This window comes from Meles meles, chromosome 18 (genome assembly GCF_922984935.1).
Source record: "Meles meles chromosome 18, mMelMel3.1 paternal haplotype, whole genome shotgun sequence".
In the NCBI taxonomy this organism is placed as follows: Eukaryota; Metazoa; Chordata; class Mammalia; order Carnivora; family Mustelidae; genus Meles; species Meles meles.
In genome coordinates this window covers 9,151,210-9,203,321 of record NC_060083.1, presented here as the reverse complement: position 1 = coordinate 9,203,321, position 52,112 = coordinate 9,151,210, and the positions used below count along the sequence as shown (strand labels likewise).

Sequence of the window (52,112 nt, the reverse complement as noted above, 5' to 3'; positions counted from 1 at the left end):
TCAGTAGAGGTCAGTACAGCCCTGCACGTGCAACCCCGAGTCCGCAGCAGAGCCCCCCCTTTTTAAAGAGTTGGGGGGCCGGGTCATCCTTCCGGGAGATTTGAACTGCTAGGACCTCCCCGACAGGTGCTCACTACCAGAGCTTCTCAGGGGTTGGGACCAGACTCTTCGGTTTTGAGGCTAAATGCAATAAATGTGTATTGAGTACCCGCTCCCCGCTGAACACTCGCGTGTGGCCAGCAGCCACTACAGTGACACAGCAGTCACTGCTCTCTCCGCCCTCCCACCGCCAAACCCGTCCTCAGAAAACAAAGGCAGACATTCTGGAACAGGACCTGGGAGGGCGGGGGCTGCGCTCCGGGGAGCACTTAGAAGGGCCTCCCTCAAGAGGGAACACGGAAGCCGACACGCGCACAGGAAGATGCCAAGATACGGTTATAAAAATGGAAGTTTATATTTCATAAATTCACATTTTTAACACAGGAAAATGTCACATAATAAATAAACTACACACACAGACTTCTTCAGTAACAGAACGTCCCTTTACAACCTCCAGTGAAATTTATATCCTTTATACCAACTGTTCCAAATATTGCCCCCACAGAAGGGGACATCCTAGCAAGTCTAGGACCGCAGTCGGTGCTGCTGCGATGTTTACCTGCCTACACATCGCCCGGGGTTCTGGTTAAAGCTCAGAGTCTGAAGGGGGATCTGGAGATTTTGTAATTCCAGTGATGCGGCTGCGGCTCCCGCACTCTACTCTCCTAAGGTATTTATAGGATTTAAAAATAGAATGCACGGCATACAGGAGAAGATGTCCAATTATGGGGCACGAGCTTAAAACTGCATGATAAGGGTTGCCTGAGTGGGTTAAGCTTCCGACTCTGGATTTCAGCTCTGGTCATGGTGTCAGTCAGGATCATGAGCTCAAGTCCCCAGGTCAGGCTCTGGGCTCAGTGGAATGCCTGTCTGAGCGCCTTTCCCTCTCCTGTCCTTCCCCACCCCTCGGGTGCTTGCTTAAAAAAAAAAAAACATTTTAATTGTAGGATATGCATCTTTTTTCCAGTAGTGACCGTGTTCTCTGTGTGATTGTAAAGATGAGAGATAATATCAAAAGATGAAAATGCGAGCCTGGGTGGCTCAGTTGGTTAGGCCGCTACCTTCGGCGTCCTGGAATCGAGTCCCACATCGGGCTCCTTGCTCAGTGGGGAGCCTGCTTCTCTCTCTGCCTCTGCCTGCTTGTGCTCTCTCTCTGACAAATACATAAATAAATAAAATCTTAAAAAAAAAAAAATTAAAATGTGATGCCTTTACCAAACAGCTTTCCTATCCCTGGTTGGCCCTAATTAGGTACCTCAGATGAATGCCCTTTGGCCCCTGATACCTGCCCTCACAGGCTGAAGAGAGACGGTGAAATGAAGCGAGGCACAGAGGCATCTCAATAATTTTCGGAACACACTACCCTTCTGGGCAGACAAGCATACCAGCCCTGGGGGAAAAAAAAATTATTTTTCTCAGCTCACATGCCATAAAAGTGGCAGTAACAGGACACAAAAATCGGCCTCTTCGCTCTAGCTTTAAAAAAATTTAAAACCACTGACAATTGCTAGAATGGGCCCGATTGTTCCAACTGGCCAGAGCTGCCCTGGACAAAAGCCAGTCACAGCTAAGGACACACTCTGTCCTTCCCACGAGAATACGGACTCCTCTCCACCATCCCGGGCCTCTCCCCCAAGGACGTGAGCCTGGCCCAGTCAGTACACCGTATTGCCGGGTCCATTCGCTAGGGCAGACCCTCCTGCCCTAGGCTTAACTCCCGCAAAAGCCAATTCCGGGACGGGCGCGCGGTGGCCTTGGCCTCACCACTGCAGTCCAGCGCGCCTCGAGAACGCAGCGCCCACCTTCCTTCCGCCACGGTCACAGCGCGCAGGGGCTCATGCGAGCCAAGTCCTTAATCTCCGGACAGTACAGCACTGGGGGAAACGGGGAGGGTCAGTGTCAGCGGGAGGGTGCGGCCGGGCTGGCGATCCCGGGCGCCCCCACCCCAACCCCGGCAGCCTCCCCGGGCGATTCCGGGTGCCCGGCCACCAACGCCTCTCCCGGCCACCCCTGCTACACGCCCCCCGGCGCCCGCAGCCCCCCGCTGCCTCCCCGCGACGGCCCCACTCACCCTCCAGTCCCCACAGCTTCCCGCGGCCATCCCGGGAACCTCCCAATCCCGCCATCTCCCCCGGGCCCCACCCCCCATTGGCCCCTGCAGGCTCCCCCGGCGTTCCCGGGCATCCCCCCACTCCGCCTCCCCGGGAGTCCACTCACCTGTTCCCGGAGCCTCCCCCGGAGATCCCCCCACCCCGTCGCCTCCCAGGGCACCTCCAACACCGGCCCCCCGAGACTCCCTCCGTGACCCCGGGCACACCCACCCCGCCACCGCACCTCACCCTCCGACCCCCGCAGCCTCCCCCGACAATCCCCGGCACCTCCCTAAGCCCGGCGCCTCCCCCCGCGGCCCCTCACCGTTGCTAGGCAGCGGCCGCCGCCAGCGGCGGGCGGGCGCCAGCACCCTCTCCACCAGCCGCCGGAGCGCGCGCCAGCCCGCGCTCCTGGGTCCCGCCCCCTCCTCTCTCTGGTCTTCTTCGTCGGCGTCGCCGCCTCCCGGGACCGGGCCGCCAGCCTCATCCGGCTTGCGCTCCGCCCGCGCCCTGTCCTCCAGCCGCGACCACAAGTCCGGGTCCACGGACACCTCCGCAACCCCGCCGCGCGGGAGCGGCGTGGGCGCCCGGCAGAAGGGGCACGTGACGACGCGGCGCAGGCGCACCACGCGCGCGGCCGTCCCGCCGCCGTCGCCGCGCGCCGCCAGCTCGCGCAGGCAGGCGGTGCAGAGCGTGTGGCCGCAGCGGGCGCGCGCCGTCCCGGGCAGGCGGCGGGGCTCGCGGCCCGCGAGGTTGAAGGGCCGGTAGCAGATGGCGCAGTCCAGCTCGCCCCGCTCCGGGACGGACGGCACCCTCACCAGGAGCTGCATGGTGCCCGCCGCGGGCTCGGCGTACGCAACGAGCCGGCCCTCCCCGCGCCTGGGTCGGCTCCTAGGGCGGGCGCCGCGGCCTCCCGCCCCTTTTAATAGCGAGAGCCCGCCCCGCCCCGCGAGGCGTCACGCCTCCGGCTGGCCGCTCCCCGCCGCGGCACGCGTGGGGGCGGCGAAGGCGCGAAGCCGGGGATGCCAGCGACGGCCGAGCCGGATCGGACGCCCGGGCTGCGCGGCGGGAGACGGTGGGGGGCGCGCCGTCCCTCGTGCCCTCCCGGCCTTTCTTCGCCCCCCAACTCCGAGCTGGCGCTCCCCCAGTCCGTGTGCAAATCTCCAGGCCCCTGCAGCGCCCCAGCCCTCGGCCGCCCACTGGTCGGGTCCCTGCAGCCCGCCCGCCCTGCTGGTTTAGTTGCGCCCTCCATTCACAGCCCCACCCAGACAGACCATCGGAGCCGATGGCACTGCCCCTTCTGCCCATCTATATGGGCACTGGCACGGACGCAGCCCTCAACTCGCTGTATTATACACGCCCTCCCTGGCTTCTCGTAAGGCCAGCTTCCCAGACATTCTCAAACTGCTCGCCTCTCAGCTGAGATCTCAAGTCTACCGAGATACCTGGATACCAGGACCCTGGATGGGCCTCCTCCCAGGAATGCTGGGAATCCTTTCCTTCCGGAGTAGTCAGGCCTGGACACCCACACACCATGATGGTTTCAGCAAAGCAGCCCAGTTTGAGCTCTGACTCAGGGTGTGATTTGCCCCCACGAGTAAACAGGACATAACACACAGCCCACGCTGCCTCGTGGTACCACGCCCACCTCCGACTGCCTCCCCACCCTCCTCTCCCGGACCTGCCGCCCAGGTTCTGTTGTGAAGGGAGTAGGGCAGATTCTACGGCAGGCTGGCTTGAGGTCAGATCCTAGCCTCCAGCACTCAGGGGTTGTGACACCCCAAGCAAGTGACCTAACTTCTCTGGGCCGGTTGGTTTCCTCATCTGGACAGTGTGGATATTAATGGTATTGAATGAGCAAGGTGCTTAGAACGGGGCCTGGCCCACAGAAAACAGGACGTGCTCGCTGCTTTTATCCTGTGCCTCCAGCGTACATTGCGTTTTCTCAGTACCCAACGTTGGCAACACCCATCTCTCGGTCAGTACAAGGTGGGCTTCTCTATGCACATGGCATGGACTGGCTTTAACAAGCAGTGGGAGCTGGTTTTGTTCTTTAACTAGATTGCCACAGCCCTGACGGACACTCTCTTGAGAGGAGGTATACAATTATTTGCTAACAAATAGTTCAGAAGCTCTGAGTTGTAGTGTCTTCACGGTCACATGGGGGAAGCTATCGACTTATGCCAACGATGCTGTCATAATTCAAAACTCTTTGGCAACTTCTCTTTGGAATGTTGTTCAGAGGTCTCCTCACATCTTGTAGTTACTTATTTTAAGATTATTTATTTATTTGAGAGAGAAAGAGAGAATGAGCAGGGGGAGGAGCAGAGGGAGAGGGAGAAGGAGACTCCCCGCTGAGCAGGGAGCCGGACTCAGGGCTTGATCCCATGACCTTGAAACACTGAGACCATGAGACTATGACCTCAGCTGAAGGCAGACCCTTAATCAACTGCGCCACCCAGGCACCCTGTCCTCACATCTTTTGATATCTTTGGTAGATGATTACATCTTAAACTTTTAGGGTAGATGTGTTATATAAATGTTCCACCCAAAATGTTAGACAGTCAAAGCCTCTCTAAGCTGCAGACCTTCCTTTCTTGCTTGTCTTCAGAAACCCAAAGTGATGATCTCTCTGTCCCAAGTCCTCACTTCCTCCAGTGTTTCCCACTTCTTTCTTTACCCAGATCCAGAAATCAAAGTGTTATCCTTAACCACCCCCTGCCCGCTGCTGTCACCTTTCTTTACCAACTTCTCAGCAAGCCCTGTTCACTTTGCCTCCTAAATGTCTCCTTGCTCCGCCAACTTTTCTCCACCTACAGCACACCCCCCCCCCCCCCCGGTCCAGGCTGCCATCATCTCTTGCTCAGACCCTGGTAGGACCCTCTTCCCCAGATCACCAGTGACCTTTCCAGATCTCAAGCCTAACCAGGTCTTACCACACATCGTTTCCATTCCTGTTTAAAATCTTTCCATGTGGTGGTAGTTCAGTTCAGTAGCCCCGAATTCCTATGCCGTGTGACTTTGCTGCTTCTCCCAGCAAAAATTGGGGGTCTGTTTCCCTCTCCCTGGAGTCTGGGCTCAGCTCATGACTTCCTGTGACCAACAGAATGTGGCAGAAGCGATGTGTGTGAGTTCTGGGGCACGGTCCGTTGGCGGCCTCGCAGCTTCTGCCTTCGTCCCTTGGGATCCCGGCCCTGAGTCCGTTATGTAAGGTGCCCTTAGGATAAAGATAATATTCCAAAGTGCCCGATGTGGTCTTGTATGTTCTGAACTACCCAAGTCTCCCATTCTGCTTCCATCCGCTCTTGGCACCCTCTAGCTCTGGAGACCTTTGGCGTGCATGTTCCCTTCTGTACGTTTCTCCTAGCCCTCTTGCTTTCACCTGCTTTTTTCCTTTATGATAACTCCCTCCCTCCATGTCTTCTCCACCATAGGCCAGTTTTCGTCTTACCTCTCCCTCACCAAATCCCAATACCCCAGCCTCAGCTCAGCCCCTCTCATTCAGCCACAACCAAAGAGTTCCAGAGAGTTCCTCAGCATTTGTGTGGGTATCAGAAGGGAGATGAGAAGTACAGGACGGGAAGGGTGGCTAACGCAACTTTAAACCAAACAAAGACAAGGGTGTCAGAGGGAGGAGCAGCGACGCTATGAAGCCAGATCTCTGGGCTCTGGGGGATATGGTGACTGCTGGAAGGAAGAAAGCCAGGGACCAGGGACCATGGGGTATGTGGGACCTGGGTCCTCGGCGAGGGCGGTGGCTGGCAGTGACTAGCGGCATGATGCTTTGGTCCACGGAGAGAAAGCTCCCACTGTAGCTAATGGCAGGGAGCTAGACAAGGGCCGGTATCTGAGACAGAGGTCCTACCCTCCCAGCCCTGCAATTTCAGACACCAGCAGTGAGGACCAAGCTGAGATTTTATTTACAGTTCCCTGGGAAAAGTCTTACAGAAGAAAGGCCGGCATTATTGCTTTAAGATTATTGCCAGGAGGAAGACTGCAGTCCTCCACTGCTAGGTAGGAAATCCTGCTCCAGGCTCGAAAGTCTATCCCCAGACATGACCATCCTAGCCCCAGGTCTCCGCTGTGACCCAAAGGCTGTCACCATGTCCTGCAAAGCACAGCCCAACTTTTCCCCAGGGCCGTCCCCACTGCTTTGCCAGCAGGCTTCCCTTTACCTGCGTCAGGGCTGTCACTGCCCCCCCCCCCCCCCCCCCCCGCCCTCCTTCTTTGCAAGAACAAAGTTCTGACACTCGTGCTCGATTTAAGCGCCCCCTCCCCCCGTTGGGAGGCAGGGTCCTCAACGATCAGCATTTACTTCCCGCCAGGACCAGCCTGGCTTCCTCTGCACCGAGTAACGCAGAACCCGGTTCCTTTGTCCCAGCTGGCATCACGACTCTCTTCTTAGGTTATTACCCCTCGATGACAGGTCCGGGGCCACTTTTGAGGTAATTTGCATGTTTCCTGGATCTGCCCTGTTTTTTGTTTTCCCCTGGGCCTCGGCGATTAGGGGAAGAAGAGAAGGGAGCGAAACCAAGGGGCAGAGAGGGGACGGCCCGGTGGCTCATGCCCAGGATTAGCAAGAGGGTCCGGAGGAGCGCATCGAGGAGGGCGGCGCACTACTTTCCCTCTCGAGCCCCACTGCGGGAGGATATGGCTTTGTTCATGCGCATCGCTACTCGAAGCCGGGACTCGTTCAGGGGCGGGGCCTCCCTGGCGGCGGCCGCGGCGTGGAGGGATCCGGGGCGGGCGGGAGGCGGCGGAGGGAGGCGGTCCTCGGCGGGTGCGGCGGCCCCCGTGCGGGGGCCTGCGCCCCCGACCGACTACTTCTTGGAATGCGGCTTGTTCCCCAGGAGCCCGTCTATCTCCATCACCGTCTGCGGCGTCAGCTGGCTCAGCACCTGGAGGGGAAGGCAGTGGGGTGGGGGCACATGCTGGCTCCCGGAAGAAGGGCAAAGGGGTGTGCGGGGCGGGGAGACGGGGGTAGGGGAGCAGCGCTGCGAGGCCAGGTGGCGGGAAAAGAGCCTCGCCTTGTGGCCCTGGGACCTGTCCTCTGCGGAGGGAGAGGCCTTTGTAGTGGCTGACCTCCCAAGCCCATTCCGGGGTGGACAGCGAGGACCTGACTTCTGGGGAAGGGGACAGAGATGGGCTCCGCCTCTGAGTCCCAGCTCACCTGCAGGGCTCCCAGGTGTTCCATCAGCTGCTCTGCACTTGACACCCCTAGCAGGACCGAGCTGACACCCTCGCTGCGGAGACACCATGCTGGGGCCAGAGGAGAGAAGAAAGACAACTGACGGCAACACCCACCGTTCAGCACCCACACTTGAGTGTCTCTGAGGATGAGGTCCTCCCTAGGGGCAAGCCAGTCTTGGGTTTGGGGGTGTCTTGGCAGGAGGTGAGGATCCCCCCACCCCGTCCCGGCAGGGCCCAGGGCTGGTGGTGTCTCACCAATAGCCAGCTGCGCCACGGTGCAGCCCAGCTGGTGAGCGATGGGAAGAAGGTCCATGACTTTGGCTTGTTGCTGCTTCTTGCCACCCTCACTCTGCACCTTGTCCTTGACCCACTGGTAGCCCTGGAGGCCAAGGAGAATGAGCCCTGCCCGGAGCGGCCCAGATGGCCCAGTCGTCCTGCCATCCTGAGCCCCCAGATCTCACCTTGACGGTGGCCCTGCAGGTATCTGGGACTCGCCCATCATACTTGCTAGTGATGAGGCCACAGGCCAGAGGGGACCAGGTGACTGATCCAACACCTAAGGGCAAGAGGATTGGATGTGGGGACAGGGACCTAAGTGATGGACAGGCCCAGGGAAAGGTAGGGTGGGGGGCTGCAAACCGATCTTGTGGTAGAGCTCCGGCAGCTGCATCTCCGCCTTCTCCCTCTGGAACAGATGGTGCTCAGCTTGCTCACACACTGGGGGGATCAGATTGAACTGTCTGGCCATGGAGTAGGCCTCCTGGGTTGGGGCAGGGAAGAGACGGGGGTCAGAGCACTCTTCCCCACTTTCTTCCACTGCCCCCCTCCGGTAGAGTGGGTTTTGGGGTGGCCGTGTGACAAGGGGGAAGCGGGGTGGCACACTCACCATGATTTCCGCAGCTCCCCACCGGGATGTCCCCCAGTAGAGGGCCAGGCCCTGGTTAATGACATAGGTCATGGCTCGCACAATCTCTAGGCACACGGGAGAGAGAGAACCTCCCCGTCAGGCCCCTGGCATCCAGGGCTCCAGATCTGTGCACCTTGGCCGGCCCCACCAAGACCCCAGGCATCTCTGTTTAATCAGAGAGATGGGGATCTGCTCTTCACCTCCCTCCCTGCCCAAGAGCTGGGGTCTGAGCCCCCCACCGTGGAGCTTGGGCGGCCTCCCGAGCAGGGGCTGGCTTCCCGCTGAGAGTTTGAGGAAGTGCCGTTTGGAAGGATGGCCGGGGTGGGGGTTCTGCTTTTACCCTCCATGGGACTGTTGGGGTCTGAGCGATTGGCGAAGACAATGTCCACGTATCCCAACTGGAGGCGCTCCAGGGATCCTTGCAAGCCTGGGCCAGGGGCGGGGTTGGGGGGAGGAAGGTTAAGTGCTTCAGCCTCCCTTTGCCCAGGATTCAGACATTACCCTCTCGCCACAGCCGCCTAACTCCCAGCTCCCCATGCACAGCCTCCAACTCAGAGTTTCAGGGAATGTTCCCAACTCTTCTGGCTTCTGTATGCAGCCGCTCTTCCCAGCCCCGAACTCTCACCCTCGATGATGTGTTTGCGGCTCAGGCCTCGCTCAGTCTCTGCCCTGCAGGAAAAGGGAAGTCAAAGATGAGGCGTGACAAGACAGGGGAGCAGAGATGGCCTGGCGCCACGAGGGACTGGGATTGCACGGGTCCCCAGGGACAGGCTGCAGATCTGGGGTGACAGCCAGACCCCACCTCTCCCATGTGTCTTCACACATTCTCTATAGCTCTCCCCAAAGAGAGTGTGGCAGCCACTTACTGTCCTCCCCAAAAAATCTTGGTGGTGATGACGTAGCTTGATCTCCTGGAAAAAGAGAAAAAGAGAGAAGCAAGAAAAGGGATTTGGGAGGAGCATTTTCCCGGCAGCCCCTCCAACCCAGACTCACCTCCATCCTTTGCTCTTAAGAATGTTCCCTAGGGTTCTTTCAGCCCTGGAAGGAAGATAATGTCAGAAACACCGACCTTTCCAAAATGGACCAGTTCCTTCCCCTCCTCCCCACCTTTCCCTTCCACCCATTTCCTCTCTGGTAAAGCAGATCATAGACCATGAGCTCATTAGGCTGTCAGCCCCATCGTGGACAAAATATGAAGGGCTCCCAGAACTTGGGGTGTGGTCACGTACTTTTCATTCATTTGGCAAGTATCAACTGTGCATCAACTATGTGCCAAGCTCTGTTCCGGGTGTCGAAGGGATAGAATACGAGGGGACAGGGACAGCCTAGGGAAGCGGGGAGGACATCTTGTTGTCTGCTCTGGTTCCAGCCATCTGCATGGCCTTCCCCCTTCTTTGAGTCTCTGCAAAATCCCATCTTCCAAAGCTCAGCTTGGAGTCCGCTTCATTTTATTGAAAGTGTTCTCTGATTGCTGGTCTGTGCTCAGCCCTTCCCGTCACCTTCCGTAGCTCCAACTGACTCAATGCTTTGGCACTTAATTATGTGCTAGCCTGTGACAGGTCTTAATTTGTTACATCTGACGGTTACCGAAGTTTCCCTGTTACTTAACCTCTCATATCTCCCTGTGTTTTCGGTTTGCTTGACCACTTTGACCGTGAGTTTTGGGAGGGCATGTTGTCATCCCACGAGCGGTGCCTGCTCTGGGCTAGGCTCTGTGTAGGGACATAGGTGACTTGGACAAGTTCCACGGAAGGAGGAGCTTCCCAGTTGAGCAGCAAACAGGGCTACATAAACCAGTAATTGACAGCTGGTGGGTCCGAGGGCAGTATAAGTGCTTTGGGAGCCGAGGTGGGTGCTGACCAATCTGGGGAGCTGGGCAAAGGCTTCTTGGAGGAGCTGACATCGGGCCAAGTCTTGAAGATGAGCAGGAGAGTGTGGCAGGTGGGAGAAGACGTGGGGGAAGGTCTTCCTAGGTTTTGGCTAGGTTTGGCAGGACCCAGTGCAAAGCCATGGGTACGTGTTGCCTTTATTTTATTTGCACTGTCCAAGACACCTTCTGTGCTCTACACTGAAGAGGGACTAATGCTGGGACTACAATTCCCATAGTGCATCGGGAGCCCATTGGCTGGAAGATTGGAACTTAGGGTTCACGGAGTTCCCAGGGCTCCCTAGCCGGAAAATAAGAAGGCCCTGATGTTCTCACTTGGCTCCTTCACCCCAGTCCTTACTTCCCCGCTGCGTAGACTTCAGCCGTGTCAAACAGGTTTACACCGTGCTCATAGGCCACTGTCAGCACGTCCTCTGCCGTCTAGGGAGGTCACGAAAGAGATGAAGGTCAAGGGCAGACCCTCAGCGAGCTCCCTCTGTGCCCAGCCCCACTGCCCCTCCGCCCCGGTCCCAGCCTCCAGCCTCCAGCCTCAGGCCACCATTCCCCGTGCTTGTCGCCCAAACCTCTCTCCAAGTCCACTGCCCGCTTCTCTGGTCCCTTCCCACCCCCTCACCCTGCTTCTAGGGCCCATCACTCATACCTCATCCGAGATTTGAGAACCAAACGTGACCCAGGTGCCTGCAAGAGAGAAGCCAGGCATGGGACCACGGTGGGCGGCAAGGCACGAATGCCCCCGCCCATCATTCCTCTGCTGTCTGACTCACCTAGGCCAAGACAGGACACCCGCAGACCAGACTTTCCTAGGTTCCTGCAGGATACAGAAGCAGCAGGAAGGGGTGGAGCCTCCATTAAGGACGGAGACCATCAGCCCCCAGCTCCTCTCCTTCCAGAATCAGAAGCCCTCAGGTAGCTCAGTCCAAAGGAACTAGGCCCAGTGGGCCCACCGAGCTGGGCAGGGCTCCGCCTGGAGCGTAAGTGAACGAGTAAATGACTCTAGAGACAACATCCGGAGCCTCTGTTGCTTCCTGGTTTGTGTTTCTCCTGGTGGGGTCTCGTCTGTGTTTGCGTCATCTCTGGGATGTGTGCAGTGTGGGGCTGGGAGGAACGTGACAGGCTGACGGGGATGAGTTTGTGGAAACAGACCCGCAGATAAAGAGGGCTATACTGGGGGGCAGACACTGCGGTGCACAGGGATAAACCAAGTCAGGCTCAGGCACTCAGGCAGGCAGGGGTCCTTGGACAGGGTAGGTAGATGGGCCCCCCCAAACGCAGGTAGGACACCTGGGTGGGGAGTGTGACAGGAAAGGCCAGTTGTCCCTCTTCCTCCGTTGGCTCCCTCCACTCCTGTGAGCTTGTGGCATCTGCCTCTCACCCAGACAGCCCCCTCCTCCCAAGGCCGCCTCACCGGGTCGTTGGCTCAGCATCTCAATCAGAGTCAACACATGGAGGAGATCAGTTTCTCAAGGGACGACAGTCAGGTCAGATGAGCGACCTCTGCTCACTCCCAGGCAGGAGCCCCTCCCTTCCTCCCCTAGGCAAGTTCTGAGAGCCCAGCGGTTCTCTGAGAAAGTCCGCTACAATTCAGTCTACTTTCTCCACCAGGCCCCCGTCTGCCCTCAGCATGGGGCTGAGAGACGTGGTCCCGCTTCCAAGAGCCCCAGTGCCCTCCCCACCAAGAAAGGTTGCAGGACACCCGGCCCTTGGGGCAGGTGAGAGCAGTATCTGGGTCAAGCATCCTGAGCCAGAGTGAGAAGCTGTTTCCTTCCCCCACCCCCTTCCCAGGACACCGACCCAAGGACACGCCATCCCAGAGGGGGCCCAGCCTGTGCATCCCTGGCCCTCCTGGGGATAAGGAGGCAAGCTCAGGAGCATCGCCTGGCTCTGACAGGACCGGTCAACCTTGGTAAAGTTGATTTTCTCCTAGTCAGGGGTATCGTCGGAGACAAAGAGAGGGACAAAGTAAGGGAGTGCCCCGGAGATGGGAGGAAGAGATGGAATGAGCTGGGTGGGACCTTCTTAGCGAAGACTGAGGGGGTCCTGGCGGCATCCCAGGAAGCCTAAGGGGTTAGGAAAGGGGAGCAGATGGGGTGGGCTGCTCGGCCACCCCCATACCTGTATTTCATGCCAGTGCCTCTCCCGGCGCTCTCTCGGAGGGCCCCAGCGGGCGCTGGGGGTCGGGGGACCAGTGCGGCCCGGGCCTTGGGGCCCGACCCTCCTCCCCCCGGAGGATTCCCATGCCCCCCGCCGACCGGCCCGCCATTACCGCCCCCGGGGCCCGGCCGGGGTCCACACAGACGGTCCTCACTGCTCCGGCTGCGAAGGTTCTGCTCGGTACACGCGATAGACACCTGCATGCCAGCTGGCCGGGGCGGGGGAGGGGGCTCCGAGGGGGCGGGAGGAGTTGGGAACAGGGAAGCCCGGGCGCGGACGGCGGGGGGTGTAGTGGCGCGAGTCCTGGGAGAACGGGAAGGCTGTGCCGGCTGCGGCGGGAGCCGCCAGGCAGGATCGGGCCCGCGGGGGCGGGCTGCTGGAGGTCGCGGGGTTTGCTGCGGGAGGGGAGAAACGCGGGGAGGGGGTCGGCACGAGGGCAGATATTCGGATACGGGGTCCCTGGCGCGGGGAGGAGGAGGGGAAATGGGTGAGGGTAAAGGTCGAGGGCGGTCCTCGGAGGATAGGGACCTGGGGACGAGGGGTGGTGGTGGAAGAGAGATGCCACCTCAGCCCAAACCGCAGCGGGACCGCTAGGCTCCCAGCAGCGTCGGCCGCGGGCTCAAATCATCAACATGCAGACACCGCCCCCTCATCTGCATGAAACCGCCCGCCTCCCAGCCAAACCCGCCGCTCATCTGCATAAGCCCCGCCTTCGAAAGCTCCGCAGCTTTCGGATATTCTGTGCGCACAGAGAAGCCGGGAGGGCGGAACCCGGGAGGGTGGTTATCATACCCGCGGGGACCCGCAGCAGGTCCGCCTTCCTCCAGCAACGTGGTTTTCAGGTGGGGAGTCATTTTGTCCCCTAGGGGTCACGTGGAAAGGTCTGGCGACATTTTTGACTGTCAGGACTGGGACTGGGGGGTGGAGATGTGCTATCAGCAGCTTGAGTGATGGCCAGGACAAAACGCAGGACGGTTCCCCCTGCCCCCAAGTTGTCAGTGCAGACGGTCCCTAGTTATGATTTGACTTACAATTTTTTTCTTATCTTTTTGATGGTGCAAAAGCAAGAGACATTCAGTAGAAACTGTGCTTTGAGCTTTGACCTTTTCCTGGGCTGACAATATATTGCATGATACCTCCTGATGCTGGGCAGTGGCAGGGAGAGTCTCAGCCCCCACTCAGCCTCTGGATCCCAAGTGTAAACCACCCATACACCCATACACCCATACAACGACAACCATACTGTTGTCGTTGTTTGACTCTCAGTACAGTATTCAATAGATCCCATGACATATTCAACACTTTACCATAAAATGGGCTTTGTATTAGATGATTTTGCCCAACCACGGACTAATGTAAGTATTCTGAACACATTTAAGACAGGCCAGGCTAAAGCTAGGATGTTTGCTAGAGGAAGTGAATTGAATGCATTCTCGACTTATGTTTTCAACTCATACTGGGTTTATTTGGACGTAAGCCCATTGTGAGTGGAGTGAGATCTGTCATTGTTGAGATGCCCATGGACAAAGCCTCTTTACAGGCTCACAGTATGGGGCCCCCCTGGTTCACGCCTTCCTGGGTGGGGCAGGACCCTGACGGACCAACCAAACCAACAAACTGACACGCTTAGGCTGCAGAGGGTGACAAAAAGTTTATTCTGTACGTTTGCACCATCAGGTAGAGGATAAAACTGGAGAGGGCCTGGTTTGGAGGCTTCCTTCCTTGGACGGGGAAGGCACCAGGGTAGGCTTTACGCTGTAGCCCTGGGAGGGCCGCTGTGGAACAGCAGGTGGTAGAGGGGCACACAGTGGGACCTTCATATGAAACAGGTTAGGAAGGGGCCCAGGAAGACAGGGATTCTCCTGGGGGGTGAGGTAGGGTGCCTCCTTCAGCCAGCCCGGGCAGAGAAGAAAGGTAGAGAGCGGACGTAGGAGTCCAGCCGGGACCGGAAGAGCTCACTTTGCACAGTTTGGCCCAGTGGGCACAGGGGGTTCTTCACCACCAGCTCCACATAAAGCTATGGAGGGGAAGGGTGTTAGAGCCGGGCTTCGGATCCTTCTTGTTTCCAACCCCAAAACCTAATGGGATATCAGGGCAATGCACAAGCATTGAGGGCTGGGATGCAAGCCTCCCTGAGGAGAAAGTGGCGGTGTTTCGGGACCTAAAGAGTCTTGAGAAAACTCTTGACTTCAACAGAGCTACGGCACGGTAAGGTTAGGGCCGGGAAGCTCAAGGAGTCTTGAGTCTTAACTAAGTGGCCATGGCTGTTGAGGAGCTTTAGGGGAGGGAAGGGTCTCCCCGGGGCTGACACTGACCGCACTGTAGATATGATGCAGCACATCCCGGATGGGTCCGACGCCCAAGTCAGTATTCATGACAACCTTGATCCCAGTGGGCGTCTCGTAGTAATGGAGCTTGTAACGGCTAGTTTGGAAGGCCAGGAAGCCATCCTTCCTGCAGAGATGGAAGGACGTTAAGGAGTGGGAGCATAATGTCTACCATAGAGATACTTCTGATCCTGTCTAGGTCGACTCCCTAAACATCATCGTTCATAGCAGGCTGATTTCGTAAAGACACCTCCCACCTTCACTCCTCAATTTAGCCCCCGCACCCAACCTCTCTACCTTCAGATCTTCCCCACCGACTCTCAGGCCAGCTCTCGGTCCAGACTCAGCCTCTTTCTCTCCCTCTGTCCCCTTCCCCTCTCCTGGGGGCCAATGTCTCTTCCACTCCACAAAATCTCCCCCGCCCCCCAAATTCCCAAGGCTAGCCCTCCTTCCCTCAGCATCCCCTCTGACAGCGTACATGTCTAGCGGGGACATCTTGCTGACAAAGGAGCGGATAGAAAAAAGCATCCCATACATCAGCTTGTACTCCTGGAGGGAGAAGGACAGAGTTAGCTCTCGGTTGTTGAAGGAGACGGGATAGGGGTGGGAACCAGATGGGGTTTGGAGGGGAAGGGCTGGGCTGAGACTATGTGCGTTCGGAGATGCGAGGTGACCCGGATTGCGCGGGGCCCTCTCGTCACCTCCTCTTTGGGGATCCCCGCTTGCTTCTTGCGGTGCCACTCGCTGTAATGAAGGCACACTCCATTCCGGTCAAACAGGTAGAGGTTGTGAACAGTCATCTGCAGGGCAGAGAGTGTAAGCCTCGCTCCGAAACCGCCCACACTCCAGGGGCTCCAGTTCCCGGTCCCTGACTCCCCCAACCCGGCGGGAACCCCTCCCCCGGACTCACCGGAACTGCTCCTAGCGCCCGTCACAAGACACTTCCGGTTTCCGCGGAGTCCCGCCCCACCGGCTCCTCAAACCTCAGTGGTGGGGCCATAACTCCGCCCCATGCCTCCCTCAGCCAATCCGTGCCGCCGGGTGCTGCGCACGCGCATCTAGGGCTCCCGGGCTTTAGAAGCGGACGGGGCGCCTGCGAGGGAGAGCGCAGGGATGGTGACGTCATCTAGAAGAGCGAGGCGGGGCTGCGGACGGTGGGCGGGAGGCTGCCAACGGTTTTGAGTGTGGGGAAGGCGGCGGGGTTGGCTGTGCAGGGGTCCTTGGTCTCCCGGACCGGGGCTCAGGGCAAGGGGACAATCCCTGGTCCACACTTTGACAAACTGAGCGGGACTGAGGTCTGGTTGTGTGGCGGGGAGTCGCCAGGGGTGGTCGGGGTAGAGGGTCTCAGGCTAGACTGGAGGGCGGCGGACTTTTTAGAGAGGTCTGAGGGGGTGGCCGAGGGTTCACGAAGTTTCTCTTGGGTTAGCCCGGAGGGAGGGATTCAGAGGAGCCTTGCTATGGCTTTCTTGCCAGGAGCGGTCGGAGGGGATATACAGGAGGGTTGACCGTGGGTAGAACAGGTGCATGGCAAGGGGCGTGAGGAGGTGTGGGCCGTGAGGGTCCTGTCTCTCGGAGACCCGGGCCAGGTGAGGGCCAAATAAGACTGCTGGAGGGCAATCAGGCCCCTGCTGGATTGGTTTCAGTTTGCACGTTCTGAGTGGGAGAGTATAAGAGCCTGTGCCAGAAGTTGGTCTTGAACACTCCAGGGGAACTGCAGTTGCGCTGTCGCCCCTCGGTCTTCTGTCCCCACCCCCACCTTGCTGCACCCTCCTTTTCCACCAGTTCCAGGGGCTGTGGAAGGAAATGCTTTTGCCCTCTCCCATGGCCTCTGGAACCGCTGGCAACCTTTCCTCTAACCAGAAAGCCTTCCTGCTGTTAATCACTAAGACTCCTTGGCTTGGAGTCGTCCTCCTTTCTCCCAGATCTTCTTTCGGGGTGCAGTTCCTCCCCTGGGGTCTTCTAAAGCAGGACCGGGAGTTCCCAGCTCTGCTGTCTGGAGTTGTCTCGTGCTTGTACTCATGGCAACATCAGCTACCCGCCCCGGCTCACCTCTCCGGGCTGAGGATCTCCTCAGTGATTCATCAGAAGCCCCTGGGCTGAACCAAGTGTCCTCTGAGGTGACGTCCCAGCTCTATGCTTCTTTGCACCTCAGTCGCCAGGCGGAGGCCACCGCCAGAGCCCAGCTGTATCTCCCCACCACCTCCCCACCTCCTCATGAGATGTTAGATGGCTTGGCCCAGGAGCTGAGTCGCAGCTTGTCGGTTGGCTTGGAGAACAACCTGAAGAAAAAGGTGAGAGAGGTGTGTCTTGGCGACCTCTAGGGTCTTGGAATGGGCGCTGGTTTAAAAAAAAAAAAAAAAAAGTTGCTTTGCTGAGACTTGAACTCCTGTTGTTGGATTTCAAATTCCTTTAAGCGACAGAGTTCCTTCTCCTTGTTCCTGGGAGCAAATGTTTCTGGGAGTGGAAGTGGCCTGGGGGATGCCATAATTTGGAAAATTGTGAAACTTCTAAGGTTTTGTGGTCAGAGACACCTGCACCATGGGACTGGTTGCTGTGCCTTGACTTGGGCACTGAACGAGGTTAAGGTTTCTTCAACTCAAGAGGGATCTAGGAACGCAAGGATAGCAAAATTTGCTAAGCTCCTTCCAGCTCAAAGCTAGTTTCACTGTATGGTTTACACTTGGGCATGTCAATCATTAAAACACGGTCTAATCGATTACGCATGTCACAGAGAGGTTGGTTATTAGTCTTGCACACTGGTTGGGTTTGGAAAACCGGTGGTATCTTGTGACAGGTACTAGGAGCAGTTCGGAAAACTGATAGCCCCGGACTGTATGGTCTTTAGACGAGGTATTTGCTCTCTAGTTGGCAAGGATCCTCACCAGGCTTGTCTTAACGTGCCCAATTAATTTATTTTCTTACCTGATTTCTGTAGGCATTTGAATTTCAACCCTTATTGAGTCAGTTCCAGTTTTCTTGGCTATCCCAGGTGCTGGAGTAAAAATTCTTGGGTTTTAGGGGACCCAGATGCCAGGGACCCTGGCAGTAGGTAGAACATAAGTCATTCAGATCGCTTCTGATCTCCGTGTTGCTTTTTTTTCCCTAGGATGGCTCCAGGCATATCTTTGAGATGGAAAGTGTTCGGGGTCAACTACAGAGCATGCTCCAAAACTCCCGGGATGCGGCCTATCGTGAGTTAAACCCAGATTTAAGGGGTGGGAGAAGGCAGAGAGTGGAAGGCGTCCGAGACAAGAGAGGGCAGGAGGAAAGGCTCCAGTTCTTTGGGAGAGGGGCTGGAGGAGTGCATAAAGTCAAAAGGAAAGGCCCTCTCCTCTCTTCGTCTTCAAGTGCTCCCTGTTCCTATCCTTACCTGACCCTGGCTGTGCGGTCCCTCTGGCTGCCTGCAGGCGATCCCGTCGCTCCGGGTCCCGGCTCAGAGAGACGAGAAGAGGACTCCTTTGACAGTGACAGCACAGCCACCTTGCTTAAGTGAGTTTCCCTTGGGGTTCTCCTAGTTTGCGTGCTTGTTTTCTCGGAAAGCCGCGTGTCTCTTCCTTAGTTCTGTCTTTCCTGCTTTTCTGTCTCTTTGGGACCTAAGATGCTTGTCCCTTAGCTTTTGGTTTTCATCCTTTCCTTTTCTTATTTTCTATCCCCCTTTACTCCTTCTCGAACGTGGGCATCTGTTGCCTAGTACCTGGCTTTCTCCCAACCTCTAGTCCTTCTTCCGCCAGAAGAGTTGGCTTGTTCTGCTAAGACTTTTACTGCTGGGAGTGTGCTAGACAGGGAGGAGCAGTGCGGAGTGAATCACAGTACCTGAGTGCTGTCCAGCTCTATGACTTTGGCCAAGTCTCTTGCTCTTTCTGAGTTTCCGTTTCATTGTTTGTAAAATGTCACGCTTGGACTCGGGGCTCTCAAAAGCTTTCCGCAGCCTGATACTCTCTGCCTGCTTTGCTCAGCACCCGGCCCCTGCAAGACTTGTCTCCGTCTAGCTCAGCCCAAGCCCTGGAGGAGTTATTTCCCCGCTACGCCAGTCTTCGCCCAGGGCCCCCCGTCAATCCCCCGGATTTCCAAGGCCTGAGAGATGCCCTGGATTCCGAGCACACCCGTCGCAAGGTGAGTCACCAAGGCTTCCTTTCGAAAGTAGCAAAGATTAGAAATAGGCTGGGTGCTGGGAAGGGCTGAGGGTCGAGGGCCTATAACCTGAGACTTTGCTCAGATGGCTGTTCAGGGAGGCCGACTTTGACCGACTTTGTGTCTAAGATGCACACCTCTCCTCTGGGTGGGCGTTCAGGTCACTTGGGTGCTTCCTTCATAGAGCTTATCACAGGGTCACCTGGGTGGCTCAGTCGGTTAAGCATCTGCCTTCGGCTCAGGTCATGATCCTAAGGTCCTAGGATCGAGCCCCTCATCAGGCTCCCTGCTCAGCCGGGAGCCTGCTTCTCCCTCCCCACTCTTCCTGCTTGCGTTCCCTGTCTTGCTTTGTCTCTCTCTGTCAAATAAATAAAATCTTTAAAAAAAAATATATATATATATAGCTTATCACAGTCCCAGATATCTTGTCTGCTTCTCTTCTCTAAAATTTAAGCTGCTTGAAGATCAGACCTTATCTTGTTCAGCACTGTCTTCCTAGCGTCTGGAATGTGCCTGACACAAGGATACGTTGTAGAAGCGTGTAGGGAATGAACAACACGCCTCGCTGGCCTTTGCGAAGGCTTTATGGCTACTTGTGATACATCGGACGGTCTCTGCAAGCCCCAGCATATCTGAGGGGCAGAGAGGTGGACTAGGCAGGGGAAAAGTTACAGTCATTGGCTGTGTTGTCCTTTTTGGAACCATCTCTTCGTCTGTTTGAAACTGCCTGCGCCTGAATGAAAGGTTTCCTCCTTTCTCCTTGGCCACGTTTAACCATTGTGCCCAATGAGCTGCTTTAGGCACGAGTCACCTCCCACTCCGCAGTGTGGGCTGTTGCTGTCCTGCCAGAAGGTCCACGGGAGTCTTCCTCAGGAGATCCGGGAAACTAAGCCCCATCTCCTGACCTGGTCTTGGCCTCCAGATTCCTGCTCCAGAATTCCTGATTCTTCTTCTCCAGACCTATTCTGTTCTCAGGACCTGGGCTCCCTGTCTCCAGCCCATTTTCGCCGAGAGGTGCTGGGAAGTTTGATGCTTCCATCAGACTAGAGATGTGACACCCAGGCTTGTCGTCCTCCTCCCCAGCATTGTGAGCGCCATATTCAGAGCCTCCAGACCCGGGTGCTGGAGCTCCAACAGCAGTTAGTTGTGGCTGTGACTGCTGACCGCAAGAAGGATGTCATGATCGAGCAGCTGGACAAGGTGCCAGGGTGGCAGAAGGCGGGTGGGTCTCTCCGTGGGGGGTGCCGAGAAACAGGAAAGGTGGGGTGGCCGCCCAGCGTTTCTCTGTTCACGCTAGGAGCTGGGGGTGGGTTTACGGACCCCCAGGAGAAGGTGGCTGTTGATCCCGCCCCCGCGGGCAGAACCAGGGCCAGAAAATTACTGTGAAATTCCATTTGCCTTTCCTCCCCTGAGACCCTGGCCCGAGTGGTGGAGGGCTGGAACCGTCATGAGGCCGAGCGGGCAGAGGTGCTGCGGGGGCTCCAGGAGGAACGGCAGGCCGCTGAGCTCACCAGGAGCAAGCAGCAGGAGGTGGGCAACCCGGACTGGACGGCATGAGAGCCTGTGGGGCGGATCGATAGGGGAAGGGAGTCCAGATAGCTCCAGATCCGGGTCCCCAGCAGACTGGGCTCAGTCTTGGAGCTGCAGGCCCAGCCTTTCTTGTCCCCATCCCCCTCCCTGCCTTCACTGTTCCTGCTGCCAGACTTGTGTCCTCGACGTCTTCCCAGATTTCCCCACTCGGGCCGCCAAGTCACGGAGTTAGGGCTCACTTTTAAAGTCGATATCGCACAAGCTTTCTGCAGTATAACGTGCGGGGATTTCCCTCCGTTCCTCTGTCCTGTGTTCCCCTGTCCCTGAAAGACAGTGACCCACCTGGAGCAGAGCCTTTCTGAGGCCATGGAGGCCCTGACTCGTGAGCAGGAAAGTGCGAGACTGCAGCAACGGGAAAGAGAGACGCTGGTGAGATGGCCGGGTTGGGTGCACTCCGGGGAGGCCCCTCACGAATTCTAGAGTGCTGTGGGCCATTGGTGGGTGTGGGAGCTGCACCAGGGGCGTGTTTCTCCAAGCCTGTCCCTTAGAACGCTCATTCTGCTAGGTTCTCTGTGAATGGGGCTTGGCTGCCAAGTTGGCATGAGAGACTGCAAATCATCGCCTCACCAGAATTGACTAGGGGATCGGCCTACAGTGTAGATTCCGGGGACCCGTCGCCAGTGGTTTTGACTCAGTAGATATGTTGTGGGGCCGGGGAGCTGAAATGTGCTGAAATATCAGCAGTTTCCTAGGTTTTGTGCAGCCAGGTTTGGGAACTGAGGTCTAGGGCAGAGCCAGAAAAGGTATGGGGTGAGACTCCGTTGGGTTTCCTATTGCTGAAATGGTACGATGATTACCCGTATGAATTAGCAGCTAGGACTGGAACTCGGTAGTGTGCGTGACGCATGCTGGAGATGTGTGAGCTGGTCCTTGTCATCTTCACGGGCTTTATCCCACAGCGCCGGTCATGGCTGCTGCTTGGCTGACTCATGACCAGAGGCTGGACCTTCTAGTCTTGGTGCAGCTTCCTTTTTTTTTTTTTTATTTAAAGATTTTATTTATTTGCCAAAGAGATCACAAGTAGGCAGAGAGGCAGGCACAGAAAGAGAGGGGGAAGCAGGCTCCCCGCCGAGCAGAGAACCTGATGTGGGGCTCGATCGCAGGACCCTGAGATCATGACCCAAGCCGAAGGCAGAGGCCTCAACCCACTGAGCCACCCAGGCGCCCCGGTGCAGCTTCTTTTAATGGCGATAGCGACCGCTGTCACGTATCGAGCACTGACTGCATGCCCGACGCTGCTAATTGCTCTCTGTGTGCTCTTTGCCGTAATCCTCACAAGGCAGGCCCTAGATACGAGGCCAACTTTGCGGAGAAAGAGGTGTGCCTATGAACATGTAGCAGGTGACAGCTGGGATGCAAACAGATTTGAACCCAGATGTACCAAATTCTAACAGACGCTCCTGTTTGCCATGTCATGGGCCTAGGGGCCTGACAGCTGTTGTGCCTTTAGGGGACACGATTCTCAGCGGGTACACTGGACGGGGGCAGACGGCTGGTCTCTTGAGGGCTTGCTCAGGGTCGCGGTTTTCTCTGGGACTCCAGGAGGAGGAGCGGCAGGCCCTGACCCTGAGCTTGGAGCTGGAGCAGCAGCGGAGCCGGGCCCTGCAGGAGGAGCGGGATGAGGCTCGGGCAGGACAGCTGAGCGAGCACCGGCAGCTGGAGACGCTGCGGCTGGCCCTGGAGGAGGAGCGGCAGGCCTGGGCCCAGCAGGAGCGCCAGCTGCAGGAGCACTTCGGGGCCCTGCAGGAGGAGGCGCGTGCGCAGCTGGAAAAGGAGAAGGTTAGAGCGGCCGTCTTGGGGTGGGGGACCGCAGAATGAGATGGGCCTGACGGGACGGGGCTGGAGAGCGAGGAACTGTCCATGGGGCACACGGTGGAAGGGGCGGGGCCAGCAGGCGGGGCCGGGGGGACACCTGGTACCCAGAAGACGGAAGAGGGAGATGCCCCAGAGCGCAGCAGAGAGTCAGGTGTGAAGAGGGCGAGCAGCGGCTTGGGTTTCAGGGCATGGGAGGATGCCTTGGGGAAGGGAGGTGACCGGGAGGTAGGGAAGGGGACGCACACTTGAGTTGGATCTCCCCTCCCAGGGGAACGCACAGAGGGAGGTGCAGGCGGCGCGGGAGGCCCAGCAGCAGCTGGCGCTGGTGCAGTCGGAGGTGCGGCGGCTGGAGGGCGAGCTGGACACGGCCCGGAGAGAGCGGGACGCCCTGCAGCTGGAGATGAGCTTGGTGCAGGTCAGGGGGCGGCACGGTCCCGAGGATGCCGTCGGTCTGAGACCCAGGGACCTTTTGGGAGTCGTGGCCAATGCTGCCATTTTTTAGTGGGAATTTTGACCCCTAAAACCTTCTGCTTTGTCCGCGGGGCACATGGTGCCCAAGACTGCGCGTCCTATTAGCCTTGTACGTACCACGTGTTTTCTGTACGGCGGCACCTACGGTCAAGGTTAATTTACAAAGTATTCACAGTAAGAGATGGACGGTCACTCATGTGTCAACCTGAGCACTTATAGCAGCGACCGCGATAAGTTATGCGAATACGTTCTCTCAGCACGGCTCACTGTCCCACCCTCACTGGCCTCCAGGTGAGGTTGTGAGATGGGGAGGTGCCCACATCGGGGGGTGGAGGAGGCGTGGGCACAGGCATGGGACACAGCATTAGGCTACTACCGACCTTCCTGCATTAGAAGGGGGATGGCCTGCTGGGGGACCACAGTTGACCGTGGATAACCCAAAGGGCCAGAAGCAAAACCGTTGGGGGGGCGACTACTGTGTGTGTAAAGCGTGTGGTAAGGGCACACCAGTGAGGTTCCCGAGCAAGTCAGCCTGAGTGACTTTCCTCATTAACGATGCATGTAAGGAGACACACCCAGTTTCTGGGGTAGCGAGGCCACTGTTGGGAAGAGGACCGTCGTTTTACTTTTCACCCAGCCGGCGGGAGTGGCGGACTGACTACATGGAAACTAATTGCTAGTAGAGGACTGAGGGTAGAGGTGTTGGTCCGACTCCGCAGTGGTGCGTGAGCGGCCATAGCCCTCCAGAGTGCCGCTCGCCGGGTATTCATCGAGTTGCACAACAGCCCTGCTCTGGGTGCTGCGTGCCGGGAGCTGGGAACCGTCCTGGCCAACAGGGTGCCATCACCTGGGGGTGGGGACTGTCTAGCACACACGTTCTTGAAGTAGCGTGATAGATGACTGTCGAGCAACTGAACGATTCTTGGCTCTCGGTCATCTTTGCGGTGAGGTCTTCCCCACTCACTGAGTAAGATCTGCAGCCTCTGATGATCCCCTTTCCCTCCCCTGTTTGAATTTTTCTCCTAATATGCTCCATTCTGCCCCTTTTAAAATCTTGTGGATTTCTCGAAGGCAAGGAGTTTTGTTTATCATTGAATCCCGCGGTAGTGCCCGGCTTTAGCGTTATTCAGGTTGTCGGTTTCCTTACTGTTCCATCCGTGTTGCTGTTTCCAGCCACTACTGCACGGCGGTTGCCCATTTGTCTTCATGTGTTTCGGGCTCTGTTAGGTACATAGATGTTTATATTGTCGTGTTTCCTTGATATAACCTTTTTTGGCTTAAAATCTACTTTTGTCTAACGATCATCTAGTCCCCACCCTAGCTCTCCTGGTTGCTGTTTGCGTGGACTGTCTCTTTCCATCCTTTTACTTAACAGGCTTTTGTGTCTTTGTACCTAAAGTGAGTCTCTTGTTGACCACATATAGTGGATCCTGTTTTATTTTGTTGTTTAATCCCTTCTGCCAATTTCTGCCTTTTAATTGGAGGGTTTAATTCATTTACATTTAAAGTAATTACTGGCAAAGAAAGACTGATTTCTGCCATTTAACTATTTGTTTTCTGTACGTCTTCTTTGTTTCTGTTTTTCAGTCACCCGTTACTGCCTGTTTGGAGTATTTCATCGATATTTTGTGTACCGTTTTTGATTCTCTTTGTTTTTCTTTTTCTGTACATTATTGATGTCATTTTCTTTTTCTTTTTCTTTTTTTTTAAAGATTTATTTATTTGACAGATAGAGATTACAAGTAGGCAGAGAGGCAGGCAGAGAGAGAGGAGGAAGCAGGCTCCCAGCTAAGCAGAGAGCCCGATGCGGGGCTCGATCCCAGCACCCCGGGATCATGACCTGAGCTGAAGGCAGAGGCTTTAACCCGCTGAGCCACCCAGGCGCCCCTGAAGTCATTTTCTTAATGATTCCCTTGAGGTTACAATTAATGTCTTACAGTAACGGTCACTAGTGAAGGACACTAACTTCAGTTTCAACAGTGCGCAACCAGTGTTCCGTACGTCTGCGTCTCTCCGCTTTCACAGTTTTACAGACACAGATTTCTCGTCCCGTTTGGTGCACCTGCCTTTTACATCCCATAGGAAGAAAGGAGCTACCGACCAAAAGCACAGTAGCACAGGTGTCTGTGTTCACTCACGGAGCAGCATGCATTGGCGTTCTTTATTTCTTCGTATGGCTTCAGGTCACAGGCCTGCAGGCCTCCCTTCCGTTTTTGGTAGGTCAGGTCTCCTAGAAATGAATACTCTTAACTTTTCTTTATCTAAGAATGATTTAATTTCTTCTTCGTCTTGAAATTTTTCCTATTTTGTTTCACTTGACCATTGATTTTCTTTCGGCCCTTGAAATGTGGCATTCCCCTGCCTTCTGGCCTCCATAACTTCCTACGAGAAGTTGGCAGTCAGTCTTACGGAGGCGCTATCCTAAGGGACAAGGGGCTTCTCTCTTGTCTCTCTTGCTCCTTTCTCTGTGTTTGGCTTTTTTTTTTTTTTTTTTTTTAAGATTTTTATATATTTATTTGAGAGAGAATATGCACATGAGCCAGGGGATGAGCACGTGGAGATAGACAAGCGGACTCTGCTGAGCAGGGAGCCTGACGCCGAGCTGGAGCTCAGCACAAGCTCAGTCCCATGACCCCGAGACCACGACCTGAGCCGACACCAAAGTCGGCCACTTAATGGCCTGAACCCCCGAGGTGCCCCTCCATGTTTGGCTTTTGACAGTAGGACTGTGCTGTGTTATAGTGTGGATCGCCTTTAGTTCGTTCTGTTTAGAGATTGTTGAGTTTGGGGGATGGGTAGATTTATGTCTTTTATCAAATTTGGGACATTTGGGGCTGTTTTTTTTTTTCCCAGATTTTTTTTTTTTTTCTGTTCTTTCTGTCTTTCTTGTCATTCTGGGACTTTGCTAATGCATCTGTGGGATGTCTCACAGGTCCCTCGGGTTCTGTTCAGTTTTCTTGATGTTTTTTCCTTGTTGCTCATTGGATTGCACAATTTCTGTTGCTTATCCTCCGGTTCCTTGGCCCTTTCTTCTTCCTGCTGAACTCTGCCAGTGAGTCCCTTTGGTGAATTTTTTAAATAGTCTTTATTTTGGGGGGCAGTTACACGTTCAGAGCAAAAGTGAGCGGGAGGTACAGAGATTTCCCATATACCCCCTACCTCCACAGACACATAGCCACCCGCATTACCAACGTCCCCCACCAGAGTCCATTGGTTAGAGTGGGCCAACCTACCCTTACACGTCATTATCACCTAGAGTCCACAGATTACGTTAGGGTTCCCTCTCGCTGTTGTTCGTTTTATGGGTTTGGACAAATTTATAATGACACGTACCCACCTGTATAGTGTTGCGCTCAGTGTCACTGCCTTGAAGACCCTTGGCGTACGGCCTGTTCACCCCTTCCTCCCTCCAGCCCCTGACAACCTCTGGTCTTTTTTACTGCCTCTGCAGTTTTGCCTTTTCCAGAATGTCATATAATTGGAGTCCTACAATACATAACCTTTTTAAACTCACTTCCTTCACTTAGTGATAGGCATTTACATTTTCTCCGTGTCTTTCCGTGGCTTGATAGCTCATATCTTTTTAGTGTTAAATAATGTCCCGTCTGGGTGTGCCACGGTGTATTTAGCTGTGCGCCTACTGACGGACACTTTGGTTGCTTCTCATTTCTGGCAGTTAAGAATAAAGCTGTAAACAGCCATGTGCAGGTTTTGGTGTGAACCTAAGTGTTTAACTCCTCTGGGTAAATACCAAGGAGCATGGCTGTCGCATTGTGTGGTAAGAGTACATTTTGTTTTGTCAGAAACCGCCACCGTGTCTTCCAGAGTTGTATCATTTTGGGTTCCCATCAGCAATGGACGGGCATTCCTGTTGCTCCATATTCTCTCCAACATTTGTTGTGGTCGACGTTCTGGATTTCGGTTATTTCAGTAGGGGTGTATAGTGAAATAGGGGTATGGAGTGGTACCTAGTAAAATTTTCATATTATCAATTGTACTTTATTGCTCCAGAATTTGTTTGGTTCTTTTTTCTAATTTATGTCTCTGTTGACTTTTTCTGTTTGTTCATTCATTGTTCTGATTTCCAGTTGGTTGTCCAGATAGTTCATTGAGTATATTTAAGCCTGTTGATTCAGTGTCTTCGATTAGTAATCCCAATGTCTGGGCTTCCACAGGAGATGTTCCTGTCAAATCTCTTTTTCCTCTCTCTTTTTTTTTTTTCTTTTTTAGATTTTATTTTTAAGTAATCTCCACACCCAATGTGGGGCTCAAACTCACAACCTTGAGGTCCAAGAGTTCCATGCTCTACCGACTGAGTCAGCCAGGCGCCCCCTACTTATTATTATTTTTTAAAAGATTTTATTTATTTATTTGAGAGAGAGAGAGAGAGCATGCACACACGTGGGGGGTGGGGCAGAGGGAGAAACAGACTCCCCCATGTGCAAGGAGCCTGATGCAGGACTCGATCCCAGGACCCTGAGATCATGACCTGAGTTGAAGGCGGGCGCTTAACCCACTGAGCCACCCAGGCGCCCCTTTACTTATGTTTTTATTATTGATTTATAGCTTAACTTTGTGATTAGAGAGTATGGTCTTTAAAAAAAAATTGCTGAAGTGTATTTCACACAACTTTGTGTGTTAAAATATTTCTATCTTAAAGTGTTGCATGAATAGTATAATGAATGACGCTTACATTTACCTATTGACATTTCACAACATTCGTCCATTTGGCTGCACCTCCCCGTCCCCCTCTCTCCCTTCCCCTGCCCCCATCACTGGAGAGTTTCTTGCGGATGTGAGAGAATATATCATTTTTGTTACTTAAATTCTTTGAAATTTTTTGATACATAGTTTTTGTTCTAATCTATGGTCCATTATTCTAAGTGTCTCATGTATGCTTAAAAATATGTATCTTAGAGTTGTTGGTGAAGTGTTATGTATGTGTCTATTTGTATGTGTGTTGAGTTTAATTGCGCTATTTAAATCGTTGTTTCCTTATTGATTTTTTTTCTGTTAACATCTCACTGAATGTGGATTTTTCTATTTCTCCTGTATTCTGTCAATTTTTGCTTTATACATTTTAAGGCCGTTGTGTTTTTTGTTTGTTTTTGTTTTTTTTAAGCTTTTAAAATTTATTTGACAGACAGGGATCACAAGTAGGCAGAGAGGCAGGCAGAGAGAGAGGAGGAAGCAGGCTTCCTGCTGAGCAGGGAGCCCGATGTGGGGCTCAATCCCAGGACCCTGAGATCATGACCTGAGCCGAAGGCAAACGCTTTACCCCACTGAGCCACCCAGCTGCCCCTTTAAGGCCGTTGTTAAGCACATATAAGTTTTAAAATTCTACATCTTTCCTGATAAATTGGATGTTTTATCCATACGAGGTAACTCTCTTTATCTCTTCAGGCCTTTTACCTTAAAATCAGTTTTTGCCTAATAATACGATGTTGCTAGATTTACACCAGCCTTTTCGAAAATATTTTTTAAGTTTTTTCCTTCAAGTAGAGCTTGCCTGGCTAATAGTTTTGTAATCTTTACTTCAGCCTTTATATATTTGTCTCTTAATTGGAGCGTCAAAATCTTTTACATTCGGTTTATTTATTGATGGTTGGATCTATGTTTTAACTTTAGATTTCATTTTGTCTTACATATTTAATGTTTATTCTTCTCTCCTTTCTTGTCACCTTTGAGATTCATTACTTTTTCTTTTTTGTCATTTTCCTTCTTTTGTCAGCTGTTTTTTTTTTTAAAGATTTTTTTTTTAATTTATTTATTTGACAGAGATCACAAGTAGGCAGAGAGGCAGGCAGAGAGAGTGAGAGGGAAGCAGGCTCCCTGCTGAGCAGAGAGTCCAATGCGGGACTCGATCCCAGGACCCCGAGATCATGACCCAAGCCGAGGGCAGTGGCCCAAACCACTGAGCCACCCAGAGATCAGCTGGTTTTAAAATTTCTGTTTAGGAGTTACTTTCGAAACTATAACATGCATTCTTCAGTCAAAGTGTAGAAAGACTTGGGTACCCTTCTTTTTTTTTTCTAAAGATTTTTATTTATTTATTTGAGAGACTGAGAGAGAGCATGAGAGGGGAGAAGGTCAGACTCCCCGTGGAGCAGGGAGCCCGATGTGGGACTCGATCCCGGAACTCCAGGATCATGACCTGAGCTGAAGGCAGTTGCTTAACCAACTGAGCTACTCAGGCGCCCCTGGTTACCTTTCTTACCACGTCCCTTTGTATGTGTCCTTTCAGGATCTTTTATTTGAGTTTGTGTGTTGCTGCCTTTTTTTTTTTTTTTTTTTTAAGATGTATTTATTTATTTGGGGGCAGGAGAGAGAGAAGGAGCCAGGGGTGGCGGGAGGGGCAGAGGGAGAGAGAATCCCAGGGAGACTCCCTGCAAGGAGCCAGGCACAGAGCTCTGTCCCAGGACCCGGACATCATGACCTGAGCCGAAACCAAGTGTCGGACACTTAACTGACCGAGCCACCCAGGTGCCCCGTGGGTTGCAGCTTTAAAAAAAACATATGCGTTTGCTGTAACCTGTCACTGTTACCTTTTATTAGAGACATCTTTCCACATCCCAGACGCGCAGTACGTGCAGAAAGATGGACATTGTGACTTTGAAGAGTTGTGTAATGTCACAGCGAATGGGGGCATTATAGTTTTCTTAAGCATTTTCCTTCCGATGGGAAATGTACACGGACACCAATTTTTCACTGTGAACGTAGTGCTGCCGTGAGCGTCATTGTACGTAAGCCTTGGGCGCCCATTCTGTAGAGCAGATTACTTAAGGGCCATCGGCGGCTCCGAGGGAGTAGCTCTTTAAGTTTCCCACCAGGAGAAGGCAGGCAGTGAGCTGTCTAGAGCAGTCAGTATCGGGACGCAGAAGTTAGACCAGGGCTGGAATGGGAGGAAATGGGGGACAGTGCATACTGTTTTCATTTTATAAGATGAAAATTCCTGGAGATCTGCACAGTCCTGTGAATACAGTTAACAGTACTCACCTGTATGCTTAGAAGTGGTTAAAAAGGTAAATTTTATATTATGTGCTTTTTTCTACCACAATTTTTACAAAATTAAAAAAAAAAAAAACCCACACTGGTAGAATCGCGAAGGGTTTCACATGGCAGGAGAGCGGGCCGAGTGGGGTCGCCGTGCAAGCCGTTTTGGGCAGCCAGACTTCGTTCTTCAGGTAGCGGTGGTCTTTGAACGGTTTCAAACAAGGGGAAAAAATGAGCACATTGTATTCTAGAATATTCGCTCGGGCACAAAGTGCGGGATCTCCTGGGGCAACGCAAGAGAGGGTGCGGGGTAGAGGAGAGGCCAGGAGATCAAGTAGGCGTGACCTGGTAGTGAACGGCCGCAGTCGTGAGCGGGGGACTGGAGTCAGGAGATGTTCAGGAGGTAGAACGGAAGGGCCCTTGGGAAGGTGGACAGAAGCAGGAGAGTCAGGGCCGACCTATAACGCGCGTGTCCCCGTGGAGAGTGGTGCCGTGAACTAAGGTAAGAAGTAACGTAGGAGGAGAAATTCGAGTATACGACACCAGATGATCTCAGTGTTGGCGTTGTTTCGTTTGAGGTGAGCCAAGAACCCTTATTCCGGGGGCTTCTGAGTGTGCGGGCGTAAAGTCCAGCTACCCAGAGAGATTTAGAAAGCGCTCAAGGTATAAATGGTAAGAAAAAACATAGCCCGAGTGCCCCGTGTTTAATAACACACGTGAAAGCCTCTGGGACCCGGAATGTTAGGAGGCGGTCGGGGAGAGGACTGAGGACGGAGCTCGAGAAACATCCGCCCCGTCTGGACACTTGGAGGGGCAGCAGGGGGCGCGGGGTTGCGGGGCTGGTGGCGGGGCACTGGGATTCGGAAGTCCGGTTCCGTGTGGGACGGTCAGGTTTCGGAGAGGCGCAGAAGGACTGTGAGGAAGGAACCTGGGACGACCCTGCATTAGGCGGAGGGGACAGGGACGTCTGCTGCCTGTCGTGAAGATGGGCTCCTTCGACCTGCCCGCGCTTTAGGCTACACAGATGCTTCTCTTGTGCAGCATCACCTGTCCTTCCGCGGGGAGGACGCCCGGAGTCCCGCCGGGGAGCCTCCCGTCCCTGCGCCCCGTTCTTCCTCCCTCTGGCGTGGGGTGGGGGCGCTGGCCGCTCTGTCTGCCTCCCATCCAGCCCCAGCCCGGGAGCCCTCAGCTCGCCTCTCCTGGCCCCCAGGCGCGCTACGAGAGCCAGCGGCTGCAGCTGGAGTCCGAGCTGGCCGTGCGGCTGGAGCAGCAGGTGACCGAGCGGCTGGCGCAGGCCCAGGAGAGCAGCCTCCGGCAGGCCGCCGCCCTGCGGGAGAACCACAGGTGCTGGGCCCTCCCGGGTGCACCCCTGCCTGGACGGGGACAGTGCTGGGCTGTGACCCGCATGGGCTCAGCTGCTTCCCCCTGCCCCTCCCGGGCCCACTTCCCGCTTCCCCTCTCCCCGACCAGCGTTTTCTAGAAGCTTCTTCAGTGAGCCACTGTCCCACACACCCTCACCTCAGGGTCTGCCTCTGGGCACCCCGTCCTCAGACGCCTGCTCCGTTCCTCCTTCCTGAGCCCTGCCGGGCCTCGGCAAGGCTGGCCGGCGCTGTCGCCGTCACAGGCACCGCTTCTGGCCCTTTCCCCTTTGATGACCTTGGCTTCCAGGCTCAGCCCTCCGTCCTCACCCTCGCCCTCCCAGGAAGCAGCTGCAGGAGCTGAGCGCGCAGCACCAGCAGGAACTGTCCTCTCAGCTGGCCCAGTTCAAGGGGGAGATGGCGGAGCGGGAGGAGCGGCAGCGGCAGGTGCTGCAGGACTACGAGCTCAGGTCCGGTCCCTGCGGCCGCCCTTTCCCGCGCGCGGAGCCCCAACCGGGCAGGGCGGAGGGCTGCCCCCTCCGCGGGCCTGTCCACGTCTGCAGCGGCCCCGGCACCTCTCCGAGTCTCGGGTGCCCGCTCGCTCTGAGGCCGCCCGTCCCCTCTGCCCTCTCTCCCCCAGGCTGGCCCGAGAGCAGGCGCGGGTGCGCGACCTGCAGAGCGGCCGCCAGCAGCTGGAGGAGCAGCGGGCCGAGCTGGTGGAGAGGCTCCAGGCCATGCTGCAGGCCCACTGGGAGGAGGCGAACCAGCTGCTCAGCGCCCCCACGCTGCCTGTGAACCCCCCGGTAGGCATCGCCCCTCGGACTCGGCTGGTCCTGAGGTCGGTCCTAGCACCGCATTGGGGATCCCCTGTGTGCTTCCTTGAAGAAGAAGGAAGTCTTTTCGCCGGGGTCGCTGCTCCCCAGGGTGGCCCCGGCCGGGGGCCTGGCGCTCCTCCCCTAGCCCCAGAGGAGTCTCACCCCCCGCCCTGTTCTGGTGGCATCTCCCACTTCCTGGCCGTAATTTGTCAGTTCTTATTTTAAGCTAAAATCTCGTTTGGAAGAGATAATAACGCGCACGTGGAAAAAGGGAAATCAAACAGTTGGTAAAGGCGTGCAGGGGGACGTGCTGTCTGTCCTCCCCTGCCCCGCAGGCTCTGGCGCTTTGCCCGGAAGCCGCCCCCATGGCTCGTGCCTCGTGCTCACTGGGCCCCAGCGGTGGCCTCCCGTGCGTGGCGGCAGGACTTCTCCCTTGGCCAAGTGTGCATTCGTGGCATCAAAGTCATCCCCTCCAGCCTGCTTCCACGCACAGAGCTGACGTACTTATCATTCGCACACGTCTCCGTGTCCGCCTGGCTTACCTGTAAGGCTCCTGGAACAGGCACTGAGAAGTCGAAAATAAGCATCGGAAAGTGGGATGGAAGGTCTGGTTGTTACCAGATCCCTTCCGAGGGGCTTTCTGCTCACGCGTCATCTTTAGCTTGGAATCAAGGCGCCTGTGCCCAGTCTCGGGTCCGCGTGCGCAGAGCGTGATCCTCCTTCCTTCTCTGTGCCCAGGTCCCCGCCAGCAGCCCCTCCAGCCCTGGGCCTCAGGAGCCGGAGAAGGGGGAGCGGAGGCTGTGGCCTCTGCCTCCCGTGGCCGTGGCCCTGAAGCCCGCGCTGCAGCAGAGCGGGGAAGCCGGGGAGGAGTCGCTCGGAGGGCCGCCGCCTGTCCTCTGCGGCCCCTCCACGGACCTCAGCCTCCTGCTGGGCCCCCCCTTCCAGAGCCAGCACTCCTTCCAGCCCCTGGAGCCGAAGCTCACCGCATCCTCGGGTAAGTGGGGGCCCGCGTCCCTCACAGGCGCCCTCTTACCTCCTCTCTGTGTGGGGCTCCCGCAGTCTCCCAGCCCCCAGCTCTCTCCAAGACCAGAAGGTACGAGCAGCAGGGAGAGAGTGAGTGAGAGCTCGTGGCAGTCTGACGCCGCTGGGCTTGATGAGAAGCGGAGCTGGGACTCGGGTGCCCTCCAGAGCCGATTTGGGGCCGCGTGGGCCCTTGATGCTGCCCTCTCCCTGGGCAGCTCCTTCCTCGGTGGACCGTGCTCTCTGCCGGGTTCTTGCTCTCCTCTCCTCCACCGTTTGACCGGCTGCGATACTCGTCGCAGCCGGTGCTCCAGACAACAGTAGAGAGACATCGGTGTCTCTGTGTCTCCTGTCCAGTTCAAGGAGAGGCGCCCTGATGGGTCGGTCCCTGTTCTTTGGGCGCGGTGGCATTTCCTGGCTCGCCAGCGTCCCCTTGGGTGGACGGCGGCGCTCTGGGGTGCAGAAATGGGGTCCAGTGAAGAATGAGGGACGGGTGACGTCACGGCTTTAAATGTAGAAATAAGTAGTCGAATGAGAGTGTATTCCCCTCAGGGCCAGAGTGTGTCCCTTAATTCCAAGCCGTTCTGAGCATCAGCTTCCGGTCTTGGGGAGTTTGTGGTGGGGTTTCTTTGCTCAGAGTCCCGGTGGCACAGCCTTCTCCTCCCCACCACGCTTTTCAGAACCCAGCTGGGCCTCTCTCCAGCAGCTGCAAACTCCGACCCTCCCCTTCTCCCAGCAGGGATGCCCCTGCTATATCTAATAGGCCTTTTTCTCTGGGCATTTGGGGTTCCTTTGTAGCAGACTCCCTTCCCCTACAACACACACACGGCCCTGTTTCCCTTTCCAGCCGGAACCTTCCACCCTGACCACAGGCCGGAGCGGCCGTTCCCTGAAGAGGATCCTGGGTCCGACGGCGACAGCTTCCTCAAGCAGGGGCTGCCGCCCCCCTCCCAGCTCGAGGGCCTCAAGCATTTTTTGCAGCAGGTGGGAGGGGGCCCCTGCCCGTCCCTCCTCACCTCCTTCTCCCCTTCCCCATTTTCTCCTCCTGGGGCTGCACCCCCTCTCAGGACTGGTGCTTCTGTCCCAGTCTCTCTGATTCCTGTCTCATACCCACTTCTGGAACTTTCCCCGGCCTCTGCCTCCCTCCCACACCCAAGTCTCTTTCTTTATTGGTCCTCAGGAAACCTTACTGTGTTGTCCCCACAGCTGCTGGACACGGTCCCCCAGAACAGCGAGGCCCCCTCTGTGGATCTGTTGCCCCCGAAGTCTGGTGAGGGCCGACTCTGGAGAAGGCTGGGGCCGGGGTTGGGGAAGGCGGGATCTGACGCGGACCTTTGGGAGCCCGCAAAGGTCATAGAGCCTTGTGAGGGCTTGGCCCTTGCCCCGTTGCCTGATTGTCACATTTCGTCCTTCTAGGTCCACTGACTGTCCCGTCCTGGGAGGAAGCCCCGCGCGTGCCACACCTCCCACCCCCCGTTCATAAAACCAAAGTGCCGCTGGCCGTGGCGTCCAGTCTTTTCCGAGCGCATGAGATTCCCTCAAGCCACTCCCAGAGCAGCGGTCCCGGCGGCGGCTCCCCGGACACTGGTACGCAGGCCGTGGCTTCCCAGGACGTAGACAGGGGAGGTCTCGGTGCGGAGCCAGTACCTGGGACTGAAGGCCCTTCTGGGTTCCCGCTGTGCCTCTCAGGTGGAGACGGGCTGGCTCCCGCGGGGCAGCTCATGGATGTGTCTCAGCTCTTGCGACTGTACCAGGCTCGGGGCTGGGGGGCGCTGCCCGCCGAGGACCTGCTGCTCTACCTGAAGAGGCAGGAACATGGCAGGTACCAGCCTGGAGGGCAGTGCGGGGTGGGGAAGGGGGTGCGGCCCATGGGCAGCCCGGCTCAGGCAGGGAGGAGTGGGCCGGTGTGGGCCACGGAGCCACGGAGAAGCATCCGTTGTTCCTTCCCGGGGAAGGAAGCGGGCAGCAGTGGGCCCACGGTCTTCTCTCTTCTCTGTCCCTCGGGGCTCCCGCCTCTCTCTGGTCTCTTCCTTTCCAGTGTCTGTTTCCTCACCTGTGACCGGCACCTCTGTGTCTTCATGTCCTCCCGCCTTAGTTTTCCGCTCTTTGCCCCGCAGCTCAGAGCTCAGAATCTAGGACTGTGACCTCCTAGTGTACTTCCCTAGCGAGTCCGCCACGTGTCCTCCCGCGTGACCCCCAGGTCCGTCTCGTTTGTTCTTCTTCCCGAGACAGATTGGGGAGTGGGGCGGGGGGCAGCTCCCCGTCCTCATCCCTCCCGTTTGTGTGGCAGGACCGACAGCCAAGGGGATAACGTCCCCAGAAGGAACACAGACTCCCGTTTGGGTGAGATCCCCCGGAAAGAGGTGAGGGATAGTGGGGCAGGGATGGGGGCGTGGAGGGGCTCTCGCTGACCAGTCCCTGGCTGGATCCGTTCTCTGTTGCCCGACCCCTGCTTCCTGTCCATCTTCCGTAGCATGGTCCCTCCCCCTTGCTGAGTGACTGCGGCTCTTTGTGCTCGGTGCCTTTCCGCAGTGGCGGGGAGGCTAACTCTGCCTCCTTTTCTCCTCACCCCAGATCCCCGCCCAGGTGCTCCCTCGCCGCCTTGCTGCAGCTCCTAAAACCGAAAAACCTCCGGTTCGCAGGAAAGGCGGCCACCCTGCCCCCAGCAGCACGAGGAGTCGGGGGGGCATCTGGAGATGAACCCCTGCCCTTTCTACTCTTATTTTAATAAATGCTCGAGAGTCTGCATTCAAGTCTCTTGACTGCTAGGAATTTGCAGAAACGGAGATTTTATAGGAAACTACTTTGTAAAAAAACCTCATTCTGCTTGAGTATGTTTTTTCTATGTTGTACGTTCCTGTTTTCTATTCTGTGGGAAAGACATGAAGCCTTTGAAGAAAGACGGCCTCTGGCTGGGTCTGAGAAGTTCCCGTGAGCTAAGGCTCAGTGTTTCGAGAGTAGAACGTGCAGAGCGATTTTAGCCGCAGTTGGTGGTGGAATTATGGAAGATTCTAATTTTCTTCTTTATATGTTTCTGTATTTCCGTATTTTCTAAAACAAGCGTGTATTACTTAATCAGAAAAACCTTGTAATAAAAAAGTGAAACTATTGTATAAAGAGTTTGAGTAAAAATTTGTTGGGGGAGAGTATTGGTTCCTTTTTTATTTTTTTAAGATTTTATTTATTGTGGGGGAGAGAGAGCAAAGCCAGAGGAGGGGCAGAGAGAAAAGCAGACTCCCCACCCAGCAGGGAGCTCAATGTGGGGCTTGATGCGGGCCTCGATGTGGGCCTCGATGCGGGGCTCGATCCCAGGACCCCAAGATCATGACCTGAGCTGAAGGCAGAGGCTTAACGACTGAGTCACCCAGGCGCCCCAAGACTGTTGGTCCGTAAGGGCGAGTAAAGCTTGCGGATGGCATCCGTAGGGCGCTGACCGACCTGCAGACACGCACAGCGGTAAGACATGGGGTAAAGTGGAGACTGCCGGCCAGGGGAAAAGAAAAAAGCCGCCACTACAAAACCCGCTGTCCTCCTACTCACCACAGTGAGCGAAAGAACAAGCCTGTGTGTGAAGCCGCAGAAGGCCCCAGCGTCCCCGCACGAACAGGGACAGCCAAGAGTCCGAAGGACGACGCCCCGGGACCCGCGGCCGCTGCAGCTCCCAGCTCAGCGCGGGCGGTGAGGACGCCGGGTACGGCTCTGAAGGGCCGGGCCGCCCCGGGGTGTCTTCTGTGACTGGGGGTCCGTCACTCTGCCCCCCAGTTACTCAGTTAGTGCCAGCATAGACGATAGCACACACCTCAGTGTTTCATATCCGTGAGTGCGTGGGTCTTGCGGGCCTCCGAGGAGAAACTTCGAGAGATGAACGCCTGGAACCAGCTCTGGCCCGGACAGCCTGGCCTCGGTGCCCACACTCAGGGCTGTGCTCTCAGGCGGAGAGACACTGTCCAAGCCCCATCTGTCCCTGTACCCAGCGAGGAAAACGTTAACCTTGCTTTTTCTTTAACTTCAAGTTCCTAAAACCGGTCTGAACAAACTGTGGTTGGCGGCATGCGGTTGCCATTGCTAGGACGTCGTCTTAGGCCATTTTTAAAGCTGGGGACATGAACACCAAGTCTTACCTCATCGTCTCCTGGGTTCCAGCCTGCCACCGTCCGTCACCGTGCCCTACATTTTTCCGGACATGAAGGACGGTCTGGAGAATGTTGCCCAACTCTCCAGAACAAAATCAGAAAGGGGCACGGTGCTGACCGGACCACGTTGTGCGACTTGTGTACTTACATGTAACATGCACATCGTGTTGCAAGAAGCCTGTCACTTTACTGGAGACCGGCAAGGAGGGGCTGGGGAGGGGAGAAAAGCCACAGACAAGCAGCCCCCCAACCTTTTCCTTCCATAATCATCTTGGGAACATTCCAGGGGGGACAGAATTAAAGAATTTGCGAGTTCTAGAAACACCCACACGTGAAGGAGCTGGATACAGGCTTTCAAGGCTTCACTTAGTGTGGACGCGGTGTGACGTGGAATTTTGTCCCCGAGCCCTCGCACAGCCCCTTGGGAGTGGGCACAGGGGCTCTGGCGGTGGAATATATTGGGGTGATGAGGCTGCTTCACAGCCAAGAAAACCAGTGGTGCGCTGGCCCCGGGGCCAAGTGCATTTCCCTGGCAACAGTCCAGTGTGGCAGGGGGCCCTGGTCCACGCGGTCACCTGGGGCCTCCGGCTCTTCCATCCCGCTGCTCCCTGCAGATCAGCGTCATTATCTGTGCGGCTGAAGCAAGCTCGGGGCCCCATGGGATGCCTGGCTGGCAAATGGGGGAAGAGCCAGAGGCCGGGTGTTTCGAGACCCATACTTGGAAACGCCACACATCAGCATTGCTTACAGTTCGTCGCCAGGACCTGAGTCACAGGAGACTCGGAAGGTGGCCGTGGGGCCCTCACCTCTGTTAGGATGCAGGAACCCGGGTTGGATGCGGCAGGAACAGGGGCCGAGACAGCGGGAGCCAGAGCTCGGCCCCGCGCGTGCGTGCAGACTGCGAAACCAGCCACTGTGTGGTTGGCGTCGGCGGTCACGTGCCTCCAGGGTCACCGAGGCCGGGGGATGAGGGGGGTGAGGGGGGTGGGGGGGTTTGTGGTCTGCAGTGGGACGTCCACCCACACTCCGCTGCGGGGGACCCCGGAGAAAACCAGCGGGCCCCTCTGGGGAACGTTTTGGGGTCACCTAGAAAAGGGGGGGATGCCCACGCTCCAGGGCGCGCGAATCCACCCGTACAGACGAGCTCTAGAAACACTTGTCCCGGGGCGCCGGTGGCAGAAGGTCCTGGCCGAAGCCGCCAGCGCCTGGGGTCCCATAACGGACGGCCGCCCCCCCGCGCCAGTGCGTGAGCTCGTTACACGCGTCGGGACGAGTCTCGCACACAGGATGTCCAGTGGAAAAGGCAGAAGAAGACACACTGCGCTCTTCATGCCGAGTTTGAAAACGAGCAGCCCAAGGGGGTGAGAAGGGCGCGATGGGGCGGCCGGGCTCCGCGCTGGAGGCAGTGGGGGCGGGGCTGGCCCAGTGGTCCGGGCCGGTTGGGGGGAAGTCTGAGCAGGGGGGGCAGAGGGGGGCCGTCCGTGGGAGGGGGGTGGGGGGCGATCCAGATAGCGGGAGCTGACATTTTCATTCTCTTTTTTTATTTTTCAAGAGAATATTAAATCGTTTATTGATTACACATGATAATGGATGATACACAAGCTTTAATCCCATCTATAATTTTATCTGATACCGTAATTCAATTTAGATATATCGCATAGGATGTGCCAACAATCATATTCATAACCAAATAATCTCAGGACTTTGCTTGGGTGACCTTTTAATGGTGAACTCCAGGTCACAACACATTAACTGTCAGTTCAACTACACCAAGGTTTGCGGAGACAATGGCTCCTGTGCCCAAGCAGGTCGCAAATAAATTCCGAATGGAACCTGGCATCGCCCTCAAGCAATTCTAACTCCACACTGTTGGGGTAGTGTACGAAGATGGCTTCAGAGTAGACTAACTTTACGCAGCACGGTTTAAAAAAAGACATTTATTCAGCGTCATGATCAGACTATTACGTTTAGCAATCAACAGCATGGGTGCAAAAAAAAAAAATCTACATTGAAACCCTTTGTTGGAACGCTTTACACTTTCCACAGAACAGAAACTAAAATAACCTGTTACACATTAGTCACAAATACCGCCCTCGAGGTTTTTTTTGCCCATACGCACGAGTATTGTCTGAAACATGTCTTCTTTGTAGCAGCGACGCCCTGACACCACCGTGCTTGGCTGAGTGCACAAATCTCTTGTACCCTGTAGCCTCCCTGTCCCTTCTCTGGCTCTCCTCTCCTGCTAAGCTTTGTTCCTGGCAGTAATTAAAACCTTCTGCCGCGGCCGTAGCTCCTGCTGCTGCTGGAACCACCGTAGCCGTGTTGGTTTCATGGTTTGGCGAAGTCTTGGCCTCCACCACCATAAGGGCCAGAGCTTCTGCCTCCGAAATTGCCTCCTTCCGTGGGTCCAAAATTTGAGGATTGATTGTTGTAATTGCCAAAATCATTATAGCTTCCGCCACCCCCAAAGTTGCTTGCTTCATTACCAAATCTGTTCTAGCCGTCCCCGCTGCCCCCATATCCACCACCACCTCGACCGCCACCGAAGCCACCTCGACCGCTGAAGTTTCCTCCACGACCAAAGTTGTCATTTCCACCAAAACCACCTCTATAACCACCACCGAAGTTTCCAGAGCCACTTCGGCCTCTTTGGCTGGATGAAGCACGAGCCATCTCCTGCTCAGAGAGCGCTTTCCTCATTTCACAGCCGTGGCCACGCGCAGGATGGGATTTCTGAATGACAGTCTCGTCTACAGAGTCATGGTCATCCAATGTTACAAAAGCAAAACCCCTCTTTTCGCCACTGCCTCGGTCAGTCATGATCTCAGTCACTTCGATTTCCCACTGTTCGAAATCATCTCTTAGATGACGTTCGTCAGTGACTTCTTTAATGCCACCAACAAAAATCTTTCTCACAGCTAAGTGGGCACCAGGTCTTTGAGAAGCTTCTCTCGACACAGCCCCGTTTGCTTCCATAACTCTTCCGTCCACCCTGTGTGGATGCGTTCATGGCTGCATCCACTTCCTCCGCAGGGGACACATGTCACCAGCCCAGAGCCCCTGGAGCACTTGGTGTTTGGATCTCTCATTACCACCACCCAGTCCGCAAGTGCTCCCCAGTGCTCAGAACGGCTCCTCACACTCTCATCGGTTGTTTCAAAGCTCAGACCTCCCACGAAGAACTTCCGCCGCTGTTCAGGCTCTTTGGGAGACTCTGACTTGGACATGACGGCGGTGGGAGGAGACTTTACCGATGCTTGCTCGGCAGCGTCCACGGGCAGAAAGCTGGCATTTTCATTCCTGGAGAAAGAACTGGAAAACGCGGAGAGGGAGGAAGCTGGAAGTCGGCCGTGTTGGATTAGAAGTGAATGCGCCCCACAGTGGACCTCGCTCGGCCACATGCTCGGATGCTCCGGGAGGGACGAGTCAATGTGACATGGTCCGCTGTGTGTTCGCCGGGCCCTGTTCAAGGGCTCGGATCGTCGGATTAGGACCCCCTACTCCCTTATGACCTCGTCCTGATTATGTCTGAAAAGACCCTCTCTCCACCTAAGGTCACATTCGGAAGTCTGGGGCGGGGTGTGAGGGTTTAAACATATCTTTTGGGGGGACACAGTTCAGTGGGATTAATGGGGTTAACCATAGCCAGCTCTTGCCTTTTGAATGCCGCTCTGCTCAAAAGGAAGGAGGACTCCTGGGGAAACGGCCCATTCCAGGATTTCCCCAGGATCAAGGTAAGTCTCACTCGATCTATCTGGGGACCGCGTCAGCTCCCACAGGCTAAGGGTCCAGGCCCACCAGACTGCCCCCTCCCCCCGAAACCATCACAAGTGAGCGGGTGCCCCAGGCTACCCGTAGCTGCTGTGCGATAGAGCAGGTTGGAGGGTCCCACTGCCCCCTTCCTCGGGCTGGATTAATCTGCTGGAGCGGTGCACAGACCTCAGAGAAACACACAGGCTCACCATTTCATTAAAGGGTATCATAAGGGATGGTGACCAGTGAAGAAATGTAGGGGATCTGCTGCCCCGGGGGACGGCAGCGTGTGTCACCCAGCTAGAAACTGCCCAGACCCCACACTGCTGGGATTTTGATGGGGGCTTCATCACCCACGCCTGATGGATCACTAAGTCTATTTCCAGACCTTGGCCCTTCTCGAGAGACTGGGGGGCAAGGAGGGGCGAGCTGCCAACTCCAAGCTCGCAGTCATGGCTCAGCCCTCAGCAGGAGCGAGCCCACCCGGAGCCAGCTCAGTAGAAGGAAAGCGACTCGTGCCCCCCCCGAGAGATGACAAGGCTTTCAAGAGCGCTGTGTCAGCAGCTGGGGGCAGAGACCAACCAAAGCAAAAAAAAAAAAAGACCGAAAAGAAAAAGCAGGTGTCTTTCTCCCCGCCGCCCCATTTTCTGAGCTCCTCTAAGAGACCTTTCCTTCTGTAGTTTGAATTTTGTTTTGTTTTGTTTTTGTTTTTTTTTTGTTTTTTTACCACGTATGTGAGGTTTCTTTTAAAATTCTAATATAATACTATCTCCTGGTCAGGAGCTAGTGAACAAGACGTCTTCTTGTGTCTGCGCTGACATGATTTAAAGCCTGGCTGCGGGTTCTGAGGCCAGGATTGTGCTGGTGGCCAGGGTCCCGCCGCATCAGGGCAGGAAGTCACTGCTGCTAATGTTGATAATAATTTATCACCCTGCCTCCTGGGCGGACTGAGGAAGAACGAGCAGCAGCCACAAAGTAAGTGTTTGCGGGCATCATAATATTAAGGCTTTTTTTTTTTTTTTTTTTTTTGTACTGGGAAGTCTTTGGCGGGGTGCGGGGGGGGGCAGTGAATACGGCACATGAATATTTATAGGTTGTATTAGTCAGGGCTCTCCAGAGAAATAGAACCCACAGGATGTATGTGTATATATAAATAAATATGTACATGTATTGAGAGAGAGAGATTTATTTTAAGGAATTGATTCGTGCAACTGGCAAGGCTTAGCAGGTCCCAGATCTGCAGGTAAGGGGGCAGACTGGGGACCGGAGCAAGATTGCTGTTTCAGACGGAAGGCTGCCGGCCACGGCCAGAGCAGAGCATGGGGGAGGCCAGCCTTCCTGGTCAGGCCTCCCTCTGATGGGACGAGCCTACCTCTTGTGTGCAGAGCTGTCTGCTTTCCTCAAAGTCCACAGACTTAGGTGCCCGGGGGGCTCAGTCGGTGAAGCTTCTGCCTTCCGCTCAGATCATGATCCCAGGGTCCCGGGATCGAGCCCCTGCTCAGCGGGGGAGCCTGCTTCTCCCTCTGCCTCTGTCCCCCACCCTCCACGCTCTGTCTCGCTCTCAAATAAATAAAACCTGAAAAAAAAATCAGACATCTAGAAGCCACAGCAATATCTAGAATAGTGTTTGACCAACTACCTCTGTGCTGTGCTCTAGCCATGTTGGTCCATGAATTAGCATCACAGAGATTCTGGACCAAAAGATGCACTCCTTTTCTTTTTGTTTATTTATCTGAGAGAGAGAGAGACCAGGGGGAGGGGCAGAGGGAGAAGGAAAGTCTCCAGCAGACTCCCTCAAGCCTCCCCTGAGACTCTCTGAGCAGGGAGCCGGATGCGGGGCTCGATTCCAGGACCCTGAGATCACAACCTGAGCCAAAGGCAGCCGCTTAGCCACTTAACCGACTGAGCCCGCCAGGCGCCCCAGATCTGGGATTTCTGATTCTGTCCCCCAACCTTTCAGGTTGAGCCCGGTGTTGGGATGAGGGTTCAGCGCACACTCCCCTCCTCTTTCTGCCCTCAGACTTCCTGTCTTGGGAGAGAAGAGTTGAGCTGCACCCCGTTTGCCAGAATCCTCCCCATTCCCCACAGGGCCTCTTCCCTTCTGTGTTTGGAGAGCGCCGCCCTTTCTCTGAGGCTGTAAATGTGGAATAACTACTTGGGAGAGTGAAGGAGGAAAGGGTGAGAGTTTAGCCGGAAAAGTGGAGAAAAGCTGGATAATATTTCAAAATGTTATCCTTCTATGCAAGTGAAGGGGTCCCCGTTATATCACAGAGGCCTAACGGTTATTTTGAGCCAAAGACAGCTGAGAGTTAACAGAGGCAGGAAAAGCCCTTGCCTGAACCCTCCCTTATCTGACTAAAAGTAGAGCTTCTGGGAGTGAGATGCCCATAAATCCCCTCTTTGGGGTGGCTTTGTTCCTGAGAAGGAGGTCAAGCACGAAACTATGATAAACCCTTTTCTGGAGGAGCTTCGTGGCCTTGAAGAAGATAAAGAAGACCACAGGCATCATCACAAACCATTCTGTCTCCCATTTTATTCCCCAAAAATCCCATTCATCTTTCCTAAAGAAATCCATTTGTTCTTTCCATAGAAGCTTTTACCTCCCCACTCCCTTTCCCCTGCTAGTATGTATGTGTACGTGTGTGTATGTAATTTGATATAAATTAATAGAAAATTTATATATTTATATATGTAAATTTTATATATGCCCCCCATCTTTGGTGATTGAGCCAAATTACTTTGTGAATTCCTGCATGCACACATGAATAAACTTTGTCTTTTGTCTTGCTAAGTTCGCTCTTGTCAGTTTAATTCACAGGCGCCCAATTCAGCACCTAAGAGGGTGGAGGAAAGGTAATTTTTTCCCCCCTCAACACAAGTAGTAATTTTAGAGTTTTAGGTAGAATTTAGGGACTCCAACTTCCACAGAGGGATTCTCGTGTCAGACAACCCACCACAGGGAAGTGGTTTCTCTCAAACCCCTTAAAGATTTTCACAGTTAGGAACATGATTGCTTGAAGCTGTGGAGGAAGAGTTACAAAGGAGGCCTGAGGTTTTGGGGAGCACTGAGGCCACCTCAGTGCAGGTCTCAATTAATCCTAGGAAAAGGGGTCGCTAGTGGGAAACGTTTGCAGGCATACCTGTATTTCCAGGAACAAAGACAATACAGTATTATGTCTGCTTTTCTCAGTTTTTTTCTATGCTTGTCTACTTTTGCTTTCTACATAATTGGACTCACACTTGTCCTTACTGTTTTGCAACTTTAACTTATTTATTAGTTAAATATAAGTTCATACTGTGAATATGAGCATTTTTTTCAGACCACGAAACATTCTCATACATCCTGAATTCTGGTGGCCACGGAGTATTACATCACACAGATGTCCCATGACTGTGGGTCATCGATCCCCTGGTGCTGGGACAGTAGGGTTTCCTCTGCAAGGCTTTGTAGTGATACAGTGTTGCTTTGAACATCTCTGTATAGAAATGTTTGTGTGAGGACCCCAGGTTCTTTCTTTCTTCTTCTTTTTAAAAAATGATTTATTTCAGAAATAGAGCATGAGTGAGTGGAGGAGCAGTGGGAGAGGGAGAAGCAGGCTCCCCATTGATCAGGGAGCCCACCATGGGACTCGATCCCAGGACCCTGGAATCATGACCTGAGCCAAAGACAGATGTCTAGACCAGACCAGAGCGTTTCCATGTTCATCGCCCAGAAAGCCTCCCGTGTCCCGCCCCGTCAATGCCTACCCACTCCCCAGCAATGGCCACTATGACCCGTCGCTGTTGAATATTCTCGCCTCCCTTTGAACTTCATATAAAATCATCAATACTCACTCTCTGACCCCTGGGCTTTTTGTGCCAACCCCGCGTCTGCGAGAGTCATCGGTATTATCGGTATTCTGTCTTCTCCCCCTAAACTGTAGTATTCTGATGTTTGAATATACCAAGTCTACCCATTGTCCTTTAACATCGCTTCCAGTCTGGGGACCTGAGAAAGCCATGGTGAATGTTATCGTACGCTTTCTCAGTGGGCATGCGCTCTTATGTCCGTGGTATATACACCCAGGGATGCAGTTGCTGGCCAGTCTGCTGAGCGGTAGCAGACAAGCGTCAGGTGGTTTTTCCCAAAGCCACTGAAACAGCATCTACAGGTCCTAGTAATGTGTGAGCGTCCCATCCGCTCCCCTGTCCTTATCAGCACTCGGTATCCTCCATCTTTTTCCTCTTAGCCATTCTGGTGGATGTTTAGTGGAATCTCACTGCTGTTTGCATTTGGCTACACATATTTTTTTTTTAAAGATTTTATTTATTTATTTGACAGAGAGAGATCACAAGTAGGCAGAGAGGAAAGCAGAGAGAGTGAGAGGGAAGCAGGCTCCCTGCCGAGCAGAGAGCCCGATGCGGGACTCGATCCCAGGACCCTGAGATCATGACCTGAGCCGAAGGCAGTGGCCTAAACCACTGAGCCACCCAGGCGCCCTACACATATTTTTATTACAAAAGTAACACATTTACATATACACAGAGGGGTGTCTGGCTGACGCAGTACAGCAAGCCACTCTTGATCTTGGGGTTGTGAGTTCAAGCCCCGTGTTGGGCGTGGAGCCTACTTTAAAATAAAATGAGATAAAATAGGAAAAGATAAGATAATAAAACATACATAAAAAATTGGGGAAGTACAAAAAAGAAACCAAAAATTGAAAATCAATTCATCCCACCATCCTTTTCCCTCCTTCGCAGGCTTCACTGGGTTTGGGGTGCATACGTGCCATTTTAAGTCTGTACTGATTTCCATTCCCACCAGCAATGCATAAGCACCTAGGTTTGGTTTTCTTTTCTAGCTGGGATTATTTATTTAAATGGCCAATTTGTTGTTTTCGTGTCTTGTTACAGTTTTATTTAACATTTCTTTTTTTCTCAGTGAGATTGGAGTTCTAAAAATTTTTTATTTACCTTTTTTTTAAAAGATTATTTATTTATTTATTTGACAGAGAGAGATCACAAGCAGACAGAGAGACAGGCAGAGAGAGAGGGAAGCAGGCTCGCTGCTGAGCAGAGAGCCCGATGCGGGACTCGATCCCAGGACCTGAGATCATGACCTGAGCCGAAGGCAGCGGCTTAACCCACTGAGCCACCCAGGCACCCCTATTTACCTTTTTTTTAAAAAGATTTTGTTTATCTGAGAGAGAAAGAAAGCACGAACAGGGGAGGCGGCAGACAGAGAAGCAGACTCAGTCCCAGGACCCCGAGATCATGAGCTGAAGGCAGATGCTTAACCCACTGAGCCACCCAGGCGCCACATAAATGCCTTCTTTAGCGGAGAAAGTAAATGCAATGGTGAGAAGATTCCATTCGCCGTAGCGATGGACACTAAAATGTGCAGGACCTATGGGAATCACATTGTAAAGCTTTATTGAAAAGTTAAAAAAAATGATAAATGGAAAAAAAAAACACAAAGATAAGAGATGCACTATGGTAGCAATGGAAATTCTCCAAAATTAATTTGTGTTATATCTTGTTTCTTTGATGCTCAAGTATTAGCTCTCATAATTTTGAGGAGCTCTTCATTTCATTTACAAAACAGAGTTTTATCCCCCCCTTTATGTGTATCTTTCTTTCTCGCCTCAACGAGCTTTGTCAGACTTTTTAGAGCTAAAGTTAAATAGTGCTGATAATGTATCCTCGCCTCCTTCCCGTTTCAAAGAGGAATAATTCATGTTTCTCCATTAAGTGTAATTTTGACTTTTGGTTTTCAATAGAGCCTTTTGTCATGCTAAAGAGGCAACCTTTTCTTGCTTTCAGCAAGCGTTTCAATGAAGAATCCCCTTTGGGCATTTATAGAAATAATTATGTGAATTCTTACAATTTTTTCCAATAATATTATTGATTATGTCGACGACTTGAATTTCAGTGGGAGAAAAGAGAACCCAGAAATGGGTAATGTGTTCCTCTTAAAGTTATATTAGATTTGGATTGCTAAAATTTTATCTATCTCCATTAATTCATGAGATTACCAGATAAGCTTTTTAAAAAAATTATATTTATTTATTTGGCAGACAAAGATCACAAGTAGGCAGAGAGGCAAGCCGAAAGGTTGGGGGGGGGCAGGCAGACTCCCCCCCGAGCAGAGAGCCTGATGTGGGGCTCGATCCCGGGACCCCAAGATCATGACCTGAGCCGAAGGCAGAGGCTTAACCCACAAGCCACCCAGGCGCCAGTCTCTCTCTCTCTCATTCTTTCACTCAAATAAATAAATAAAATCTTTTAAAAAAATCACTGATCTGCTATCTGTTTCTATTATCTTTACCTGTTCTGGACACTTCATACAAATGGAATTCTCCACCATGCACCCTTACGCGACTAGCTTCATTCGTGGAGTGTGTTCAAGCCTCATCCGCGTTGAAGAAGGTATTGGTGCTTCGTTCCTTTTATTAAAAAATATTTTATTTACTTATTTGAGAGGGAGAGCCAGCATGAGTGGAGTGGGGCGAAGAGAAGAGGGAGAGGAAGAAACAGGCTCCCCGCTGAGCAGGGAGCCCAACACGGAACTTGATCGCGGGACCCTGAGATCATGACCTGAGCCAAAGGCAGACGCTTGACCGACTGAGCCACCCCGGCGCCCCTAATACTCCTCTGCGGGGATACACCACGTTCTCTCCACCCATCCCCCCGGTAATGGTAATACTGCTTGGATACTGTGTACATGTTTCTCCCTAGACCCTGTTTTCCTTTCTAGGGAGTATCACTAGAGCTGAAATTGATGGGTCATAGGAGTAAGGCCGTGGAAAACCTTTTGAGGGATTGCCAGACTGTTTCCAAAGCAGTTGCAACATTAACACCCCCCCACCACCACCACCAATCAGCAGCCGGTGAGGGGTCCAGTTGCCCAACATTCTCACCGACACTGTGCTCTGGCTGATTCCAGCCATCCTGGTGGGTGTGAAGTGATTGCTCGCGGGGCTTTGGACTTGGGGTTCCCCGATGACCAGTGATGATTGTTGGTCGTTTGTGTACCTGCTTTAGACACGTCTATCTGGGCTCTCTACCCATCTTACTATGGGGAAATATTTCTTTTTCTCATTGAGTCCTGGTATGAGAATTTAGAAAGGACAAACTGCTAATTTCCTGAACTGCCCAGGCGCCGACTCCTTACACGTTTCCCAGCCCGGCTTTAGAGCCAGACCAGATTTGTTTTTCCCGTAGACTTGCATTTTAGTATTCATGGGAAGAGAACAGGAGCAAACTTAAAAACAGGTTTCCTCTGCTCTTGGCTGGCCATGACAGGGGAAGGCAAAGGAAGGTAGCGTCGCATAGGATCATTTGGAGAAATGGTACATAAAAGGTATCAGTTGGTTCTTGACTTTTAAGACCAAATCTGTGGGAGTCGTGGAGCCTCGGTGGCCAGAGCCCTAGGCAGAGACAGGGACTAGATGAATGGCGCTGAGAGTCGATCTTTGACTCAATTAGGCTGAATCAATCTTGTCATCGAGTTCCCAAGGAAATTCAATTATAGGTCAAGTGTAGGAAGCGCAGTAATTGTGGCTTAAGCAGCAGAAATGATAGGTGATCGATAACAGCCTGGGGATGAGTTTGACTTCAAAGCCCCTGACTCTCTCCTGGACAGGAAAGGCAGGAGAGTGGAGAGCCGTCCGCTGCTGCAAAACCAGCCGTGGAGAGATTTGCCCCAAGCCCAGGGGCCACAAGACGCAGGGGGCGCTGGCAATGACCTGAGTGCGGAGACTTATAGGGCGGCAGGCGGCCAGAACCCGTCCCCCCCAGGCAGGGGTGGGAGGAGGAGGCTGGGGGAGGTGGGTTCTGCAGGGAGAGGGAAGAACACCTCCCTAGGAACCCCCTTTGCCCTGCCCAAGGAGGTAGGAAATTCTCTGAGGCTCCTGCTTCCCCCAGCGGTGACACTGAGATTGCAAAAGGAGCTTTGTGGCTGCAGCCAAATCCAGGAGCTGTAAACAGGTGGATAATTCCACCCCGTCAAAGCCCCCAAAAGAAAAGAAAACAAAACAAAAACCAAAAAACCCCAAACTTCGTGTAACAACAATAACAACAACAACAACAACAACAATCGGAGCAATATCGCATGGTAATTTTGCAGGCTTATTTACCACCGGGAGAAGCTACGGAAAGTGTATACGAGATAGCTCTGTATTATTTTTTACTACTGTAGGTGAACCTACACGTGCCTCCAAATAAAAAATGTAATTAAAAAGTGGTAAAGTCAAAAGACCTACGACGAGCCGTGGTCAATATCTGCCGCTCATATCACAGACCTAGAGCTGGTTCGACTGTATGAAGAGCTTCTAGACACTGAGAATAAAAAGGCCACTCAGTCCCATAGGGGGGAAAAAGTGAGCAAAGGACACGAAGAGGTAATTTCCCCAAAAGGGTAAAATAAATCTTTTAAGTTCATGGAAAGAAGCTCCATCGTCCTCATAAAAGAAATTCTAATGAAAACTGTAGCGAGACACCATTTTTTTCTACCCAGCTGATAGGCAAGAACCCCTTATCCAAACGGGACTCTGCATTTGAGTCCCGTTGAGCCCTGTGCACGAGATAGAGACCCGTGCATGACAATGAGATGTGACAGTCTCACAGCAAAAGGCTGGAAACAAAGTATCCTCTAATGGGGACGGGAGGCTACATTATGAAGCAGCTACATAATGGGACTACATAGCCTAGGAGTGGGCAGAGAGAAGAAAAGGGTCTCCATGTACTGACTTAGAGTTACTGGTTTATCGCTAAGTGAAGAAAACAACGTTCCACAAAAAGGGCGTGCTGCTTCCTAGGCAAGAAAGAGCGATCAGCATACATATTTGTAAACAAAGGGGTAAAAAAAGGTCTCTAGGGGATGGAGGGAGGGGGAAAGTGAGGCACGCCAGGGAGAAAGCCCGGCTTCTTGGTGATGCCTTTTTATACGGTTGTGATTTTTCATTCTATACCAAAAAAGGTCCCCACGACTTAGAGATGGTCAGCAGGGGAGGATAGAACGGGACTTGTCACCCCAGTCTTTGGGACGACGGACATGAGCAGGAGCACAGGGATCCACGGACGGGACAGCAGAGCCTGACAATGCTGGGGGAGGACGCCACCCTAAAAGTCACCTAGTTGTGTATTTTTATTTCTTACGCAGGTGAAGGAAACTAAGGTCGAGAGAGGAGAAATCACTTGCCTTAGTGAAGAGGGTGAGAGAAATTAAGCTCTGCAACCCAGATGGCCGTTTCTGGGGAAAGGATCTCCAGCAGGAGGTCCTTTTCCTGAAGAAGACACAGCACAAACCGGGACAGGAATACAGGTCGCTTTTTGTATTAACAGGTGTCCAGAAAAAAAAAAACAAAAACAAACCCACACTCTCTCTGGACAACTGGTCACCCGTTGCTGCCTGGCGTGCAGTTTCTGCATAAGATTTAGCTCCAGCATCTGGGGCACTTAGGACGGCCAGGGCCAGAGGGGGACCATGGAGGAATGACCGTGCACCTGAGGCGGCGACATGGGACGGGGGAAGCCCGTGGAGCGAGAGAGGAGAGTCACCCACTCGCAGGGGAAATGGGGCTGAGGCCCTCCTCCAGGAAGGAAGAGAAAGAAGTGGACGGCCCGGGCAACCGGGGATCCCACCTTTTATGTCACTTTAGCCACTTTTTAACTGAAATAGTCCCAAACCCTTTCCTTAAAAAGCAGAGCCCACTGGACATAATCTAACTTTCCCAATGAATCGGGGACCTCGTTAGAAATAAACGACCCTCCATGGTGGTGACCCAAGGCAGCCCCCAGGGACTCCTGCTGTCTGAGTGTGGGTCACCTGTGGTTCGACACCGCAGCGGCGCGGTGATCCATTACGGGAGGTCAGACTTACCTGTGAGCTTTAGAAATGGTCCCTCGAACTCCTGACGAGCTTGCTCCCCAGACGGATGAAGACGTGCAAAGTTCCAAGGAACATTCTCTCGGGCATTAATCTCCACAATCCCAGAAATGAAAGGGAGAGTGTTGGGGTGGGTCTCACCGGGCCAGCCTAGCCCTCCAGCCCGTCTGGGTTGTAGCTGTTAGCCTCAGGGTCACTGCCAAAGGTCAGCCTTGTGCTGAAGCAACAAAGAGTCCAGACAGACTGGTTTGTAAGCGAATGGGGAAAAGAGGGTGCAGAGTTCAAGGACTCTTCCCAGCCAGGCGGAGATCTTTCAAGGGTAATTAAGGAATGAGACAGGGCACCTGGGTGGTCAGTGGGTTCAGCCTCTGACTCTTGGTTTCAGCTCCGGTCATGATCCCGCGGTGGTGAGATCGAGCCCTGGGTTTGGCTCCACGATCAGCACCGAATCTGCGGGAGATCCCCCCCCCCCTCGCCCAAGGATCGCTCTCTCTCTTCCTCTCTCAAATAAATAAATACATTCTTTAAAAGAAAAGAAATGGGATGAGCAAGGAGGACCTCCACGTGAGGCCAAACGAAGGTTTTCCTGCCGCACCCTCGGGACACAGGAGCTCCTGCCGTTTCATCAGCACTGCGGGACTCTGAGCAAGTCCGCTTCATTTGGGGCCGTTTGGAGAAAGCCGAGAAATCTCGCTTCAGACTGCCGGGGAGGGCGGTCCCACAGTCTAACCAAATAAGGACCTTGGAAAGGGCCTGTGTCCCTGCGCCCCACCCCGGCTGGGGACGCCAGGCCATCCCTCCTGAGCAGGTTAACACTGTCAGGGGACCGAGGACAGACGCTTCTGGGACTCGTTGGCATCGAAGCCCCCAGACCTTGGGGTTCCTGATCGGTGGTGAGTCCCCACGGGGGCTACGGTTCGCTTGCGAGGACTTGGGAACGCCGCTGATGGGACGGAAGGGAAACTTCAGATGCAAATCGTAACGTGCGAACAGGCTTCGTGGGCGGTGGTCTGGTCTCCCTGACACCAGCGGGCTCCGGGGACGCGGACGGCCGCTGCCTCCGCCCGGAGACAGCTTCCCCCGTCTGGTGCGCTCACACCAAACGCGCGTAAATCTTTCCTTCTGCCAATACTGGCCACGCTAATTGGGGACCCATAAACTCGCCGGAGCCCACACGGGTGGTTAATTCGACAGAGCGTGGAAGAGCTGATGGACAGGAGGAGACAGCGTCCTGCCTGCTGGCGGTTAGAGCCCCTGTGTCCTCGGCTGTCCCTATGACAGCCGTGCCGGCGCCGCCAGCAGTGACCCCTGGGATTTGGGGCCATAGAATTTCCATTTGAGAGACAATCACTAGCTTGCTGTAGGATATGCTCACTGGAACGGCCCCCATGACTAAAGGACAGAGAAGAATCTTGAACCAGAAGGCCCGCAGCACCTCGGGCGATGCCTGAGAAACAGCCCAACGGGGAGGGCAGCGCCTGGCCGACTTCCACGACAAAACAGAAACGGTTTC

General features: G+C 54.3%; 4 protein-coding genes across 15 annotated transcripts; 1 reads left to right on the top strand and 3 right to left on the bottom strand.

The window, feature by feature from the left end:
• Positions 1-475: 475 nt before the first annotated feature.
• RNF227 (ring finger protein 227) lies at positions 476-3,033 on the bottom strand. Its single transcript, XM_045985582.1, has 2 exons — positions 2,515-3,033; positions 476-1,973 (listed from the first exon to the last, which is right to left on the bottom strand). The coding sequence occupies exons 1-2, from the start codon at positions 3,017-3,019 to the stop codon at positions 1,918-1,920; spliced, it is 561 nt and encodes a 186-aa protein (XP_045841538.1). The 5' UTR covers positions 3,020-3,033; the 3' UTR covers positions 476-1,917.
• Positions 3,034-6,092: 3,059 nt separating this feature from the next.
• KCNAB3 (potassium voltage-gated channel subfamily A regulatory beta subunit 3) lies at positions 6,093-12,929 on the bottom strand. 4 transcript variants are annotated; one of them, XM_045986642.1, is made up of 15 exons: positions 12,438-12,505; positions 11,456-12,231; positions 10,939-10,982; positions 10,815-10,852; positions 10,515-10,594; positions 9,280-9,324; positions 9,153-9,197; positions 8,912-8,955; positions 8,627-8,713; positions 8,266-8,351; positions 8,019-8,139; positions 7,841-7,935; positions 7,635-7,758; positions 7,360-7,448; positions 6,093-7,087 (listed from the first exon to the last, which is right to left on the bottom strand). In XM_045986642.1, exons 2-15 carry the CDS (start codon positions 11,596-11,598, stop codon positions 7,010-7,012), a joined length of 1,119 nt encoding a protein of 372 aa, XP_045842598.1. In that variant the 5' UTR covers positions 11,599-12,231; positions 12,438-12,505; the 3' UTR covers positions 6,093-7,009. The 4 variants fall into 4 exon arrangements, with proteins under 4 accessions (XP_045842598.1, XP_045842596.1, XP_045842597.1 ...); XM_045986640.1 differs by lacking the exon at positions 11,456-12,231 and having other exon boundaries at positions 12,287-12,929; XM_045986641.1 differs by lacking the exon at positions 12,438-12,505 and having other exon boundaries at positions 11,456-12,417.
• A 1,032-nt stretch (positions 12,930-13,961) lies between these two features.
• TRAPPC1 (trafficking protein particle complex subunit 1) lies at positions 13,962-15,616 on the bottom strand. 2 transcript variants are annotated; one of them, XM_045985520.1, is made up of 5 exons: positions 15,563-15,616; positions 15,354-15,452; positions 15,131-15,201; positions 14,641-14,779; positions 13,962-14,342 (listed from the first exon to the last, which is right to left on the bottom strand). In XM_045985520.1, the coding sequence occupies exons 2-5, from the start codon at positions 15,450-15,452 to the stop codon at positions 14,214-14,216; spliced, it is 438 nt and encodes a 145-aa protein (XP_045841476.1). In that variant the 5' UTR covers positions 15,563-15,616; the 3' UTR covers positions 13,962-14,213. The 2 variants fall into 2 exon arrangements, with proteins under 2 accessions (XP_045841476.1, XP_045841477.1); XM_045985521.1 differs by lacking the exon at positions 15,563-15,616 and having other exon boundaries at positions 14,266-14,403; positions 15,354-15,552.
• Positions 15,617-15,766: 150 nt separating this feature from the next.
• CNTROB (centrobin, centriole duplication and spindle assembly protein) lies at positions 15,767-35,939 on the top strand. 8 transcript variants are annotated; one of them, XR_006815986.1, is made up of 20 exons: positions 15,767-16,952; positions 17,759-17,843; positions 18,060-18,141; positions 18,609-18,765; positions 19,867-19,983; positions 20,197-20,313; positions 20,644-20,742; positions 21,916-22,152; positions 22,457-22,603; positions 30,668-30,996; positions 31,355-31,480; positions 31,651-31,813; positions 32,564-32,819; positions 33,693-33,829; positions 34,052-34,115; positions 34,262-34,432; positions 34,535-34,667; positions 34,963-35,045; positions 35,136-35,208; positions 35,420-35,458. XR_006815986.1 is itself a non-coding variant. In XM_045986073.1 (20 exons), the coding sequence occupies exons 2-20, from the start codon at positions 16,872-16,874 to the stop codon at positions 35,543-35,545; spliced, it is 2,700 nt and encodes an 899-aa protein (XP_045842029.1). In that variant the 5' UTR covers positions 15,767-15,947; positions 16,805-16,871; the 3' UTR covers positions 35,546-35,939. The 8 variants fall into 8 exon arrangements, 6 of the variants coding, with proteins under 6 accessions (XP_045842029.1, XP_045842025.1, XP_045842027.1 ...); XM_045986073.1 differs by lacking the exon at positions 34,963-35,045 and having other exon boundaries at positions 15,767-15,947; positions 16,805-16,952; positions 35,420-35,939; XM_045986069.1 differs by lacking the exon at positions 34,963-35,045 and having other exon boundaries at positions 15,767-16,943; positions 35,420-35,939.
• The last annotated feature ends 16,173 nt before the right edge of the window (positions 35,940-52,112 follow it).

Coding starts and splice junctions, on each gene's coding strand:
- KCNAB3 (XM_045986640.1), bottom strand. CDS start 12,528: ATGCAGGTGTCTATCGCGTGTACCGAGCAGAACCTTCGCAGCCGGAGC. Junction 8,140..8,265: donor GGGGAGCTGCGGAAATCATG/GTGAGTGTGCCA, acceptor GCCCCAACCCAG/GAGGCCTACTCCATGGCCAG. Junction 7,936..8,018: donor GGAGCTCTACCACAAGATCG/GTTTGCAGCCCC, acceptor TCTTGCCCTTAG/GTGTTGGATCAGTCACCTGG.
- CNTROB (XM_045986068.1), top strand. CDS start 16,671: ATGGCAACATCAGCTACCCGCCCCGGCTCACCTCTCCGGGCTGAGGAT. Junction 30,997..31,354: donor GCCCTGCGGGAGAACCACAG/GTGCTGGGCCCT, acceptor TCGCCCTCCCAG/GAAGCAGCTGCAGGAGCTGA. Junction 35,209..35,419: donor GTGAGATCCCCCGGAAAGAG/GTGAGGGATAGT, acceptor TCCTCACCCCAG/ATCCCCGCCCAGGTGCTCCC.
- TRAPPC1 (XM_045985520.1), bottom strand. CDS start 15,452: ATGACTGTTCACAACCTCTACCTGTTTGACCGGAATGGAGTGTGCCTT. Junction 15,202..15,353: donor CGGGGATCCCCAAAGAGGAG/GTGACGAGAGGG, acceptor TTCTCCCTCCAG/GAGTACAAGCTGATGTATGG. Junction 14,343..14,640: donor TGCATCATATCTACAGTGCG/GTCAGTGTCAGC, acceptor TCCCCTCCATAG/CTTTATGTGGAGCTGGTGGT.
- RNF227 (XM_045985582.1), bottom strand. CDS start 3,019: ATGCAGCTCCTGGTGAGGGTGCCGTCCGTCCCGGAGCGGGGCGAGCTG. Junction 1,974..2,514: donor GCGGCCGCTGCCTAGCAACG/GTGAGGGGCCGC, acceptor CGTTTCCCCCAG/TGCTGTACTGTCCGGAGATT.